This window comes from Carassius carassius, chromosome 7 (genome assembly GCF_963082965.1).
Source record: "Carassius carassius chromosome 7, fCarCar2.1, whole genome shotgun sequence".
NCBI lineage: Eukaryota > Metazoa > Chordata > Actinopteri > Cypriniformes > Cyprinidae > Carassius > Carassius carassius.
In genome coordinates this window covers 30,025,739-30,096,635 of record NC_081761.1, presented here as the reverse complement: position 1 = coordinate 30,096,635, position 70,897 = coordinate 30,025,739, and the positions used below count along the sequence as shown (strand labels likewise).

General features: G+C 38.8%; 2 protein-coding genes and 2 non-coding genes across 5 annotated transcripts; 2 read left to right on the top strand and 2 right to left on the bottom strand.

The window, feature by feature from the left end:
• Positions 1 to 11,882: 11,882 nt before the first annotated feature.
• On the bottom strand, positions 11,883 to 18,140 carry LOC132143887 (dnaJ homolog subfamily A member 1-like). Its single transcript, XM_059554493.1, has 9 exons — positions 17,957 to 18,140; positions 17,446 to 17,600; positions 17,071 to 17,251; positions 16,688 to 16,792; positions 15,927 to 16,154; positions 15,718 to 15,832; positions 14,807 to 14,922; positions 12,934 to 13,034; positions 11,883 to 12,324 (listed from the first exon to the last, which is right to left on the bottom strand). The coding sequence occupies exons 2-9, from the start codon at positions 17,575 to 17,577 to the stop codon at positions 12,100 to 12,102; spliced, it is 1,203 nt and encodes a 400-aa protein (XP_059410476.1). The 5' UTR covers positions 17,578 to 17,600; positions 17,957 to 18,140; the 3' UTR covers positions 11,883 to 12,099.
• Positions 18,141 to 18,408: 268 nt separating this feature from the next.
• trnak-uuu (transfer RNA lysine (anticodon UUU)) lies at positions 18,409 to 18,481 on the bottom strand. Its single transcript has one exon. It is a non-coding gene; the product is annotated as a tRNA-Lys (tRNA).
• A 224-nt stretch (positions 18,482 to 18,705) lies between these two features.
• On the top strand, positions 18,706 to 18,778 carry trnat-ugu (transfer RNA threonine (anticodon UGU)). Its single transcript has one exon. It is a non-coding gene; the product is annotated as a tRNA-Thr (tRNA).
• A 1,438-nt stretch (positions 18,779 to 20,216) lies between these two features.
• Positions 20,217 to 48,136, top strand: LOC132143886 (E3 ubiquitin-protein ligase DTX4-like). 2 transcript variants are annotated; one of them, XR_009434292.1, is made up of 9 exons: positions 20,217 to 20,459; positions 33,147 to 34,182; positions 40,394 to 40,458; positions 40,568 to 40,729; positions 41,032 to 41,093; positions 42,324 to 42,644; positions 42,798 to 42,887; positions 46,346 to 47,118; positions 47,221 to 48,136. XR_009434292.1 is itself a non-coding variant. In XM_059554492.1 (8 exons), the coding sequence occupies exons 1-8, from the start codon at positions 20,252 to 20,254 to the stop codon at positions 46,571 to 46,573; spliced, it is 2,172 nt and encodes a 723-aa protein (XP_059410475.1). In that variant the 5' UTR covers positions 20,217 to 20,251; the 3' UTR covers positions 46,574 to 48,136. The 2 variants fall into 2 exon arrangements, 1 of the variants encoding a protein (XP_059410475.1); XM_059554492.1 differs by having other exon boundaries at positions 46,346 to 48,136.
• The last annotated feature ends 22,761 nt before the right edge of the window (positions 48,137 to 70,897 follow it).

The window sequence follows — 70,897 nt, the reverse complement described above, 5'->3', positions numbered from 1 at the left end:
AGTAGTTCTGCTTCTCTGCTCCAGCAGTCCACTGTATTCTCTCTCTCTCTCTCTCTCTCTCTCTCTCTCTCTCTCTCTCTCTCTCTCTCTCTCTCTCTCTCTCTCGCGTTGATTACTCTGAGTCTGATCCAAACCGTTTGGCGGAGGCGCGGAGAGCGCGCGAGTCATGACTAACAATTCATGACTTATTAGAGATTTAATTATCAAATGGCGGATTCGCAAATGATCGCTTTAGTACATTCGGAAGGCAATTATACAATAATGATATTAAATAGTGGGGCAAAATCGGCTGCCAGGTCACCGGGAATTGTCCCGGTTCTCCCGGTGTCCAGTCCACGCCTGATTTCCACAGACACGCAGAACGTGCAAGTCATATATTGCATTTTTGGGGCTTAATATTCACAGACACTAGTCGATGTCATGTTTTGATTCAAGTGTACTGACCTACTTTTGATTTAGTCATCCAAAATGTGGCATATTCCGTCCGCATTAGGCATTCCGTTTTTATGACTGGATTCTACGAACCAGACATAGGCGTCGATTTCGGGGGGGACAGATTTCGTCGTGAGTCATTTTGTACCCACCACTTTTTTTTTTTTTTTTTTGAAAACCTCGAGTTCAATTTAGCCGTTCTGCTGCTGCGCTGGCTACACGCTTTTCTGTTCATTAAAACTGCAACAACTGTAACATTATTATCTCTATATTACTATCGCGCTTCTTTTTTTTAAAGAATGTTTTTCAAATTAGTTGACAGCAGGGGCGTTGCTAGGGTCTTGATACATTGGGGGCTTAGCCCAGACCCCCCCACCCCCAGTTTGGTAACTTGGAAGCGTTGAGCATTAAACACTTCTTTTACAGCATTCAGGTGCATTTTTTGTAGCATTTTAAATGATAGGTAAAAAGATAGAATGCTTTATTTGTAGAACTGTAACAGCTATTCACTGAAACACAAATAAATAATACATGAATATTAAAAAGATGTATATATAATAATGAATATAAAAATATATATATACTGTGTATATAGATATTTATCTTTCTATATTTATCTATATCTATTTATCTATCTACACACACACACACATAAATCACTCCAACAGTCTGCTTGTATAAGTCTGGAAAAGGAACTATAGACAGTGCAGGTCCAGTAAAGAGGCCATTCAACAGACAGTAAACACAGGCACTCTGTATAGGTGTCATAAACATAAAAATCACTCGCGCCTGACGCGCTATTCGCGTCCGGTGTGAACGCACCATAGTCACCTGACTTAAAGTTCAATGATATGAATGAAACAATGAATGAGTTGTTGTTAATTCTCCATTTTCACTGTATGTTTCATTAAAAAAACGGCAGCAAAACAGAGATTAAAAGCCGTTTAGCTCGCGTCATTTTTTTAAATAAATTTAAAAAAAATTTTTTTTTTTAAATAAATACAAATTATTAAAAAAATAATAATAATTATCAATAAATTAAATTTTTTTGAGATCCGGGGCTATAAAAAAAACATCCCCAACGGATGCCCATATCTAACGAAGCGCCTGGTTGACAGTTTGGAATGGACAGTGAACGAGCGGGAATGAGGCTACCTAGTCTTTGCTGGGATTGGCCAGAATTTCTGGCGAATGTATCATAGACGAGCAAGTCATTTAGCCTTCATACAATATCACAAGGTTGCATCCTAGTGCCATGGACTATAACATATCAAAGTGATAACCTGTAGAACAAATGGATGTTGTTGTACACACAGCATGGGTCTGCAGACCATTGACACAAAGGTAAGACGCGATAACTTATGTTTATTAAGATTTGCTGGTATTATGGCTAGGTCTTGTGCATTTGCACACAAGGGATCGGCTGTTTTAATTCTTCTCTTGCAATTAATGTTACGTTAGACTTCCTTAGCCACCAACTTAATTAGCTAGTTACGGTTTGCGTTCATACAGCAAGTATTGGGGGATATGATTGTTGAGTAGTCAGTATCTTGTTTAATTATTGCTTGAATCTATTGCTGAATTCTGGAATAGCTGTGATGATGATGATGATGATGAGGAATGGATCAAGTTTTAGTCAAAATGCCTGATGTAGATTGGATGGATGCATGTTGTTGTGAATTGAGAGCAGTCAGATCATGGTGTGATAGTCAATAGTGTTCATCTGTGCTACACGTATTTTTGCTTTTTCAATCTTGATAAAATTTGTAGTGCTTAAGTTGTGTTGTGTGTAGATATGGTAAATTGTACTGGGAATTAAATCAAATTATTACATGGCTTGGTTGAATTCCACTGTAGAATGAAGTCTGTTATTTCTTGATAATAACACCGTTGCCATGAAAAACAGAGCGTTGCTATGGACGCGGCAGGATTCTAATCGTAGAGACGGAACTATTTTCTTTAGCGGAAGCAATACAATCGTGTTTAAATCAATAAACTCTTTTTTAAATCAATATTTTGTGTCAAATTATTGATTTATTTGGTGGGTAGCCATGTAATAAGCGGGATAATGTAGAGCGAGGCCCGATTTTGGGTTAGATTTTTTCCCCGTTTTCAGTGGTTATAACAAAGCAACATGAAAGAGAAATTTGGTAATCATTGTTTAGGTACATTAAACCACGTCATGGCCATGTCATATTGTCAACATGGTACTTATATGATGATATGAAGCAGATTAGTGGGTCATATATCATATGTCTAATGCTTTGTACGGCTTTCTTCTTCATAAAACGAGTCGGACATCATCACATTTTTGTATACATTTTTATTTATTTACATTAATAAGATACAGGACGTCTTTCAAAACATGACCTGCGCGAAAGAGAAAAAAAAAATGCATCATTGTACCCAGCACTTCTGAAAATGCACTTCTGAATGCGTCTCTGTCCCCACCACATTTCAAACCAAACTGACGCCCATGGAACCAGACTGTATTTCCGCATCCCGGAAATTATTAGGGCGTATGTCTCAGAATAGTCAGTGCAATTTGGGAAAGAAATCAGTTAAATCTGTATGTGGATGTGTGTAAATATTCAAATGTAATCACCTTTGTAATCGTAAAAAATTTCATAAGTAACTGTAATTTAATTACTCATTTTTTCTTAGTAACTGTAACTAATTACAGTTACAATAATTTTGTAATTAAATTACGTAACGCCGTTACATGTAACTAGTTACTCCCCAACACTGCTGGTAAATAAATATTGGTGATTTACCCTCTAGTGCAGGGGTTGCCACCAGCTGTAGCCTACACCTCAAATGTAAAATATTTACTTGAATTAGCCTTTGAGATTTTAAGTTATTACTTTTTTTCCCACATCAAATCTACATACACCATAATGGCAAAGCAAAAACAGAACTGTCACAACTTTGTTGTAAACTGAAGTACATTGCATCAGTATCCAAACCCTTAACTCATTACTTAGCTGAAGCACCTTTACAGTCTCAAGTGTTTGATGCGACAAGTTTTGCATGTCAGCATTTGGCAATTATCTGCTATTCTTTTTCTCGCCTCTTCATCTCTCAAGCTCTGTCAGGTTGGATGAGGGCAGACACACATTTTCAGGTTTCTCCAGAAATATATGATTGGGCTTAAGCTGGGCCACTCTAGGACATTCACAGAGTTGTCTATAAACCACTCCTGCTGTGTGCTTATTGTCATTGTCCTGATGGAAGGTAAACCTTCTGCCCAGTCTGAGGTTCTGAATGCTTTGGACTGGTTTTTTTTATTAGGGATCTTTGAATATTTTGGTTCATTGAGCTTCTCATATACTCTGATGTGTCTCTCAGTCCTTGCCACTGAAAAACAGTCTCAGAGCATGAGGCTGCTACAAGCACACTTTACTTTGGGGATAGTACTCTGCAGGTGATGAGGAGTCCTGGTTGTTTCAAACATCTTCCATTATGGATAATAGAGGCTACATGCTTCTGTGAACCTTCAATGCAGCAGAATATTTTCTGAACATTTCCCCATATATGTGGTTTGATGCATTCCTGTCTCTGAGCTCTACAGGCAGTATTTATTTATGACCTCAGGGCTTGGTCTTTGCTCTAAAATGCATTTTCAACTGTTAGAGTTTTTATTAAGACGTGCCATTCCAAATCATACCCATTTATTGAATTTGCCACAGGTTAACTTCACTCAAAGTGTGGTAACAGTTACAAGCAATGTGAATTTTTTAAAAGCAGTTTAACATAAGGCTGTGAGAGAGAGAGAGAAAGAGAGAGAGAGATATGCTGATATTTATGTCTTAAATTCTTCCTTTTCAAACATTTAAACCTTAATACTTTTTATTTTAATGGAATGTATCACACTGGAAGCCAGGCACATTCAAGTTACAAATGGCATCACCCACTCTTAAAAGATAGGTGGAAAAAAATCAGATATTATATATAAGATATAATTTTTATGTAACAATGATTTACCCTTTTATTTGTCTTGCCACTGGCCTACAGGCATATCCAGTGGGCAGCAGTAAAGAGAAGCGCAGGCTGGCTATCGCTCAAGCTCTTGCAGGAGAGGTCTGTTTGGTGCCACTTTCTCGTCTCATGGCTCTTCTGGGCCAGGTTTGCCAGCTTTTTTTTTTTTTTGGCCTATCCTTTTGCATTCTATGTATCTATTGTATTGCATGTATCACATACCCTTTGTTTTTGTAGGGCCGTGTATGTGAGGGGGCTTAATACAGGTTACAGGAAACCAAAGCACTAAGGCAATTTGGCTCATTAGCAATGCTGGTGAGAAAAAACAAAATCTACTACCAGAGCAGTATTACCTGGCTTTTTCTTTTTCAACTTTCTGTTTCCCACACCTTGTCTTTGAAGTCACTGAAGTGGCAGCAGCACCAGGGCCTCTTACCTCCAGGTATGTCTTTGGAACTGTTCCGGGGAAAAGGTGCATTGAGGGACATGGAAGAAGAGCGCTTCCCTACTCAGCTCAGTCGCCTCATACAGGTGTTGTAAACACAACAGTGCATTATAAATGATTATTCTTACTGATGGGAAAAGGTGGTCTAATTTTTTTAATATAAGAAATCATTGATGGATGCTATTCCTGTCTGCATTATAAGGCATCTTATCTGAATATCCTATGCTACAGGGCTCAACATATGCACATTTAATTGCTTTTGTGACCTGAGGCTTTCATCTGTATCTTCCACGCTCGGTGTCCTACCTTGCTTGCTTTAACACCACACTTTTGGATTAATGTCAACATACAATTTTTGGGCGGTTTATAGTGTCTCAAGGCAGGCTGGCATTGTCAGAGCTTTTCAATTTGGGATCCAGGGAACCCCAGGGAATTGCAAAGGGTTGCTCAGATGTCCGTAAAAAAATGTGTAGAAAATCATTTAAATAAAATGATAAAAAAATGTTATATATATATATATATGTATATATATATGTATATATATATATACAGTGGTCAAAGCTAAAGGGTTAGTTCACCCGAAAATTATGTCATAAATGACTCACCCTCATGTCGTTAACAGAAGGTAATAAAAACATCATCAAAGTAGTCCATGTGACATCAGATGGTCAGTTAGAATTTGTTGAAGCATCGAAAATAAATTTTGGTCCAAAAATAACAGAAATGCCAACTTTATTCAGCATTGTCTTCTCTTCCGGGTCTGTTGTGAGTGCGTTCACAATGCTGCTGACATATGGCGCTGCTGACATGTTTTCTGGTACCCCAATAACAAAGATAACACGTCAGCAAGATCAGCAACGTCACTGCAGTGTTATGAACGTGCTCACAACAGACACGGAAGAGAAGACAATGCTGAATAAAGTCAATATATTGCAATATATATATATATATATATATATATATATATATATATATATATATATATATATATATATATATATATATATATATATTTATTTTCTGTTTGTGCATGTGTGCATGATACAGTTTGGGCCAAAATCCCATGTAGAGTGTGCACGATTCTCTCCTGATGGACAGTACTTGATTACTGGATCTGTTGATGGTTTCATTGAAGTCTGGAACAAATGTAATTAAATAAAATGTAATTTATTCCTTGTTATGGCAGAGCTGAATTATCAGCAGCATCATCCACAGTGTCAAATGATTCTTCAGAAATTATTCTAATATGCTGATTCCAGGATTGTTTACTGAATAGAAAGGTTGGACAACATTTATTTGAAATAGAAATCTTTTGAAACATTATAAATGTCCTTATTGTCATCTTTTGATGTGTTGCTTGTTGTCAGTTCAATGCAGCTTTATTTAATTATTTTTTAATCTTACCCCAAGCTTTTAAATGTTAGTGTAATCGCAGCTTCCTCAAAAATATTAATCAACAAAGACTGTTTTCAACATCTGATTATAATAAGTAATTCTCATTAAGCATCATCTGAGCATATTATAAGATGATTTCTGAAGGTTGATCAAGTGAAACTGCAAGACTGGAGTTATGGCTGTGGAAAATTCAGCTTTGACATCACAGGAATATTTCACATTTTAAAACTTTAAAACAGTTATTTTATATTGCAATATTTCACATTACGGTATTTTTGATTAAATAAATTCAGCCTTGGTGAGCATAAAAGACTTAAAAACACTTTTTCATATAACCAATAGTGTATATTCTACCATATATATTCTATCATGGATAGAGGGCCAGTGGAGAGAGCATAGCAGAGCTGAAACGTGAGTGTGCTTGGGAGGGTTGAGTATCAGCTGGGCTGTAGTTTTCAGGATGAGCTGTAGACTGATTAAATGTGCTGTTAGGTCAGTCACGAGGTCACATACCAGGGCTTCCACCAGAATCTCAATAGCTTCACTGTTGAGAAATGTATGACTCTGCAAATGTTCTGTATCCTGTCCTGACATTTGTTAGTATGTGGACTTTGTCCAATGTGACATAAAGGTTTTTTGCATTCTGTGTAGATGAAATCATTGAGCTGTGTATTGAAATGACGAGGCACTGGCAAGGGTAGTTCATGGCCAGGGTGAACAGCAGCACACCAGTATTCAATATATTTAGGTTTAGATGATGGGCATTCATCCAGGGAGAAATGCTTGCAGACAAATGATTGGTGAGGGGACTGTAACTGCTTTTCAGAGGATGGGGAGAGAGAATTAAATTGGTCATCATCACCAAATAAATGACAAAAGCTATGAAAGTTCTTAATTGTACTAAATGATTTGTTGTAAATGAACAATAAAACTCTTTGAATTCCTAAAAAAAAAAAAAAAATGACTTTCATTTGCCTTTTGATAAACAAATTCATAAAATCACTGTACCATACCCGATTTATGGAGTGTAGCGGAGATGGTTGTATTTCCAGCATGTTTTTCCAAGGTTCTCTGACAAATATGCAGTATGTTTACTAAAATGCCTTGAAATGTAATTATAATATATATTGTATATATACAAAATTACTTATATATTAACAGATTCAGTTTATATTTATTTCTGTATTCTCAAAGCCTGATCTTCTAAACTACACAGCTCAAGAACATCATCTCCTTGATGCATATAAGAGGCAATGCACACATGCTGTCCTAGACCTGTATTGTGGGGGCAAAAAATAAATTCTCACATTTAGTGCGGCTTAATTCTTCTGTTGGGAAAGCCTTGGTTTCTGCTTAAACCTCAGGGGAATAGAATATGGGTCACCTCAACACTGAACACTCTATGACATCTACAACCCGAATTCCGGAAAAGTTGGGACGTTTTTTTAAATTTTAATAAAATGAAAACTAAAGGAATTTCAAATCACATGAGCCAATATTTTATTCACAATAGAACATAGATAACGTAGCAAATGTTTAAACTGAGAAATTTTACACTTTTATCCACTTAATTAGCTCATTTAAAATTTAATGCCTGCTACAGGTCTCAAAAAAGTTGGCACGGGGGCAACAAATGGCTAAAAAAGCAAGCAGTTTTGAAAAGATTCAGCTGGGAGAACATCTAGTGATTAATTAAGTTAATTGATATCAGGTCTGTAACATGATTAGCTATAAAAGCTTTGTCTTAGAGAAGCAGAGTCTCTCAGAAGTAAAGATGGGCAGAGGCTCTCCAATCTGTGAAAGACTGCGTAAAAAAATTGTGGAAAACTTTAAAAACAATGTTCCTCAACGTCAAATTGCAAAGGCTTTGCAAATCTCATCATCTACAGTGCATAACATCATCAAAAGATTCAGAGAAACTGGAGAAATCTCTGTGCGTAAGGGACAAGGCCGGAGACCTTTATTGGATGCCCGTGGTCTTCGGGCTCTCAGACGACACTGCATCACTCATCGGCATGATTGTGTCAATGACATTACTAAATGGGCCCAGGAATACTTTCAGAAACCACTGTCGGTAAACACAATCCGCCGTGCCATCAGCAGATGCCAACTAAAGCTCTATCATGCAAAAAGGAAGCCATATGTGAACATGGTCCAGAAGCGCCGTCGTGTCCTGTGGGCCAAGGCTCATTTAAAATGGACTATTTCAAAATGGAATAGTGTTTTATGGTCAGACGAGTCCAAATTTGACATTCTTGTTGGAAATCACGGACGCCGTGTCCTCCGGGCTAAAGAGGAGAGAGACCTTCCAGCATGTTATCAGCGTTCAGTTCAAAAGCCAGCATCTCTGATGGTATGGGGGTGCATAAGTGCATACGGTATGGGCAGCTTGCATGTTTTGGAAGGCTCTGTGAATGCTGAAAGGTATATAAAGGTTTTAGAGCAACATATGCTTCCCTCCAAACAACGTCTATTTCAGGGAAGGCCTTGTTTATTTCAGCAGGACAATGCAAAACCACATACTGCAGCTATAACAACAGCATGGCTTCGTCGTAGAAGAGTCCGGGTGCTAACCTGGCCTGCCTGCAGTCCAGATCTTTCACCTATAGAGAACATTTGGCGCATCATTAAACGAAAAATACGTCAAAGACGACCACGAACTCTTCAGCAGCTGGAAATCTATATAAGGCAAGAATGGGACCAAATTCCAACAGCAAAACTCCAGCAACTCATAGCCTCAATGCCCAGACGTCTTCAAACTGTTTTGAAAAGAAAAGGAGATGCTACACCATGGTAAACATGCCCCGTCCCAACTATTTTGAGACCTGTAGCAGAAATCAAAATTGAAATGAGCTCCTTTTGTGCATAACATTGTAAACTTTCTCAGTTTAAACATTTGCTACGTTATCTATGTTCTATTGTGAATAAAATATTGGCTCATGTGATTTGAAAGTCTTTTAGTTTTAATTTTATTAAAATTTAAAAAACGTCCCAACTTTTCCGGAATTCGGGTTGTATTAGGTTGAGATGAGGCATTTGGGGCCAAAATTAAATCCTGCCCCATTCTCAGACCTGGACTTCCACTACTACTGGGGGGATTTAAGTGTACAGTATGAGCTCAGAATAAGATGGAATATTATATGTTGTGGTTGTAGTTCTTCTTTCTGGTTCTTCAAATGAAATACAAAAACGTGAAATAAAATCTTCTTCTCCTTAGGCCAGGTAAGACTCCTCTGACATTGTCCGTGGTTCAGGAGTGGCTTAACAAGAGGAATACAACTGTAGTCAAATTCCTCGACACTTCTGTATGTCTTGACCCCAGCCTCAGTCCATTCCTTGTGAAGTTCACTCAAATTCTTGAATCAATTTTGATTGACAATCCTCATAAGGCTGCGGTTCTCTCGGTTGGTTGTGCATCTTTTTCTTCCACACTTTTTCCTTCCATTAAATTTTCTCTTAACATGCTTGGATACAGCACTCTGTGAACAGCCAGCTTATTTGGCAATGCATGTTTGTGGCTTATCCTCCTTGTGAAGGGTGTCAATGATTGTCTTCCCCATGATTGTGTAGCATAGTGAACCAAACTGAGATGCCATTTTGAAGACTCAGGAAACCTTTGCAGGTGTTTTGAGTTGATAAGCTGATTGGCATGTCACAATATTCTAATTTGTTGAGAGAGTGAACTGGTGGTTTTTTGTTAAATGTGAGAAAAAAATCATCACAATTAAAAGAACCAAATACTTAAACTACTTCAGTCTGTGTGCACTGAATTTATTTAGTACGAGTTTCACAATTTTAGATGAATTACTGAAATAAATTGAACTTTTCCACAACATTTTAATTTACAGAGATGCACCTATATGTCTCTGCCTTTATAATAATGCTAGGACATTGGTTTTCCATTTAAAGCACTCAAAAACATTCATGTTTCTGTTGAACTTTAGCATCATGCACTGAGATGAAGGACCTCAGTAAGACAAATAACGTGTGTGTGCTTGCTCATAATGTGACCTCGCACTCGTCTTGGACTCAATGAGGACATTTTCACATGTGTACTTGTGTACATTTAGAATTCTGATATGTTTAGCATTCATATGGTACAATATTGTGTTGATTATAATGGTTTAGTGTGTTTTAACACTCAACCAAGCACATCTACTTGTACTGCATGCAGGTGAACATATTATACAGTATGAAGTAATCAGCCTGGTTTATATTCTGATAATTACAGATTATTTTTTATTGAGGATATTCAAAAATGTTTTTGAATATTGGTATAACACTGCTTTACAGTGTCTGAGGATCTTACAGTGTTGGTAAATAATGTGCTGATATTGCTGCAGTTTAATTAAAATTCAAGCATGAATAATTCAAGACAATCTTTTCAAGAAGATGTGTAATTAATTTAAGATGCATCATTAACAGGTTAGATTTAGGATTGCTTGATATTTGCAGTAGATCTCCAATAAATCTGTAGACTCATCTTGATAATCAAGATGGCTTTTTTTTTTTTTGGTATAATATTCAATCCCCAAGACCACTAAAATACAAAACAGACTAAACAAATAACATTGTGAGATTTATTTTATAAATACAACTACAAATGGCAGTTATTGGTCATAATTAAAATTCCACATTTTTCAATTAATCTTCAGTTAACACAGATAAACAAATATGACTATCTGCTAGAAAAAATTAATGACAAATGGGATAAAAGTGCATTTGCAATATCCAAAAAAAAAAAGTGTCTTCCAAATGTATGCCGAGTAAACATTTAATTAATTTGCAAAAAAGTTTCAGTATTCTTTCAAGATGCTCTTAAGACTGATTCTTTCTAGAAAGGATATCTTCTTCATTCCTTAAATAGCAAACAAAAACAATGTGATTTAATTTTGATAAAATCCTTGGCTATTATTTCATAGTTACGTGAAAACAGTAACATAAAAAGTTACCAGGAACTAGACTCTAAATAATATCAGCCAATGAAGCAGCTAACTAATATCATTTTCTACAAAATAAGGCTTTTAAGAGATGGATCACAGTCTGCCATCATGAACATAAGTTTTTCTTTGTTGAAATGTATTTTCAACTTCATTATTAAATGGATACTTCACCCTAAAATGCAAATTTTGTCATTAATCACTTACTCCCATTTCGTTCCTAACCCGTAAAAGCTCTATTCGTTACTTTAGTAGTCTATTGGACAGTCTCAAGCCTCCAGGTTTTCATCCAAAATATCTTCAATTATGTTCCGAAGATGAACAGAGCTTTTATGGGTTTGGAACGACATGGGGGTGAGCGAGTAATGACAAAACTTTCATTTTGGGGTGGATTAACCCTTTAACCCTCGTATTAGTTCAAAATGTTCTAGAAAAAACTGGCACATACCAAATTTCCAACAATATCAAGATCAGTCTTACATGTAACCCACAATTAATTGACAATAAACAAAACACCACAAAGATCGTAATGTTTACTCAAACCGATGAAGAAAAATCCTAGTAAATACATTTTCGTGATGGCATTTTCTGGGATTATGGCACAACCAACTTGAACATCCCTTCGGTTTCCACTGTAACTGCTACACAAATAGCCAGACTCTCCCTTCAGCTCAACCTCTATGACACCAGTCTCACAGCTCATTTTACGTTTATTTCACAAATTATTCAGTCAAAATTTTGGATGAGAAGTTACTTCCAAACAAATGACCCAAGAGTTCGGCACTAAAAGGTCTTATTCTTGGCACAGAACTATTTGAGAGGTTAATAATGGTTTCCCTCTTGGTCCTTTTTCTTTGTGTTCCAGCAGAGGTGGCATTTGTGGAAGGGAGGGTAAGGGAACAGGAATCTCTACGAGGTTTGGCACTGCACACCTCCAGACGGGTAAAAGTCTTCCTCCTCTATATAGTGGTAATGGTGGCGTTCATGGGTCAGATCACAGTCTTCAAGGTCAGCGTAGATATAGAGGTCATCATCCATGCTGTCAGGCTCAATATTAGCCTGTTTTTCAGGGAAGTACCTTTCTAACTCCTTGAGTTTGTTTAATGGAAGGAAGTTCTCTTCAGGGAAGACAACCTTAAGAAGAAAATGAGCACAATTAGTTTATGTAATTTATTACTGTAAGTGAGAAGAGCAAGAAAATTTAGCTCAAGTGTTTGTATTTCTCTGAAATGTATAAACATGTTTTCCATTACAAATGTCTGTATACTTTTTATTAAGTTTTCATTTTTGTTTATTTAGCTTCAGTCATTTGAGTTCTTCACCTTAAACTAATATATATATATATAATAAATGAAATTATGAATGATTTACTGGCATTGTGACAATATGTAATCCATAAAAAGGAACTGTGATCAGATTATGAGCATTATAAAGTGTAACACTCTGATTGTGAGTACTTTTCAGAATCTGATTATGTAATCCAGATTACATGTAATCAGATCATACCCAGCTCTCTTTCTCTCTCTGTGTGTGTGTGCGCGTGCTCATAAATATGTTTTACACTTAATTTCCATAACTTCTGAGAATCCAGAAAGGTCCATATTTTGATAAAAGCCATGTTAACGTTAGTTATGACTAAAACCTCCTGTTACAGTTTCAAAATAGTTTGACGATAAGCAGGAAATGTTCATGGGTCAATGACATCGCCACACTGAAAAGGTCTATTCAATAATTAGTACTCACGCTGAAAAGGATGATGAGTTTGCCTTTCTCAAATGGCCGACGGTGCAACGGCATTCCCTCATTCTGAACACATTTCTTATCTCCAGGTCTGATCAACTCCCCTATTGATGTAACAAAGACAGACAATATATTTACTGTCACTTTTAGTTCGAAAATCGATTGCACAATCGATCGGACCAATCATTTGATTTCGAAAATGAAAATAGGGAATCGATTTTAACCAAATATGTACACTATTAATTTTAAAATAATTAAACAATTAAAAAATATAGATGTAACAAAACTCACAAACAAGCAGAAAAAGAAAATAAAGAATTACGAAAGTGCAGTATGCCTTGCGAAAGCTAGACAGAAAGTACCAGCAATTTTACGCGCCTATAAGACTCAGTTAATGTAAAGACGCGTTTAGGCGCGTCTGGAGGTCTCGTGGCGCGGTAGACGCGAATTCCCCTCATTTGCGCATCTTGTTACAGGAGATTCTGAGTTATGAAAAGGACCATTGCAAGGTGACAGCGACCGGCTTTTGTGATGGAAAATTGGCAGTAATACCCCCACCTTGCGCAGCTGTATCTGAGTGTCCCTGGGACATCAGTGCGGTCGGAGCACGTCTTCTCAACAGCTGGACATATAGTGAATAAAAAACGCTCTGCTCTGGACCCCGAAAATGTTGATCGACTTGTTTTCCTGTCCAATAAATTTGTAATGGCCCTAGCCTTTTTGCGCATTTCATGCCATATAGTCTAGCCTAAGTGTCGGTTACGTTCAATAAAAAAAAACACACATGGCCTCTTCTAAAGTCCATTTCAATTTTTTTTAACAGTTTTTTTTTTTTAACAGTTGTTTGAAATGGATTGAATCACTATTTAAAATAATCTTGGAGATTTTTAATTGCCTAAATCATAAATGCAGCCGGGTTGAAGCCTGCAGTGATGTTTTTCTTTTGATATGGCAGCCGTCCCCTCTGCATATATATATTTTCGAGAATGTTGCACTCCTGTTGCTGTTTGTAATTCTGCACGAAACTCCATGCCAATAAATAAGAAATATTGCTGACTTGTGCGATTCCTGCGCTCTCTTTACGTTCATCCGTTATTTGACGTTGAAAAAGGAAACGTCTTTTTTCAATTTTACAATCGATTCAATTAACACTTATGTCTTAAAAATCGAAAAAAAATTTCGCAAAAGTGACAGCCCTACTTTACACATCTACGGTTTATATATAAAATAAACTGGGAAAGTCGTGGCCTAGTGGTTAGAGAGTTTAACTCCTAATCCTACAGTTGTTGGTTCGAATCTCGGGCCGGCAATACCACGACTGAGGTGCCCTTGAGCAAGGCACCGAGCCCCCAAACTACTCCCCGGGCGCCGCAGCATTAATGGCTGCCCACTGCTCCAGGGGTGTGTTCATGGTTTGTGTGTGTTCACTGCTGTGTGTGTGCACTTTGGATGGGTTAAAATACAGAGCAAGAATTCTGAGTATGGGTCACCATACTTGGCTGTATGTCATGTCACTTTCACTTTAAGAGTAATGCCAGTTCTGCTATTATTAAGATTAGATTTAACAACTAGACAATTTTTAATTTGTAGTTTTCATTCTCTAAATGGATTATTGAGAAAGACATCAAAACCAGTTACACCAAATCCAGGTAGACCAACATAAGCACAGCCTACAAGAAATGCCTGGATGTTATATAATATCACTCCTGCCACTTTCCCTCAGCCAGATCATCATTAAGAGTGGATATGCTTCCAGGTTCAAGACAGAAACTTCCATCAAGCTGTACACAATGACTTGCTTATCTACCAGCACTGATGGTGCTAATGTTATAGAAACCTGCATGCTGTGCTCCAATATGTATGTAGGATGGTTCACCTGGATGGGATGTGATGAGTAGAGTTCTGTTGTCCAGTGTATTAATAGGTTTTTGAAAACCACATAAGGACTCTACCAACTGTAGCTCCATGTTCATGATGAGATCCTCTCCTTGTCTGAGAGGAGAAATGCTATGTTAACCATTGTGTTTCATACATAATATACATATATTCTATGTTCTGTTCCCTAATTGCCTTGAGGAAGTGTGAAACTAATCCTGAAATAAATGAATCTGTGCTGCCATCTCCAGCACATTTTCATTAATGACCCACCTCTGAAAATAACAGCCCTGCATCTTGAAAAACAAAGCCTAATATGACTTAATATGATGATTGTGACTTAAAAAAATATATATATATATTTTCAGATTATGAACTTAAGATAATAACAAAATGAAAGTGGTCACATGTGAAGTTTAAAAATAAGTATAATTTAACTTAGAATCTGTATAGTCAAAAACTTAGTTTAAAACACTCGTGACAGACGTGCACTTTGTCACTGGCCATGATTCTAACCTTGAAATCAGGAATACACATAAAATGATATCTTTAGAATCAATTATACATGTGAAAATCAGTAGGGAACTGATAAAATTGTTATAACCTGGCTCAGAGAAAGACAGGAATCGTGGCAGTTTTCATATGCAGTTTCCTGGCGGGTGACACTTATAATTAATACTTCTTCACCTTACAAATGATTTTTGAAAGCAAAAATGCTACGAATAGCAGAAAATATGATGTGCTAGGCACTATTTTAAGAATCAGTACGCCAAAATAATAAAAAAAAAAGCAATGTAATCAGCACTAACTTCAAACTTCAGTGTTCCCAGCATTACTTAACAGAGACTTAGATATTATTATCTAGTCGTTTTAATTCAGTTCAACTTCTTACTGATGTCTACAGAGTTTTACCTGGTGAAAACCGGGTGTGCTTTCTGATCTAAGACGATGATGATGTCTCCAGGTTCAAGGCCAGGCTCCTGGTCGCCCTCCCCATGGAACACTATTTTCTGTCCATCTTTCATACCTGCAATAACACATTATCAAGCATAAACAAAAGAAACAAGCTGCAGAGAACAGATGTTTTGGACTGAACCGTGCGTTTCCTGTTACTTTCTAACCTTTATCAATGTGCACCTCAAGAATCTTCTTCTGCCGTAGTATCTTTCGACCAGCGCATGTTTTGCAGCGGTCGCGGTGACCCAGTCGCTGACCTTGCCCCTGACAGCCGGCACAGACTGTTGATATCTGCTGCACCATGCCAGGGGCTAAGTGATGTAATCTGACCTGGACACCCACCCCATGACACAAAGGACACACTTCTATCACTCCTTTACGGCCCCCATGACCTGAAGTAAAAAAAAATAATAATAAATAAGATCCAACTTTTAAAATCCTCCCAGAAAATTCAAAACAGTATATTAGTAGTAAAATGCTTTACCATTTAAATATTTTGGATACTTTTTAGAGAAAATATAAAACATTTTTTTTTTTTTTTTTACAAAAATATTAGGCAGTACAACTTTTATGAATTTTGAAAATTATAAGATGACTATGGGATCTTAAAAAAACGGAAGGAACAGCTGATAAAAATTTAGCTTTGCCCTCATGGGAATAAGTTACATTTTAAAATATACTGAAATAGAAAAAAAAAAAAAAAAAAAAAAAAAGAGTTATTTTTTAGTTTATTTTTGAAAAGTGTATTATTGCTGTTGTAAGGCAAATAAATGAAGCCTAGGTGAGCATAAGAGACTTCTTTCAAAGAAAAACATTTAATTCTTACGATCCCAAATTCTTCAATAGTAGTGTAAAATATATAGTAATATAGTAAAGTTCAGAAAGGACCCCTTATGCAAATATAGACATTGCAGTCAATTATTACCTTCACACTTGTCACAGATTACATTCTTCTGGACAGCAAGTTTCCTGGTGGCTCCATTATAAAGCTCCTCCAAAGATACAGTCAACTGATGCACCACGTTCTTTCCTGTGTAGAGCAACCACAAAATTACACTGTAAGATTTATAATAAATTTATGAATTATTCAAAGTGGAATGCATCTACGTTAGCTTATTAGAACCTTTGACCTCTTTGAAAAGAGGTAACAAATGGTAAAGATGGGAATATCTGGAAATAACTATTTTAGGTTACTAAGAGGTCTGATTCCTTTGAAAAACAAGCTGTTTTTTGGAACATTCACAAATCTTCCAGGAACAACATGGATTATTGGGCTTTGCACAAGTTGTGCAGTCTGTAGCTACTTACCTCTCCTCTCCCTGTGCATGCGTCCCCCTCCTCCAAAGAACATGTCAAAAATGTCCATGGGGGAGCCAAAACTTGGCCCTCCATTTCCTCCCTCCTTAATCGCCTTCTCACCCCCTCGGTCATACACTTCTCTCTTCTTGGCATCTGACAGAACCTCGTATGCTTGGGAGATCTGTTTGAACTGGAAATACAGAATAGTGAAGGGGACATACAAACTAAACTCAAGGCCCACACTTTGAGACCACCCAGATGATCTCTAAACTTCTATATACATATCCAAATGACAAAATCACTCAAATATATTTGAGTGAAACTATTAGAGAATTTATACTTAGTACTAGACATTGATAATGCATGAAATAGTGTCAGTCTTACCCTTTCCCCCTCTGTTGGGTTTTTATCTGGGTGATATTTCAATGCCAGTTTACGATAAGCCTTCTTCAGCTCTTCAGGGCTGGCGTTAGGCTTTACACCCAGCATATCATAAAAAACTGTCTCTTTCACCATAGTTGCCCTCTCAACTGGTTTATCTACTCAAAAGAAGAAAGAAAACCTTGACAGCTGGATAATTATTTCATTAGTGTTAACCGTGTTAGAATTACTCTGAAGCTTGACCATATTTTCAGTCACATTATATAATAGCACTGTAAGTAGAAATCGATTACATTATCTCATAATAAAATTCACTCAGATTTAATTAGACCAACCGTTTTAAAAACAGTTTTGTGTTCATGGATTTCAAAATAACGCTAAATTAAATATCAAGCCATACGGTGTCTGTTACTAAAAGGGGGCATTTAAGATCAAAACAACCAAAAAGAAACAAAACAAAGACAACAATCACGTGATCCTTCATAGCATTTTATTTTGATAAATCGTAAAGTACCGTCAAATATGGTGAAATCCCTTCTCGTCTTATGACTCCGTGTACCACCAAACAAGAGACTTCCAGAATCTTCCAGTGGCGCTCTGCATCTTCTTCTTGTGGAGCGTTATTGAACTTTGACTGCAGTGCGACCTGTTTCTGCCACCTACTGTACGTAGTGACGTACGACAGGCAATGACGAGCAGCCGTCTAAGTAACGTGTTTCCGTTGACAGCAGCTAATTTTATCAGCATTTCAATAATTCTCCCTGGTCGACTGGTCTTTCATCTGTATTACTTATATGAATCACTAGCGCTTAGTTCACAAATTAAGTTTCATATTCACTAATAATATACAAAAATAACATTTACTTTACTGTAGTGTTGCGTGTTTCATGAATTCATTAAAGTTATCTCTTCACATTAATCCATGAAACGTAGCTACCACACTCACATAATTGCAAAAATATTACTCGCCCGAACAGGGACTTGAACCCTGGACCCTCAGATTAAAAGTCTGATGCTCTACCGACTGAGCTATCCGGGCTTCTTGTTGACTCTCTGTTATAGCGACATCTATTGATGAGATGGCCAAGTAACATCGATTAACGCTTACATATCCAAATTTCGATATGAAACGTTCCTAACGAGGGTGCGAAAAACCGAAGGTTTCATGTCTGAATGACTGGTTCTCAAAAGACTATTTTATAATGTGATCATTTATATTTTATAATATAAATTCGAAGGCTATGTATTTTATCTTTCACACGAGGCTCCATAGCTCAGGGGTTAGAGCACTGGTCTTGTAAACCAGGGGTCGCGAGTTCAAATCTCGCTGGGGCCTACAATATATTTTGAATAGCCGACTTTTCTGAGAGCCCATGAAATAAAAACAGCGTTCGTGGTAGTTAAGAATTAAATGTAGACCAATTTTATGTTAATCAATTAGGTATTGTTATTTGTTTTAAGGATATCCTACCACCAATGCTTCTGTAATCTTTAATTTCAGAACATTTCTGTATCCTGCATCCTACATCACTGCACTGTGTTATTTATTTTAATAATAATAATAATTTTATTTTTAATAATAATTTATAATAATTTTAGGAGTTTAACAGGATCCTTTGCCGACTATTTTCAGTAGCGAAAATTCCTGGTGAGGTTGTCTATATAAACGACAGATGGCGCTACGACGTTAATGTCGACCTTCAAGTCTTGAATCAAAGATCATTGTCAACGCATAAGTTGACATAGCTACATCTCTATCACGTGTGAATTTAATACTTCCCTCATGTGTTTGAAAATGTGACCATGTTCTTAACAAATAGATTCCAATATTTATATAACATTGTAATAACCTATTATTGTATGTAATACATTGTTTCATATAAATTTTTTTGTTTAGAGGATTTCCAGTTTTTATTCTCAGTTTTTTTTAAACATTTACTGGGCAACAAAATACTGTACTTGTGTTTATAATAACAAAAAAAAAAATAGATACAAAACATATTTACCAGCAGTAGTGTCACTAATCTAACTCTGGCCTGGGTTAACAACCCATGATTTAATTTATTTCAGTCTCTGTATAAAATGCATGTTTTGGTGATGTGTCTTATGTTTTATTCATAGACTGTATAATAAATATATGCCACCATGCCATTACTTTCATATTCGCATATTTACAACACGCTGTGACGAAGTAACCAGCATTCGACTGTTACTATTTTTCAAGCGGTTCTTTCAAACGAACTGTTCGAAGGAACCGATTCGAGGAAATGAATCGGATTTCCAGCACGAGTTAGGCTTTTTTTCCCCTCACAGTGGTGTGTAACGCTGGGGAGGTGTTGGGTGTCACTTTTTCAACTCAGTTCGCTGCACTCAAAACCACGAGCGGTTCACCAGAGATCGTCTACTCGAACTCTAACGTTAATGATTTTCGATAAATCGCACCCCGTGGCGAAAAGAAGTAAGTTAACGGTATTAAGAAGGAGAAGAACATAAACCGAAGCACAGTCAATGCCGGTTGTGTTGAATAAGGAAGGAGAATATTGGTCCGTCGACTGTTTGTTGACGCTCGTAAGGAGTTGGACATATCAAGCCCAGCCATGGAAGAAGTGATACGGAGATTTCTTTCCTGATGCTGCGATCTCACGCGTAAGCGTTCCCCTACAAAAATGTGAGTACACCTGCGACTTAATATGAATGGAATCACAATATACCAGTTCAAAACACTTAACATTAGCAAATGTGTCCTCACGCGTTCCCAAAACGCTAAGTGATGCGTAACTAGTTTTTCTATTGTACTTGTAGGGACACGATGTTGCTGGCCTCCGCCGTGGTCGTCTGGGAATGGCTGAACGAGCACGGGCGCTGGCGGCCGTACAGCCCGGCCGTGTCTCACCACATCGAGGAGGTGATAAGAAGCGATCCCCGCGGCGGCAGCGTCGTTTTAGGCCGAGCTGACAGCCGCCTGTCGCCCTACATCATCGATCTGCACTCCATGCATCAGTTCAGACAGGACACCGGTAAGATGAAGATCAGCAGCGCAGCACTCTAACGTTAACTTTCCTGTGGCAAGCCACTTTTACATTGATTCTTTATAACGATCTAATTGAGAATTGTGTTATGTTATTATAAGTCTTAAGTAGTATGAGTATATTTGTATCAGTAGCCCAAAATACATGGTATGGGTCAAAATGATTGATTTATCTTTTATGCTATTAGGATGTTATAAAGATCATGTTCCATGAAGATAATTTTAAATGTACTGAAAAAAAACCCCTGGCAGCTATAGGTTGCCAGAGGTAAACTGTAAAAAATACGGTAACTCTGTTATAGGTTTAGCGGGTTTACCTTAAATGTACAGTTTAATACCGTAATTTAACTGATATAATGTGAATATACCAATTTATTGAAGTACTGAAATCAGTTTTTTTTACCTTTGTAACAAACTGATAAACACCAAAAGCAGGTGGTGATGAGAAACTCATGTGAAGAAACAAAGCCCATCACAAGCAGCTTTTAAATAATAAGACCCATAGAAGGTGCACAGTGTCATTCACACAAGTACTAAACACCATCATGGTGAGACTCATTAAACCGAAATATACAATAAACATTAATTTAACAACCTTATATGTAACATACAACCCTAATAAACATAACAGATAAGAAAAAAATAAGAAGAAACAGTTATTTCAAAGAAATAACATCAAATTCAAACAAAAATAGAATTCTGGGAATGTCAGTTTACGAAATTAGAAAATTACCGTTAACCATTTAACAGGTTTGTACTGTAGCATTTTCACAGTTTTTTTTTACCGTTAACAGTAATTTTTTACAGTGTACCGTAAATACATCAAAACTTAGTTTGGTAATATGCGTTTTTTGTTATGTATCCTCAGATTACAGATTTTTTAAATAGTAGTATCTCAGCCAAATATTGTCCTATCCTAACAAACCATACTTCAGTGTAGGGCTGCAACTAACGATTATTTTGATAATCGATTAATCTGTCGATTATTTTTACGATTAATCGGTTTATGTACTTATATTTTAGTTTTTCCCATTTTTTCCCCAAGTAAATTATTAATAAATGGTCTTTATCCTTCAGCATAGATTTTTAAGAGATTTTAACCATTTTGCACTGTCATAGCCTAATCAAAAATATACCTGGAGTTGTTTTATTGTGTTAGTAATCCTTTGTCGAACTCTTCTGCAATCAGAACACTGACCCATACTCTAGCAAATTTCACAAGGAGATTTAAAATAATGTTTTCACCATGGCAGTCCTTAGAGCTCCTAAAGTAGTTTAACATCCCGAACGAAGCTTATTAAGGAATCTTTCAGAACATATTTTCACGAAGAATAAGGATAAAACAGAATAAAATTGCAGTGCATTGTATTTTATTATTTACTGGGAAACAGCTTTATAGCTTTTGCTGTGAAATTGTAAACAATCCTTCGAATAAAGTGCCAGTGGCATGAAACCTGAATGGAACTCACAATTTAAAGTAAAATCCATCAGAAGGTTGTCCAGAAAAAAAAATTGGACAGTCACACACAAAAAACCTGCTGTGTGAAAAAGAGCAGTGAATACTTAGAAAAAAAGTGCATTTCAAATATCTTTAAACATTTACCTCTCTCATTCAGTCATAATTAGGCTGCACGGCTGAATTTTGAACTGTTAAACGACAAAACTGATCACAGAACATGTTTGTAAAGCTTTAAATGTTAACTGTTAAACAGCAATGTTATCAGCTTTTACGACTAAACATTTGCAAACAACATTGTACTGGAGAATCTGCACAAATAAAAGTCTTAGGGGCCGTTCACATATCGTGCCTAAAAACGCGTGGAAAACGCTAGGCGCGCCGCTTTCTCCTCCTTTCCAAAGCGCTCGTGCAGAAGATCCCCTGAGGCGTCTGCCTTTGCTAAGCAACCATGACGTGCTCTCTCCTTGAAGACGCGGAAATTTCAGCAAAGGATAAATGGATTTGCAGCTCAAAAAATCGCTTGCAGTAGCTCTGCTACTAAATTTATTTCAAAATGGAAATCCATATACAACTATGATCAGCTGTTCCTTTCATCTTGACTGAGCTTTTAACGTTGTTACGGGAAAGGATGAAGCTGATTGGTTAGTTCTTGTCACATGACCCGCGATGCGCTTGCAGCATTCTGAAAAGTTGAGATGTTTTTAACTCGATGCGGTGCGGTGTTGGAAATAACGAACTTGAGCGCGCAAAAGACGCGATATGTGAACGTCCCCTTAAACAGTTCAGTAGTGCAGAGTTTACAGGTTACTCTTCTTTTTTGAAGGCTCAAAGTAAAGTACTCCCAGTCTCCCATATCCCGCTAAATGCTGCAGAGACGCTGTTCGGGAAGCACGTGACATAAAACGAGGCCAGCTATTGGCTATTCGCTACTTCTCCTGCTGTACTGGCTGAGTAAAACCTCCGGTGGCTCATTACTGCCACACTTTGGTCACCGCAGATTTGAAATATGCACGAAATGAGGCGCTTACGGCAAATAAAAGTTATTTAGCAACGAATCGATGACTAAATTAGTTGGCAACTATTTTAATAATCGATTTTTATCGATTAAATCGATTCGTTGTTTCAGCTCTACTTCATTGGAAAGCTTAGGCTATGTAGTCATAAATCTCAATTTCCAAAAATGGACCCTTATGACTGGTTTTGTGGTCCAGGGTTACATTTTATACGCATATTTATTTATCAGTAGTAAAAAATTGAAATACCTTTATTAAGCATTCAATAAATATCAGTGCTTGCTAATCACTATCCCAGGCAAGTAACAGTTGTTATTAGTAACATTTTTAAATGTATTATATTGAAATTTTTAATTGAACAATGAGCAATTATGAGTAGTCCTTGCATTTTGGGTTAACCAGTAAGATCCTGTAAATATTGTTAGTAACATTTGGGAGTGGAAACTAGTAGCAGGTACCAGGAAAGCTGGATTCAATTCTAATAACTATTGAAATAGTTACTAGCAGAGGTGGAAAGAGTACAAACATATTCTACTCAAGTAAAAGTACCATTACATTAATGAAATTTTACTTAAGTACAAGTAAAAGTACCAGTCTAAAAAAATCAACTCAAGTAAAAGTAAAAAGTAGCTCTTTTAAAATTTACTCAGAGTAAAATTACTTAGTTACATTTTAACAGTGGGAGGGAGTCAAAAATGGGACAGGCCAAGGTTGTCAAACTCAGTTCCTGGAGGGCCACAGTCCTGCACAGTTTAGATTTAACCCTAATTAAACACACCTGATCCAGCTAATCTAATCATTTAGGTTTATTTGAAAACTACATGATATGTGTGCTGGAGCAGGGTTAGAACTAAACTATGGCTATGGCCCTCCAGGAACTGAGTTTAACACCCCTGGGATAGGTCTATTAATCTCAAACTAGTTGTTTTTAATTAAAGGAATCAGTTATTTAGAATAATAAAACATTTGGGCTGTTACCAGGCAATTCAGTATCAACAAACTCATCTTTTAATGCAGAGGAAATGCAAAAGCTTCATCGGACGTGGTATTTAGATGTATTTACACACTGTTTAGTGCAGGACAAGAATGCATTTAACCTGCAGTTACAAATGCATGAATAATGTTTTGATATGCCAGACATAAAATGTTGAATACTCATTTGAAATTATAAAAACTTAATTATAAAAAAAAAAAAAATCAAAAGATACTTTAAATGTGAAATTAAAATGGCCAGTATGTGTCAGCAAGTCACTGTTAATAAGTGAGTCATTGCGATTGAACCAAATAATTTAAACGGTTGATTCATTCAGAAACGAAACACTGTCATGTTGCTCAGAGATGCAAAATTTTGCTTTGGTGGCTGTGTTTGGAATAAATTTTTGTTGTAGAAATAGAGCAAAAACCGGCAATATGGTGTCTAAAACGCAAGTCTCTTAGTTTACTGTCCTGTTGTAAAAAAAATAAAAAAAATAAATATATATATATATATATATATATATATATATATATATATATATATATATATATATCAGTGGCGGCTGCTGGTCTTTCAAAGAGGGGAAGCTCATTTTCGGCCTACATTATAACCCTCTGATGGTCTTCATTTGTAATGACACTCGGGGTCTTTTTGACCCCAGACAATAACATTTCATTTTGTAATAGTAAAATATTTAAATTTTTTACAAATATAATTTTACTCTGTTCATTTATGTTTTTACTAAACTTTGTACAGTTTTTGGAGGATTTAAATCTTTTACATTTCTATAAATAAATAAATATTTATTTAAATAGGCTTTTTTTTTTTACAAAAAAAGAAAAAAGCATTTCAGGTAAAATTCACTTCATAAAAGACCCAGATTTCTAACTTTCATACATGGGGATACCATGGATAATTTTATAAGGTTTAATGTAAGATTTTTGCCCATTTTTGGGGAAATTCAGTTTAAAAATTGTAATAAATCACTTTAACCACTAGATGGCTATAGTGTGTGTGTGTGTGTGAGCGCACATTTCCAATCTGTCTTAGTTACCAATTCAATTTTGTGGTGGTTCTGCATTTTACAAATATCAAGAAATATTGCCGCAGTTTGTCTTTCGAATACACTTGAGAAATCCGCGATCATGGGACTGAGCGTGAAACAGCTTCACCGACTTCTTATGGTGCAGACGGCTGTCAGTCAAAAGGAGATCGACAGATCCTCCAATCATCACGCGGAAGCCCAGTCTTCATTCACCTCCAGAGACGCTGAGCGTCCGTGGGCGGGACATAATCGCAGCATTTATCCAATGACCGTCTAGCTTCGGAGCACTGAAAAAAACTGTTCAAAGCAGCCCCATTGAAGTCAATGGACGCTCGGCTTCAACAGGGAAATGCACTGTGACGCTACGGGAATGTATGAGAAGAAAATCGAGTCAGCCGACATGTAGCTGATTAACACAATACATAATACACAATAGTACATATTTGACCGTTGGTTTTTTTTTTTACATTAGAGGGGAAGCTGAGCTTCCCTTGCAGTCTTAAAGAAATCCCCACTGATCTATATATATATATATATATATATATATATATATATATATATATATATATGTATGTGTGTGTGTGTGTGTGTGTGTGTGTGTGTGTGTGATTATGATTTTTAGAGGAAAAGACAGCATTCTTTGTGTGATTTTGATTCTAAATGATTTTGATTGATTTCATTCTAAATGCATTTCAACAGACTGAATCACACAGTGAAAGAACACTCTAAATGCGCGCGTACATCATTAAAACAACAATTATGATATTATCGCAGACGATATATATGGCACACTCCGCACCAGTCTTTTGGGCTAATTTGTGCAAAACCTCTTGCTAAAATGTCAAAGCATCATTTTAACCACCAATTCAATGACGCAATTATTTAGCTCACCTCTATATGCTTACGTGGGGTTGATGTCTTGTCGAGATTTTATAAACTGCTAGTTTGGTCTCCCTAGGCAAGCACAGCATACACAGCATAAGGCCTAAAAAAAAAAAAGTTTGGTTCCGGTTGGTTGTCAGTTGAGGTCATTGGTCGGTAGGGATTTATTTATTTTTTTATATTTTATTTTTTTCTCCAGTGGCAGTTTTACACACACACACACACACACACACACGCGCGCGCTGATTTTAAATGTGTGTACCGGTACTTTTACGACAGTAATTCTGTATTCCCGTTTAAAGTGTTGTTGCCATAGACACGCAAAACGCACACACACACACAAAAAGCCTTCGCGGGAGTTTGACAGGCGATCTCATAGTAGATTAACATGGAGGATTTGAACTTGAAAAACGGAGTGTACAGACATCTTTTTGTAGTCAAACAACATTCTTTGTTATGTTCATTTATGTGGTTTATTTGATTTTGATGCTATAAATTAACTAGAAGCAAGAGACGATCAGTTAGTTTTAACTGATGATCTAACTTACAGCGATCTGTTCGACACATTCAAGAGCCACAAAACGGTATTTATTGTTTACATTTCTTTAAAAAATGACCACATTTGAAAGGTTAAATAACCAAATTCATATTAAAAGTAAGCTGGTAATGTTAATGTCCTGTCTGTCAGCATGTTGTCAGTGCCCTCTCTGTTCCGCGATATATTGTTGACTCCCCCCTCCCCCCGTGTTTCTCTTAATGTTACGATTTCCAAACCTTAAGTTATAGCTCACTTTAGGAATTGACAGTTAAAGGGTTTTGATGCAATACTTAATGGTTTTTAACGGATTACTTAAGTGTAAAACAGCATTTAAAGGAAACTGTAATTTAATTAACGATGTGTGAAAGACCGTTCTTCCCCAGTCTCATAAAATAAATTTGGGTCGCACATAAATTGACAGGGTCGGTCGGAAACCGGAACCAAACAATTTTTTTTTTAGGCCTAATAGAGTATAAATATGGGCAGGGGTTCACTTCATTTCCTTGAGTTCAACTTCAGAATATGACGGGGTTTCGTTTTCAGCGGTGTCTGCACCACTACGTCTGCATCTTTCTTGTGATTTTAGCGCCAGTTTGCCCTCCTGCCCATTATTTACTGACATAGCTTCCAGGGAGCGATTTTTTTTTTACTCAGTAATTAATGTGTTTTAAAATGTAGCGAAGTACAATACTTCAAACAAAATATACTTAAGTAAAAGTAAAATTACAGATAAAAAAAATACTTAAAAAAGTAGAGGTACACAAAAAAGCTACTCAATTACAGTAACGCGAGTAAATGTAATTCGTTACTTTCCACCTCTGGTTACTAGTAACCTAACCAAGCTTTAAATAAGAAAGCCTGTCTCTAACACGAAAAAAAGTAAAACAAGGTAGGCTAACTGCTACTTTGTATTTTACAGTTTGGATTTTGTTTCTCGCAGTTGTGAGATTTATTGATTTATATTTCTCAACGCCAATTGCCAGTCTATATCTCACAATTCATACTTTTCTTCTAAGAATTGCAAGTTAACATCCTGACTTTTGTTCATGCAATTCTGAGTCAGAGAAAAAAGGTCAGACTTAGATGTAACATCAGAACTGCAAGAACGAAGAAGTCCGAATTGTTAAATAGTCACTTTTTTAATTCCGTGATGGAGCCAAGCTTCCATACATAAGTGATTGAATCGTATGAATAGAATTTGAATAGAATCCAGCAACAGTCGTAATACATTGTTCATTTGAATCAAGTGGTAAGAATGTACTCTTTTGGAACTATGACTAGTAGCAAAGGAATCAGTGCTCGGATCTCTTGGTGAAACTAAAGAAAAGACTAGTCATTGAGTAATTTAAAATACATGTATTAGTAACAGATAACTGTTAGTTTTATGGAATAATTGTTAAAACGTCTTTAGAGTTAAGTGTCTAATAGATTTGTTGAAAACAGATAAAAAGTGAGTGACAAACATATCATTAAGGATTTATAACTCAAAAGCACATCTAAGCTCTGTAGTAAACATACTCTTGCAGTCTGCATTCAGTGGTTTTGATGTGTTATTTTCACAGCTTCACCAGCATATTTTTAACACTCTTGTATGTATGCACTTATTTGAGTTAAGAAGTGCGACATTAAATAAATCCACTGTCTGCCTAGGCAGCTGTTGTTTTAAAAGGTTATACAAAATGACTCGCAATCTTGGGCCAAAACCGCCTATTTATCCCTGTGGATAAAGTGCATTGGTGGTTATCAAGTGCACAAGGACAATCATAACCACACAAGCCTATTGAGAATAATGCTTTACAGATACACACACCCAGGGAGCTCCCCCCAAAAAATGTAGTTTTGAAATGCAGGCTTTTCTCATGTAATTTTTTGCTACCAAACTAAGATGAGGTTAGTGATATTTGCAACCTTAATCGCTTGTCAAGACTTGCCTTTAAAACCTGCAAAGTAACTTGCTCAGACACACGTACACAGAGAGTGAAGTTCCTTACAGGACTACCCAGGGAAATGAGTGCACTTCCATGTGAAAGAACGAAACTATAAAGATTGATTGAGGGGGGAAGAAAAGGGGAGTGGTTGTTATTGTGCAACAGGCTAGTGTGTAGTTTCATCGACTCTGGGCCCCTGGGGTGCCGTCAGTTATTCTGTTTTCCATTGCAGACTGGAGATTAGTATAACACACACACACACACACAGGGCAGGATTGTGTTTCTCCTCATCCAGTGACTCTCACATGGTTGAGCTGAAATAATTTCTTTCAGGCTGACCATTCTGTGAATCATTTCTGTTGATATCATTCCCTCCCATGAACACACATACACTACCAGACAAATAATACCGGTAATAAAGATTTTTAAAATGTTTTTGAAAGGAGTGTCTCATGCTTACCAGTGCTGCATTTTTTTGTTTAGTAATAACAGCAATGGCAACATAATATATTATTAAAAGTGTAATATTGTACAATAAAATGTTATTTATTTCTGTGCTGACCAAAATAAATTTTCAGCAGCCATTACTTGAGTATTCAGTGTCATTAGTTTTATTTATTTATAAGTAATGATTGGTGATCAATTTTATTATTTTGTTTTTTAAATACAGACAAACTGATACCTTTTTTCAGTTTAAAAGAACAACATTTATTTTAAAAAGAAATCTTTTATAACATCAGAAATAGCTTTACTGTTATTTGTAAACAATTTAAAGCGTTCTTGTTGAATAAATGTTTTTTTTTTTTTTTTAATTATACTCCAAAGTTTTGAATGACAATTTATGAAGAAAAAACAAACATAATCACAAGTAATAAATTACATTTTAAAAACCATAAAATAGAAAGCAGTTGTTTTGTTTTAAATTGTCAGAATATTTCACAATATTACAGTTAAATGCAGTCTTGGTGAGCTTTTCAACACGTTTAAAATGTGTTGAGAAGCTTTCTCTTTCATAATCCCTCCCTGTCTTGCTTTTTCTAATCTGAACCATGTCTGCGACTTTGCATTTCAAACTCTTCCTGTGTTTATTTGTCTCTTTATGATGAATTGTTGTTGTATTTCTTCAATTGTTAGTCGCTTTGGATAAAAGCGTCTGCTAAATGAATAAATGTAAATGCAGTTCTGGAGCTTTCTGCTTGTGTTGCTTGAGCTGCAAGCAACAGTTTATAATTTTCAGTGCTGAAAATCATTTTATAAATAGTTTATGGCCTCTTTATCTACAACTCTAACTCTCTTTTTCCATTGGATTCATGCTATAAGGATCCTTTGTGTGCCTCAGTTTTGCTTAAGCCCAATGGGTTGTGGGACACCCCCTGTGGTGCGAGGTGACCCCGATTCTTTCTGTGGGCCTCCTCAATGCATTTTGAATATAGTAGAGTAGACTTTTTTACACCAGAATCACAGTCACAGTTAACAATGTTCCCCATTCTAGAATATTATTTAATAATTGCATGTACCACGACGAAAACATAATGATGCGGATCGACATGAATCTCTCTAAAGGAGGCTTTTCCAGTCTAACTGCTTTGCTGTAATACAAAGAATATATGTATGTATATATATATATATATATATATATATATATATACAGGGCTTGACATTAACTTTTTTGCTCAGCCAATGTGACTAGTTGTTTTCCAAGGTTACTAGCCACACAGCATTTTTACTAGCCACATTTTGTTGTTGTGAAATTACGTGATAAAAGTTTACTATGTCATGCTAATATTTACTTGAACTAGATTTACAACCCTTTTAAATGTAAAACCACTACACAACCAAATCAAGACTACATAAATGTATAACAATACAGGTCATTATCATTAGCTCTGATAAGGTTGTATGTAAAGCTCCTTTTTTAAATAAAACCATGTATTAAGATAAAGACATAAAAAAGTAGCTTCTTATTGCATAGTAAAAGTGGTGCATGCATGTAGAAGAGGGAATTAAGTTGTTACTTTTGAAGATGGCCAGCAACAATGGAACAGATGGACAGTCCCTGTACACCTGCTGTAGGGCTTTGTGCTGCAGAAAAGGTCCTGGGATCTTTAACCCTATGTCACAGTTAATGATCTGCTGTAGCACAGCCTTCTCCACTCACATACTAGCACAAGCTTGCACACTTTAAGTGCAGGCAGTATGATTGGCATGTGAAACTGGACATGGCCATCTGTTGATGTACTTCAGTGTTGAGAGGAGGCACAGGACAGACTCTATTGAACTGAGGCATGTAGTATTAAATAGCATGATTTCAATTCGTCACGATCAGCGCATCATTTCTTTTATTTACTGATGTATGTGATGAGAGTTTTTTTTTTTGCATTAGACTGTAGGAAATATTGAACTTAAAAAAAAACCTATCCATAGCATTGTAAAATGTGTCTTTGTAGAAAAATATGACAACGGTCTAGTGTCCGTTTATAATGCGTTGTGGACCGCCTTGTTGAGAGCCTTATGAGAGCCTTATGAGAGTGTCATGCCATGTTGCTTACAGCGCAGGTGGGGTTGAAAAACTAAAATTACATTAATAGTAGCATAATCTGATTAATTCACAAAATTTGTCACATTTCATTAAGTCCTTTTTTGGAATAAATTTGATGGAAAAGCACATGCAGATAGTTTGGGATATTTTATTTTATTTTTTACAAGAAATTTAAATGATTATTTAACTAGGTTGCATTAAATTGATCTTAAGTGACTTTTATGACATTTTATAATCTTGTGAAAGATTTCTATTTAAAATAAATGTAGCTGTTTTTAATTTTCTATTCATCATTGAATGATGGCTTCCACAAAAATACTACTGTTGTTTGATTATTGATTAGGTAACACTTCATTATGATAGTTCACTTTAGACATTTTATTAAAACTTGTTGATTAACTTAATTAATGACAATAATTTCTGAAGGCTCATGTGATACTGAAGACTGGAGTAATGACTGCTAAAAACTAAGCCTTACCATTACAGGAATAAAAACAATTATAAATTGTTTTAATCTTAATATAATTTAAATTGTAATATTTCACAAAAATCGTTTTTTTAAAGCATTTAATTAAAAGCAGTCTTTGTGAACATAAGAGACTTCTTAAAATTTTTTTTTACACTTTTTCTAAAAGCAGCCACTGAGATACATAATTTGAGTGCCCCAGCGAAGCGTATGTGCTGCTCATATGCAGTTAAATACCACATGAACCCATAATGCATGTGTTTGTCATTAACTTGACTGTAATTCAGTGAAATGACTTCTCGTAAACAGCAACAGAAAAAAGCATGGCATTCATCTGTTATCCCAAAAGACATTGTTTCATTTAGGTACAATGGCTGAAAGGGAATGACTGTGATTGAGGCACAGAGCTGGTTAAGTGAGTTCAGACACAATGAAGGGTGATCAAAGCATATTGATGTCTTGCTGTACTTTCTGGAACGTGCCTTTTATAATTTGACTGAAGTTGCATTATATCTGCAAAATCTTGCAATGTGTAAAACTGACATAAGATGACAGATTTTTTAAAATGTAGTATGTGTACTTGATTAGTGTTTTGTACTGTTTGAAGATCTAATCGGTGTATCTTGTTGTTAAAAAGAGAAAATGTTGTTTTACTGGTTTTATTGCTTCTAAAACTCAGTATATTCCTAGTTCTCCTCTTGTGCTAAAGTTCATGCCTCAGTGGGTCTTTTGTGTTCAGCGGCTCTTTGCTTTATGCTCCAATCTGTTTATTCAGATGGGGTTTTGCTTACTCTTTGTGTGTCCCAGCACTTTGTCATAAATTCTTAAAGGGATACTCCACCCCAAAATGAAAATTTTGTCATAAATCACTTACCCCCATGTCGTTTCAAACCCATAAAAGCTTTGTTCGTCTTTGGGACACAATTTATGATATTTTGGATGAAATCCGGGAGGCTTATGACTTTCCTATTGACTGTAAATTGCACTGTCATAGTCAGGAAAAGAATAGTCCATCTGCCAATAGAGGTTCTATCTGAATTTTATGAAGCGATGAGAATACTTTTTCTATGCGAAGAAAACAAAAATAACGCATCACCATATATAGTCGTTTATTATTGTTTTCTTCGCATACAAAAAGTATTTTCGTCACTTCATAACGTAACGGTTGAACCACTGATGGCAGATGGAATATTCATGAGGTTAAGTGATTAATGAAAAAAATTTCATTTTGGGGTGGAGTATCCCTTTAAAAGGGTTTTCTGCATTAGTTAACTGGATGTTGCACATATTGCCCTAGTTAGATTGAAGAATTCTTACCCTAAACCCTCCAGATCCTGATCTGATCTACAAAGAGTTTAAAGCCATTTCTGTTCTGATGAATTGGTTTAAATGTAATCATGCACAAAACACAACAATAGGCATTCACTGCATATAATGGAGAATTGAATGCTTACATTGAAGACATTGTGCAATTATTATCCTCCTGTTCCCTTCTATAATACCACTTGGGTGTCTTTGATCCAGTATTGTTCTGACACTTATAAAAGAAGAAGAATTAAGGCTACTGATGATCAAATAGAAATAAAATGCATAACATGTTGACAGGCTGCCTCTCTTGTAAGAAAACACTTTATTGAAAGGGATTGCCTACTCCACCCAAAAATGAACTCAATTACTCATGAATCTCTCATCAATTACTCACCCTCATGCTGTCCCAGATGTTCATGAATTTCTTTCTTAACATTAAAACAAGTACGCAGTCCCTATAACTGGTAGATTACATCTACTTTATTATAATTGATTTATAACCCTACCGCTTTACCTTCTCAGGTACATTAAGACCAGTTCGACTGAGTTTCTATGACCCCACCTCAGCACCAGGCCAAGGTTGGATATGGGAGTGGGAAAATGACGCAGGTTCCTGGACGACCTATGACATGGAGGTGATCATTGCCTTGCAAGTGGCATGGGATCGACAGCAACCCTGGCTGGACCTGACATCGATGGGCTTTTCCTACTTTGTGGACTTCCAGACCATGACCCAGATTAACAGGCAAACACAGCGGCAGCGGCGCATCCAGAGACGCCCAGACATGGTTTACCCACTAGTCTCTGGGCCACTGCCTAAAACCTCACAGGCTTGGGGTACAGGCTCAGGGTCTGGAGGCATTGCTAAAGGACTTGCATCAGGTGGGGGCTCAACTGGGGCACTTCTTGGGGTAGGTGTTTCTGGATCTACCTTGAGTAGAAAAGGAAGTGCGGTTTACCCAAGAGGGACGCTTTCGATATCATCCCTTGCTCCTTCCGGACAGCCATGTGCCTGCCAGCAGTGCATGCTGGTGTTGAGTGTAAAGGCAAATGGCACCTCATCACAGACACTGGGACGTGCAACAAAGCCAAACAGTCCTAGATCCAACTTTGGGAAACTTCCATCCTCCTCTGCGTCCATGTCTGTTTTAAACTCCTATTCTACACTACCACATGGCACGTCTTTAAAATGCTCGGAAGTAGCCAAGAAATCTGCTGGTTTTGATCAGTCATTGTCTCTTCTCACATCGGGCACAGCCAATCTCTCAGTCTCCTCCAGCCGCCCATCGCCTCCAACTCTGCCATCGCCGAATCAGCAGCCTTCATCCGCTCCAAGCTCTTCGTCTTCTGCAACATTTGTGCCAACCGCCATGCTTATTAACACATCAACCAGTCCCTCATCATCCACAGATTTGACATCATCTTCATCATCGTTGCCTTCTCAACGCTCTGCTGCCTGTGCTGCCCCTCTGCCAACCCGTGCCAGTCTGACAGGGCTTAGTCGTCCTGCTTTGCAGAGAATTGCTGTGGCACAGTCACGGGCCCTTATTGCTTCTGGGTGAGATAAGCCATTTTCTTTCAGTTTCTCCCAGTACACATTATAGTTTATTTTATCATGCAATATCGTTCAAAAGGTTAGGGTCAGTACATCTTTTTTGTTTGTTTGTTTTTTTTTTTGGAAGAAATGCATACTTACATTAAGCAAGAATGGATTTAACTGATCAAAAGTGACAAAGACATTTCCAAAAAAAAAAAAGTAGTTTCAAATAAAGGCTCTAATGAAAACAAATCTTGAAAAATCATGGTTTCCAAAAAACTTTAAGCAGCACAACAATTTTCAAGGTGGACAAATAGGTTTTCAATAATAATAAGAAATGTCAACACACATCAGCATATAAAAAATGACTCTTGAAAGTCATGTGATGCTGAAGACTGGTTTGTTTGTGCTGAAATTTCTAAACATTCCGCTCTACCTCACAGAAATAAATTACATTTTAAAATATATTCAAATACAAGTTCATATAACTTTTTCTAATACTATTTCACAGTGTTTCTGTTTTTACTGTATTCTTTCAAAACATTTAAATGATTATTTAGCTAGGTTGCATTAAATTGATCTTGAGTGACTTTTATGACATTTTACAATGTTATGAAAGATTTCTATTTCAAATAAATGCAGTTTATCTTTTTAACCTCAAACTTTAACAGTAGTGTATATGTATATTATTATAGATCTTGCCATAATAATATACTAATGTTGTTTGCAGATGATATTATATACTATTTGGATATTTATGCCACACTTAATGTGATGTACGAATGTCACTGCATTAGATAACCAAATATAAAATGTTGGTGGTGTCTAGTTTAAAGAAAGGTACAAGCACAGTTTAATAAAAAATATTGCTAATAAAACAATAAACTGTTCATAATTAACAAATTTAGCACTTTCCAGGTGCTATCGACATGTTCTACTGACAACCAGACAATAGCCAAAGAATATTAACCTGTGGTTACTTTACATGTGAACTTTAGGAAACAGACTTTGCTGACTAAAATGACCAGTATGTATAATATAGTATAGTGTTAATAGGTGTGAGTTCAGCTCATGTTTTAGTGTGTTCTTGTGTTTTACTCTTCCTCTGTGTGGGAGTGTGTTTCTCACATTTCTCACACTGCTAAATCATCCATGTCTGCTCTGTTTGATGACCATTTGGGGACAGAATGGTCTTATTCGTTCCCTCCTCTCCCCCTTTATGTCTATTGCTGTTTCTCTGGCTTTTCCCGCAGCTCTCAGTCGAGATTTCATGTTCACACTGGGTTTCTGCAGCAACCTTTGTTTACAAGACATGGGCTGGTCTGCATTAGCAACACAATGCTCTCTCACTGAATCATTCGACATAGCAGAGTGTGTGTGCATGTCTATGTTAGGAAGGATTTGGGGTGACGAGAAAAGGGTTTCGACGTTGACTGTTGTAACCATTGTGTCCCATTGTTTCCTGAAGCATTAGTAGACATGACATTTGGTGATGGGGGTTTGGGATGTTGCTTGAGTGGATTGAAGTTTGAGAATAAACTGTGTGAATACAGCCAGGTGGCTAATTATGATGTTAAATGCTAAAGACAGCTGGACGATATATTATTAAAAATGGTACCAAGGCTAGATTATAAATCAGATACAAATTAAATCATCAAACACAGGCGTTACATTCATGTGTGAGAACACGGTGTGAGTCTGGTGCTCTTTCTAATAGTTTGTTCTGTTTAAGACGTAAAGCCATCTGGAGGCATAGAGCAGCAGTTGTTGAGCATGTGTTTGAGCGAAAACAAAGCAACGATTCTGTTGTAAAGGAAGGATCAAGGGTCAGTGAAGGTCAAAAGCTTCCCCATTGGCCTTACCCAAACAGTCATCGCCCCTCCAATGCTAGGCACTTATATTATTTCAATGGAAAACAAAACAGGTATATAAATAACAACTACTGCTGCAGTGTTTATGATTGGCCAAAAGGGTTTTAGCCAATTATAATTTGTTAGCTAATCTGTCATCATTTTGAACAAACATGCAACAAGTCCTTCCTTTACCGCTTAACCACTTCAGTATATTTGGTTCAGTTTTCGCTTTCGTGTGAATAACATCATGCTGCAAATAAAGTGTGTGGCAAACAGAACTTCTATTCTAGAGAAATAATGTGGCAGTTAACAAATAAATTTATCAGTGTCAAAAGCCTGTTTCTTTTTTTTTTTTTTGTAGTGCCATTTTTCATAAATGGTACTGTGTGAAGTTGTTGATTTCAGATTCTCCCGTCCCTAATCGTGACATCACAATTATTTGTTTCTATGTCATCTGACATAGTATCCTTTGTTGGCATCAGCAAAGTATTGTTATTTGAGTTTCGGAAGGAAGGGAGCATGACAATGAGGAAATGTAACCATAAACGGAGGCATTGCTATTTAGGTCATCTATGCACCTGTTGACAATAAAATGTCATAAAATGTCTAAATAGACTGTTAAACTTGAAATTTACCATTTCAGATGTAATTCCAAATAATGCATTTTGCATTATGCAAAGGCGAATAAGAATTTTGTGTAGAATATGCTTCTATAGATCTTTAGCTAAAGTTTCTCCCTGATTTATTTTATTCTGTTGTAAAGTCAAAGGGAAATTGGATTCAACGCTTGTTGACTTAGGAGTTAACCATTGACTGTTAATCTCAAAATATTTGATGTTTTCTGACTTTTAAAGCGTGTTCATGTGCATTTGTAAGTGTATATCAGAAACAGCTTCTACATTCATATACACAGTTTTTTTTAAGACTAGCAACTAACAGACTGCAGTAAAAGGAGATAAAAAAATAAGCGTAAAAAACACTGCATAAAAGAACCTTGAGTGTGTAAAAAGGGAAGTAAAAGGGCTTTACATTAGAGTTGCTTTGTACATTTTTTATTTTTTTTGACAGCAGAACGAGCTGTGAGATGTGTTTGGTACTTTGTTCCTCATTTTTCACACTGATTTGACCAAAAATGTGCTTATATCATAGTAAATAGTCATTTGATACTTAGCCGAAGTGTCAAAATGCACTTTTTAAGTTAAGTGTCATATAACTGTTGATGTTGGAGGCAGAACAGTGCTTTATGTGCATGTTAGTCATTGAACAAGAACTGCATGTCCTACTCTAGAAATTAAATAGTTTGCTGGGAAAATTCTTGGTAATGAAGAAATTGGTGGAATATCTGTGTCCTAGAAATTTTGAATTTAAATAAAAGTCAAATTCATCTTTAACTTTATTTCGTGTTTTCTCTTATACGGCCAAAGAAATACACTCAAAATATGAGTGTGTGTGTAAGTTTACAAAAAATGTATGCAGGGTGGCAACCAATAAGGCAATACTGCCACCTACTATGTTGGAGTATCAACCAGATACCAGTTACTTGCGCTGTACATTATCAAATGTGTAGCGTTAACGCAATATCAGTATTTTAGATTTGAAATATCACAGTATATTGCAACACCCATGAACTAAAAAATCTTCAGCTTCAAGAGCTAAAGATATTCCAAGTTTTTAAGTTTTTAGTTTCAGATATGTTGCTTTGTACATTTTTTTTTTTTTTTTTGACAGCAGAACGAGCTGTGAGATGTGTTTGGTACTTTGTTCCTCATTTTTCACACTGATTTGACCAAAAATGTGCTTATATCATACAACCCGAATTCCGGAAAAGTTGGGACGTTTTTTAAATTTTAATAAAATGAAAACTAAAAGACTTTCAAATCACATGAGCCAATATTTTATTCACAATAGAACATAGATAACGTAGCAAATGTTTAAACTGAGAAAGTTTACAATGTTATGCACAAAAGGAGCTCATTTCAATTTTGATTTCTGCTACAGGTCTCAAAATAGTTGGGACGGGGCATGTTTACCATGGTGTAGCATCTCCTTTTCTTTTCAAAACAGTTTGAAGACGTCTGGGCATTGAGGCTATGAGTTGCTGGAGTTTTGCCTGTTGGAATTTGGTCCCATTCTTGCCTTATATAGATTTCCAGCTGCTGAAGAGTTCGTGGTCGTCTTTGACGTATTTTTCGTTTAATGATGCGCCAAATGTTCTCTATAGGTGAAAGATCTGGACTGCAGGCAGGCCAGGTTAGCACCCGGACTCTTCTACGACGAAGCCATGCTGTTGTTATAGCTGCAGTATGTGGTTTTGCATTGTCCTGCTGAAATAAACAAGGCCTTCCCCGAAATAGACGTTGTTTGGAGGGAAGCATATGTTGCTCTAAAACCTTTATATACCTTTCAGCATTCACAGAGCCTTCCAAAACATGCAAGCTGCCCATACCGTATGCACTTATGCACCCCCATACCATCAGAGATGCTGGCTTTTGAACTGAACGCTGATAACATGCTGGAAGGTCTCACTCCTCTTTAGCCCGGAGGACACGGCGTCCGTGATTTCCAACAAGAATGTCAAATTTGGACTCGTCTGACCATAAAACACTATTCCACTTTGAAATAGTCCATTTTAAATGAGCCTTGGCCCACAGGACACGACGGCGCTTCTGGACCATGTTCACATATGGCTTCCTTTTTGCATGATAGAGCTTTAGTTGGCATCTGCTGATGGCACGGCGGATTGTGTTTACCGACAGTGGTTTCTGAAAGTATTCCTGGGCCCATTTAGTAATGTCATTGACACAATCATGCCGATGAGTGATGCAGTGTCGTCTAAAAGCCCGAAGACCACGGGCATCCAATAAAGGTCTCCGGCCTTGTCCCTTACGCACAGAGATTTCTCCAGTTTCTCTGAATCTTTTGATGATGTTATGCACTGTAGATGATGAGATTTGCAAAGCCTTTGCAATTTGACGTTGAGGAACATTGTTTTTAAAGTTTTCCACAATTTTTTTACGCAGTCTTTCACAGATTGGAGAGCCTCTGCCCATCTTTACTTCTGAGAGACTCTGCTTCTCTAAGACAAAGCTTTTATAGCTAATCATGTTACAGACCTGATATCAATTAACTTAATTAATCACTAGATGTTCTCCCAGCTGAATCTTTTCAAAACTGCTTGCTTTTTTAGCCATTTGTTGCCCCCGTGCCAACTTTTTTGAGACCTGTAGCAGGCATTAAATTTTAAATGAGCTAATTAAGTGGATAAAAGTGTAAAATTTCCCAGTTTAAACATTTGCTACGTTATCTATGTTCTATTGTGAATAAAATGTTGGCTCATGTGATTTGAAGTTCCTTTAGTTTTCATTTTATTAAAATTTAAAAAATGTCCCAACTTTTCCGGAATTCGGGTTGTAGTAAATGGTAAATGGACTGCATTTATATAGCGCTTTCAACAGACCACATGGCCATCCAAAGCGCTTTACAATTTGCCTCACATTCACCCATTCACACACTCATTCACACACCGACTGCGGTGTCAGCCATTCAAGGCGCCATCCAGCTCGTCGGGAGCAGCTGGGGTTAGGTGTCTTGTTTAAGGACACCTCGACACTTGGTCAGGTGGAGCCGGGGATCGAACCACCAACCTTCCGGTTTGTAGACAACCTACATGAACCACTGAGCCACTGCCGCCCACTGTAGTAAATAGTCATTTGATACTTAGCCGAAGTGTCAAAATGCACTTTTTAAGTTAAGTGTCATATAACTGTTGATGTTGGAGGCAGAACAGTGCTTTATGTGCATGTTAGTCATTGAACAAGAACTGCATGTCCTACTCTAGAAATTAAATAGTTTGCTGGGAAAATTCTTGGTAATGAAGAAATTGGTGGAATATCTGTGTCCTAGAAATTTTGAATTTAAATAAAAGTCAAATTCATCTTTAACTTTATTTCGTGTTTTCTCTTGTACGGCCAAAGAAATACACTCAAAATATGAGTGTGTGTGTAAGTTTACAAAAAATGTATGCAGGGTGGCAACCAATAAGGCAATACTGCCACCTACTATGTTGGAGTATCAACCAGATACAAGTTACTTGCGCTGTACATTATCAAATGTGTAGCGTTAACACAATATCCGTATTTTAGATTTGAAATATCACAGTATATTGCAACACCCATGAACTAAAAAATCTTCAGCTTCAAGAGCTAAAGATATTGCAAGTTTTTAAGTTTTTAGTTTCAGATATGTTGCTTTGGTGAGAGTTGGATTCTGGCAGTATAGGAGAACATTAAGTAATACAGTCAGTGTGTCCATTGGCCTTACAGATCTTCTTTTCTCTCTCTCTCTCTCTCTCTCTCTCTCTCTCTCTCTCTCTCTCTCAGGGTACCGACAGTACCAGTGACTCTTAATCTTAATGGCTCCAGCCCTGTCCATCCGGCTTTAGCTGGTAGGAAAATAAGACACATTCCTAAAACATTTTCAGAAATGACAAATTGATTGTACCTAACATAATTCACATTCTTTATTAAAACATACGCATTTATGATGCTTTGCAGGTATTACCGGTATTCTGATGAGCGCAGCAGGACTACCTGTATGTTTGACCCGTCCACCAAAACTAGTTCTTCATCCCCCTCCTGTCAGCAAGAGTGACATAAGACCAATTCCTGGCATTGGGAAGTGTTGCCGCAAGTCCACCAAAAAACAAGCACGCAAAGGTAAGAATGCATGAGTTTTTGTACGTATAGATGCTACATGATTTTGTTTCTGAAAGTTGCTACTGCAGAAGTGATGACCAAAGTCCTTAATGAGTTTGCACTTTATAAATTCATGCCAACCATACACGATAGTGGCGAAAGTGGTATAACAGATTTATTCTCGAGGAAACCACTGAAATATGAATGCTGAAGCCACTAATCACTACCAGCTGTCACCATCGATTGCCATTCACCAGATTTATATACACACCAAATGAACTTTGAAATCTCTGCATACTAAACATAAGTGATTTGTTTTCCAGGCAGAACACCTGAGGAAGTGGTAAAAAGGTACTTTCAGAAGGTCAGGAATCCACCAGAAGAAGTAAGACATCATTGTTACTTTGTTTCCTTAATCTTTATGTAATCTAAACCTGGCAGCAAATCCAAGCTGGCAGTAAAGTGTACACACAGGCCAAGTACCATTGTAGACCTGTATTAACCAATCCTCCTGGAAAACATGAAGAGACATCAAAAGTTGGTGTCTTTTTCAAACGCACATTCATTTTTTAAAGAAATTATTTAAATTATATTATATATAATATATATATTAAATTATTTAAATTATAAACTTATTTTTCTTTCTACATTTCTCTCAAGTTGTACAAAATAAACATGAAATTCTGCATATACACGCACATATTACATGCATATAGTAAGATGCAACTAACCATGTAATTGTGCCTAGTTAAGACTCTAAAAATAAGATTGGTTAGGATTTTACTGTGCAGTATATTTCTAGAGTATTTTGGTGCAAATTCATTTGTCATTGTCTTGGCAATTTTCCATTTCAGTGTAGTTATGAGACATAAGTCTCTTAAAAGTTTATTTTCTTGCAAGAAAAGTCATACAGTCGTTACAGTCATGGCTGCAGAGTGTGACCAGGAGAAATATGTTGACTCAGCGTTTATAGCCTAATCAAATCCAGATGCTTCTATCCAATCATAACACATTTTCAACATATGTGTCCATTTAAGGTATTTTACTATGTATCTACTGTAACTATGTCCCCTGGGTGTGTTTCGAAGTATTTAATGCAAATCATTTTCTTATAAGCGAGCATGTGCGAACTTTGAAATAATACTTCTCGTCTCACTGTCAGCTACACATATTTTTCTGTTGGTCTTTTAGCACATCAAAATAACTCAATCATACTAATGAAGCAGATAGTTAGATCGTTTAAAGAACACTTTTTATTAAAGCAAATAATACATATGATAATAAAAGTTACCTTACATCATTCATCGATTAATACAAAATGATATCAAATTTAACAAAACCGTACAGGTTGCATAATTTTCCATATTACCAGGTAACAAATTAATTAACAAATGATACAACTACTATTAAGTCTATCCATCCTTACCCAGATACATACTATATTGCAATCTCAACTGCATATTGTTGAAAAATGGAAAATATATTATCGCTCAACAATATATTGAAAATTAGATCTATAGTACATACTACTTCACCTGCATGCATACATTATATTAATATTTTCAAAAAAAAATCATATTTTATATTGCATTAAAATTGTGTATTTCCTTTTTAGGATTGTACTATCTGTATGGAGGCTCTAGGGGGTCCCTCGGGGTATAAGGGTCCTGGTGTAGCAAGTGTTTTGCGTGCAGAGTCGGTTGGAAGACTGACACAATGTGGGCATCTTTATCACCTGCAGTGCCTAGTGGCCATGTACAACAATGGCAACAAAGATGGCAGCCTGCAGTGTCCCACGTGCAAGACAATATATGGAGTAAAGACAGGCAACCAGCCACCCGGTAAGATGGAGTACCATGTCATCCCGCACTCACTTCCAGGACACCCAGACTGCAAAACCGTTCGCATCATCTACAACATACCGCCAGGGATACAGGTATAGATATATCATATGGTTTATGAAGTTGTGTTCTATTAAAGATGCTTAGATTCTAGTCCATTTTCAGCGCATCTTGGTTTTGCTTTTACACTTGGACTCCACAATTATTATTATATTTAATAGAGTATCTCCTCTGCTGTCTCTCTCAAGGGTCCTGAGCATCCAAATCCAGAGAAGCCTTTTACAGCTAGGGGATTTCCCCGTCACTGCTATCTTCCAGACAGTGAAAAAGGACGCAAGGTAAGTCCTCCTACCGTACAGTGCCTGTTCAAAACTACTCTAAAGTTTTTTTTTTTTTTTTTTTTTTTTTTTTTTTTTTTTTAAGTATTTTATGATCACCAAGAAATATTAGCACAAACCATTTCTACTTTATATATATATATATATATATAGATAATATATAATATATTTTAATATGTATGTATAATATATATGTATATAATATATATATATATTTTAATATGTATGCTGTTTTTTTATCAAAGCTATATTTTCAGAAGCCATTATTCTAGTCTTCAGTGTGTCACGATTCTTCAGAAATGATTCTAATATGCTAATTTTAATGTTGAAAACAGTTTTGCTGTTCAATATTTTTTTTTAGAAACCGTATATATATATATATATATATATATATATATATATATATATATATATATATATATATATATATATATATATATATGTATATATATATATGTATATATATATATATATGTATATATATATATATATGTATATATATATATATATGTATATATATATATATATGTATATATATATGTATATATATATATATACACCGTATTTTTTGGACTATAAGTCGCACTTCTTTTCATAGTGTGGCTGGTCCTGCGACTTATAGTCAGGTGCGACTTATTTATCAAAATTAATTTGACATGAACCAAGAGAAAACATTACCGTCTACAGCCGCGAGAGGGCGCTCTATGCTGCTCAGTGCTCTTGTAGTCTACACTGAAAACATAGAGCGCCCTCTTGCAGCTGTAGATGGTAATGTTTTCTCTTGGTTCTTGGTTCTACATAAATGCGACTTATAGTCCAGTGCGACTTATATATGTTTTCCCTCGTCATGACGTATATTATTATTTTTTTCAGGATTCTTTGATTAATTGAAAGTTCAAAGAACCGCATTTGTTTGAAATAGAAAACTTTTGTGTCAATGTATATGTTTCTCACTGTAGTTCAATTTAATGCATAATATAATATATAATATATATAATATATATAAATAATATATAATAATTACATTGAATATATGAATATGTACACACACACATTTATATACATATATATACACACACACACATATATATATATCAGTGCTGTCAACGTTAACACGTTAACGCATGCGATGAATTTTTGTCTGGTTTAATGTGTCAAAATATTTAACGCAATTAACGAAGCATCCGTATTTTCTGCCATCCGTTGGCTAGCCTTACATTATATGATCACGCTCTTATTCATTTAAATGCTTTTAAACATTTCAAGCACGGCAAGACAAAAGAGAATGCGCTGTCTGTGAATGCCCTTATGTGACACATACTGTACACACGTACACACACACACACACACACACAATGCATAGACAGGGCGCCAGAATCCAGTTCTCTTAAGCGCTTGAACTAATAATAAACATTAACAGTTTTGTCGATTATCCTCATAAGAGCAATCTTAAATGATTTATATAAAGTCTAAAATGAACAAAAAGAGTTGTGAGAGAATGAGGCGAGATCCATAGATCCGCATGTCTGTCTGCTCTTAAAGGGACAGCAGCCAATAAAGCTTTCTGTCAGTAAAGTTAAAGAACAAAGGGAACAGAGAAAATGACTCGCTGCTCTTGACTAAATAACTTTTGTAGCTTTAATAAGGATTAACTATTTAATTTATAGTTTATGCAGTGCAGACTGCATATAACTTTGATAACTTTATTAAATTTCTGTATATTTCCTAACTGTTAAGACAGGAAGGGCAGGAGTAAACATGACATTTATTATGGGTTTATGTTAGCATTGTTTTAAGTTTACTTAAATTAAAAACGGTTATATTTTTGAAGCCTAATAATAAATGTAAAAAAATACGAAAAAATCAGTAGCTGTATTAATATCAGTAATAATTGGCCTTCATTCATAAAAAGATGCCATTTACACAAGTATTTAAAATATACTGTCTTTATGTTGTTTCTACATTAATTTGATTAACTGTGAAATTATTACATTAAAAAATATATTAAAAACGTACAAAAACATTTCTTTTTTTATTGCGATTAATTGCGATTAATCACAGAAAAAATGTGTGATTAATCTAGTTAAAGTTTTTAATCGATTGACAGCACTAATATATATATATATATATATATATATATATATATATATATATACATACATATATACATATATTAGCGATGCACCGAATATTCGGCCACCGAAATAGACTTTTATCACTGAAACAACACGGCCGAAATGTTGTGATGACGCAAACAGAAACCGCGACCTGCACGTGCACCTGCCCTATGGCACCTGTATAGCGCAGACCACGAGCTCCCCGCGACATTCACTTCACACCAGTGAGAACATTCTCTCTCTTCTTATTCCTTTATTCGCAGCACTAAAGCGTCCCCTAACAAAGAGATTAAGACGGACCACGAAGTGAAAACAAAGAAAAGTACAGTCTTATAGAGTCTGTTAGCACACGTCTCACTGAGATCTTTTCGGATCCTCTGCACTTCATCGCGAATGTGCTTGATCCGTGTTATAAAGACCATTACTTGGATGCGGAAATAAAGCAGCACGCATGAGAAATGATCCACACATATGTGTGTGTGTATATATATATATATATATATATATATACACACACACACACACATACATACATAATATCAGATTGTAGCCATATTTCTGCTAGTTTTCTGCTTGGCCCTATTTAAATAGACTCTCTCAAATATTTCTCAAATGTCAGGCAGATGACAAGCTCAACTGCTCAACAGCTAGATGGTTATCTGTCTGAAGTCCCCATCCCCAGAAGTGATAACAGTCTTGCCTACTGGAGAAGTAATGCACTTTCTAGTCCTACAGAGAAAAATTTCAAATGCACTTCACCTAAATGCACTTTGTTTTTATGAGACAACAGTTCATTTTAAAAACCTTTCTGCAGGCCAGTAGGCCTGTACATTATTATTTAATATACACATGAGTGGGATAAATTTTTAGTTTGAATTTTATTCTATACTGTGCATTGTTGCAATGTGCTTAATAAATATTTGCATAATTTGTAATTATGCATTTTTGTTTTTTTTAAATAATTTATGTAATTGTAATTATCTTTGAAACTAATATTAATTTATGCAATTGCAATGTCTTAATTTTAGTAAAGTTAGTACACGGTCATAGCAATAAATGCAATGGGACTAATAATTGGCATAATTTCTTTCGGTGTTTCAGTTTCAGTTTTCGGTCTTAGTTTTCTCTTTTTCGGTTTTCGGTTTCGGCCAAGAATTTTCATTTCGGTGCATCCCTAATATATATATGTGTGTGTGTGTGTGTGTGTGTGTGTGTGTGTGTGTGTGTGTTGCCAGCACATCTATCCACCAAATTTACCAAAGAGGATCTGAGAACACATTTAGATTTATTGTAGTTTTAATTATTATTGTTGCAATGATATCAGTGTTATCTGTTTCTTAGGCATTAAGGCTGTTATTGGTGGCGTGGGATCGACGGCTGATCTTCTCAGTGGGCACCTCCAGCACCACAGGAGAGTCAGACACTGTCATCTGGAACGAGATCCATCACAAGACAGAATTTGGCTCCAATCTTACTGGACATGGCTATCCAGATTCTGCCTATATTGACAATGTACTAGACGAGCTTAAAGCCCAGGGCATCACTGAAGATGAGGAACAGCTACTGTGAAGAAGACGGGATGTGCCTGATGGCAGTGAAAAAAAAATGGTACTAGATGTTCTAGGAGTGCATTTGAGCTCAGATATACATATGAATTCATATAAAAAAGGACTCTGATATAAAACAATGTGACCAAATGGTACAAATAACTACGTGAATGAGGTAAAGTCAGCAAGTATCCTAATCTCAATACAAATTAGGGCATGAAGTAACAACTAACATGAGAACGATATTTGGTAAAAGGTGAAAGATAGGTTTGAAAGAAAAAGGAAAGTGTGAAAAGCAAGAATGGGAGGTGGAAAGCACTTGTGAGGTAGAAAATTGAGGGAATAGAAAGACTAAGGACATGCAGGTTATTGAAGCAGCACTGACGTGTTTTAACTGCTAAAGCGATGTTGCTGTGTGAGTTTGTGTAAGTTATCTTAAACCGTTGTAAGTGTGGGTGTATTTAGTCAACTCTGGTACCTCTAACTGGATTACTTACTCTCAATCTGTTTACTAGAACTCCAAAGTATAGTTTAGTGCATATGAATGCTTGTATTATGATTTGTATTGTCATACAACATCATTCCTTGTTTTTATGTATTGAGAATACTGTTTTTGTACGGATGATATCGTGTGCATAAGATTCAGAGTTTTGATTAATCAAAATAGAGCAGGATTTTAATATTAATTGAAAATCACTTTTATGGAAGCATTGAATTCATTTATTCTGGTTTATATGAAGCATGAGAAAACTAACTAATTGTTCTTCCTCCGATAATTTGAGTACTTTATTTGCTCATTGAGGTAAAAGATGTCTCTATTGCATCTAATAGTTATAGATTGAAGAATATCACATTTTCACGGTACAGAAAACCAATTTGGTGGTTTAAGCTAAGAAGTGCTGTTTTACTCCACTTTCAGCATTAAATATGTTCAGCTTTAACACAGAAGAAAGATATAAGCAAATTAATTTAGACAGTGAGATGGAAGAAGGAATAGCAAGCACTTCATGGCTAGAAAGATGGGTAGTTTAATGATCCCTAAGGGTCTGTTTAGTAATAGTTTGCCAAAATGAATTTTGCAAACTCAAGGATTTTGCATAAAATGTTATAGCTCTTTTCAACTGTTCTTTACTGTCCTTGTATCCTGTTTTTAGGCCAGTCTGTATGTTAGGTCAATTATTGACCTGTTTATAATGATATACTTCTAAGAATGTGCCATTGTTTGGTATGTGTGCACGTGTGAGCCCGTGCAACATGTGTATGTTTGCATTTGTGCTTGATTAAATATAAGAGTGTATGCTATGCATCCACAACACAGAGGTACGGTGTTACTCATCTGCATAATTGTCTTCATGCATTTCTGTTTGTATTTCTTTTTTATATGAATGTTTTCTTATATTTTCTTAGTTTATTTTGTTTCAAGAATGTTTCATACTGAGAAATGTTATACTTAAAAATGAGCCTCAACTGTTTTTTGGTTTGTTTTTGCCTGTCTACACAACAAATGCTATTTTAGTTCATATGAAGTTGGGTGGGTGGGAGGTGGGGGTAGCTTTGAAGTCGACCAACTTATCAAGTAAAAATAAATAAAAAATTGTGATGGGGGGGGGGACTTTTTGACAAATGGATAATACCTGTACATGAAAATAATAATAAAAAAAAGAGACAGAGCGAGAAATCCTTTTTGCTTCATTGCGTCATTTAATTTTCATAAAATACTGTAGGATATTTTGTTACGGTAATCTGATTCTGCAGTTTTTTATGCATAACGAAATATGAAACAAAGTGCTTTCAGAAAAAAAAGCACTTTTTTTTGTCTTTTTTAATAAATTGATGTTCTTGCAGCAACTGTTGTTTGTGTTTCAGCCTTTTGATGAAATAAATGTTTTTCATATCCATTTTTCAAATAGATGTTCACATCTCTGAATCTTAAGTGCACTACAATATTTGTGGTAGATAGCCCAAGAAAAACTCAGTAGAGCCCATTTTTTGGTTTCCCTTTAGGCATGAGTTGAGTTGAAATAAATGGGGAAAAAAAGTAGTAGATGATAAATATTTAATAATAATAAACGTATTCCCCTGGTTTCACAGACAGGGCTTAAGACTAGTCCTAGACTAAAATGTAAGTCTGAGCTGTTTCCACTGAAATAAACTTGCACTGACTGATCTTAAAAATATATCAGTGCCTTTTTAGTTTTAAGATGCACATCGGTAATGTTTTTTTCTATGCATGTTTATAAAAATTACTTAAATGTCCTAATTGATCTATGGTCTAATCCTGGCTTAGTCTAAGCCCTGTCTGTGAAACCGGGCCATTAAGTGCCTGTTTAGCCAAGAATAGTTCTTCAGCATAAAAGTGATTTAAATCAGCTTTTGCCATTGCAGTAAATTCCCACTCATGCAAACGTATGGAAGTGGAGTAACTTCTAAACTCTAAGAAGAAGAATAGGGTTCATCTTATGATTCTACTCAATTGGGAAAAGGTGCTGTATATCTATGAAAATATGAATGTATATACAATTATTTATATTTTTACAAATGCATGCCAACTATTAAAATGCGTGTTGATCTGATGCATAAGGCAAACGACTGAAAGCAGTGAAGTACCCTGTATGTCAAAAAAAAAAAAAAAAATACAAATAATAAGTGACACTAAAGGGTTCCCTTTCATAGGTCACTTCGATGCTGCGTTGACGTCACCGTATGGGAACACCCCTCGGTGTTACGAATGTCTGAAGCCCTATACCATCCCACCAATCCTATTGGCCAAATAGTGCTTGGCACTGCCCTACGTATGCGTACGCATCGTATACCTGAGTGCCGCCCGCTATTTCGCTCAGATTTCATTCCTTCAGGAAAGCAAATCATCTGTGCCCTAAGGAAACCATCTCGCGTTCTCAGCGTTTTTTTCTTCGAGCAGTGTTCAACTCCTCTTCGCGGACGCGATGAGTCAACGAAAGGAAGAGCCGTATAATGGGTTTATCACGAGGAGGCACTCATGAGAGGTTCGTTAGCAGCCTCTTTACATGTTCTCTCCGTGATAGCCTACGGCTACAGTAAAAAAAATAAAATAAAAAAAAGAATCTGCGCTCTGGAGTGTATTTTCTATAGGTTGCCTCGCGTCTAACCCCCACCGTTACGCTTCTGCGGTCGCCGAGGAAAGGTGGTGGTTTGGGGCGATTTGTGCTGCTTTGACTATGAATACAGTGATGCACTGGAGTTTTTCCACTTTGCTCGCTCTCCCCCACTCGAGCGTGTTAATCAGCAGATTTGCTTTTTCAAACTATTTTTGTCCACCGCGGCTTCGGACTCAGAGTAGGCTCTGGCCGGCACATGCGGTTCACTCCCTCCAAGTGGACAGGAGAAACGCGCCTCCCCTTCCTCAGTGTGCTGTTGAATGTGGTTACCCGCGTGGTGGATAAACTATCCCCCCTGTGAGCCGCTACCCTTCTTCACGGACCTCCACCAAGAGGTTTCGAGGTCCTGGAAGCAGCCTTAATCAGCGCACGTCACGAATGCCGCAGGTTTCGCCACCATTGCTGACATGGCAGACTGCTGTTATACAGCGATGCCGCTGTGGACGAACTCTCTAGCTGAACGGATCGCACCGAACTCGGCCAAAGCCTAAAGTCTCGTCGAAGGCGTGTTGAGTCACGTCTAATCTCGGCAAATTTACTTCACTTATGGCGGTTCTTAACGAGAAAGATATTACAATCGGAGGCTGTGAAAAACCTGCTGGGGCAACAGATTTGGCGCTAAGTGCTCCCAAACATACTGCCCGAGCAGTGAACCGTTCTATGACGGGGATGTTAACGGTCGAGTGCCACCTTGGCTAATCTCACCGACATTACAAAAACCTGAGTTGGACGGCAAAAGCCTCTCATCCTCAATCCCCATGCTCTAACATTGACTGTCTCGCAGCAAAGGCACCTCGAGCATCATTGGATTGAGCTATCATTTGAGCGACCCCTCAGACACTCTGCACAATGCAGTCCTCAGAGTTTGAGGGACGTCACAAGAGGCTGACAAAGACGGCCAGTTTATAATGGCTCACACAGCTGCCGCGTTCTCGCTCGCGGCGTGGCCCGATGTTTATCTTGTTGGATTAAATGCTGCCGTGGATACGCTTTAGGATTATACACAATGAAACGCAGTGACTTTGACGCATGCGCTTCCCTTCCTGTTTGTCAGGGACTGTGCCCTCCACTAGAGAGTGCTGTTGGACTGCTAATGCACATCCAACCCTCTCACTGCAGTCCCCACGCTCTAACATTGACTGTCTTGCAGCGAAGGCACCTCGAGCATCATTGGATTGAGCTATCACTTGAGCGCCCCCTCAGACACTCTGCACAATCCAGCCTTCAGAGTCTGAGGAACGGCACAAGAGTCTGACAAAGACGGCCAGTTTATGAACGGCTCACAGCTGCCACGTTCTCGCTAGCGGCGTGGCCCGATGTTTATCTTGTTTGATTAAATCCTGTCGTGGATACGCTTCAGGATTATACACAACGAAACGCAGCAACTTTGACGCATATGCTACCCTTCCTGTTCGCCAGGGACTGTGCCCTCCATTAGAGAGAGCTGTTGGACCGCTAATGCACATCCAACCCTCTCACTGCAGTCCCCACGCTCTAACACTGACTGTCTCGCAGCATCATTGGATCGAGCTATCACTTGAGCGCCCCCTCAGACACTCTGCACAATCCAGCCTTCAAAGTTTGAGGGACGGCACAAGAGGCTGACTAAGACAGCCTGTTTATGACGGCTCACACAGCTGCTGTAATCACGCTAGCGGCGTGACCCGATGTTCATTTTGTTGGATTTAATTCTGCCGTGCCCAATAACTGAACACCGCTCGGGTTCAGATCAGGGGGGCCGTTCCTCCCAATCACGCCCCTCCAGGTGTCACTGTCGTTGCCCACGTGGGCGTTGAAGTCCCCCAGTAAAACGATGGAGTCCCCAGTCGGAGCACTTTCCGTGCTAGTTACAGCTTGTCCATAACGAACACCATGTTCAAGCATAAGGGTGTCCATCAGTACACGTGGCACCAGGACACCCTAGGCCGTAGGTCGATGATCGGCTTTGTGGTCGTTTCATCCGACCTCCGGCCGTATGTCTTGGACACTCGGGTGAAGAGAGGGGCGGAGCTGTCAACCGATCACCACCTGGTGGTGAGTTGGATCCGATTGCGGGGGAGGAAGCTGGACAGACTCGGCAGACCCAAACGCACTGTGAGGGTCTGCTGGGAACGTTTGGCCGAGTCTCCTGTCAGAGAGATCTTCAACTCCCACCTCCGGCAGAGCTTCGACCGGATCCCGAGTTAGGCTGGAGATATTGAGATATCCGATACTCTGGAGATATCCGAGTGGACCATGTTCTCCACCTCCATTGTTGAAGCGGCCGCTCGGAGCTGTGGCCGTAAGGTCTCCGGTGCCTGTCGAGGCGGCAATCCCCGAACCTGGTGGTGGACACCGGAAGTAAGGGATGCCGTCAAGCTGAAGAAGGAGTCCTATCGGGCCTGGTTGGCTTGTGGGACTCCTGAGGCAGCTGACAGGTACCGGCAGGCCAAGCGGACTGCAGCCCGGGTGGTTGGGAAGGCAAAAACTCGGGCCTGGGAGGAGTTCGGTGAGGCCATGGAGAAGGACTATCGGTCGGCCTCGAAGAGATTCTGGCAAACCGTCCGGCGCCTCAGGAGAGGGAAGCAGTGCCCTACCAACGCTGTTTACAGTAGAGGTGGGGAGCTGTTGACCTCAACTGGGGATGTCGTTGGACGGTGGAAGGAATACTTCGAGGATCTCCTCAATCCCGCTGTCACGTCTTCCATTGAGGAAGCAGAGGCTGAGGGCTCAGATGTGGACTCGTCCATCACCCAAGCTGAAGTCACCGAGGTAGTCAAGAAACTCCTCGGTGGGAAGGGACCGGGGGTGGATGAGATCCGCCCTGAGTACCTCAAGTCTCTGGATATTGTGGGGCTGTCTTGGCTGACACGCCTCTGCAGCATCGCGTGGCAGTCGGGGATGGTGCCTCTGGGATGGCAGACCGGGGTGGTGGTCCCTCTTTTTAAGAAGGGGGACCGGAGGGTGTGTTCCAACTACTGGGGGATCACACTTCTCAGCCTTCCTGGGAAAGTCTATGCCAGGGTACTGGAGAGGAGAATCCGGCCAATAGTAGAACCTCGGATTCAGGAGGAACAGTGTGGTTTTCGTCCAGGCCGTGGAACACTGGACCAGCTCTATACCCTCTACAGGGTGCTGGAGGGTTCATGGGAGTTTGCCCAACCAGTCCACATGTGCTTTGTGGATTTGGAGAAGGCATTCGACTGTGTACCTCGCGGCGGCCTGTGGAGGGTGCTCCGGGAGTATGGGATCCGGGGCCCTTTGCTAAGGGCTATCCGGTCCCTGTACGACCGGAGCAGGAGCTTGGTTCGTATTGCCAGCAGTAAGTCAGACTTGTTCCCGGTGCGTGTTGGACTCCGGCAGGGCTGCCCTTTGTCGCCGGTTCTGTTCATGATTTTTATGGACAGAATTTCTAGGCGCAGCCAGGGGCCGGAGGGGGTCAGGTTTGGTGACAACACGATTTCGTCTCTGCTCTTTGCGGATGATGTTGTCGTGTTGGCCTCATCAAGCCAGGACCTTCAGCATGCACTGGGACGGTTTGCAGCCGAGTGTGAAGCGGCTGGGATGAGAATCAGCACCTCCAAATCCGAGGCCATGGTCCTCAGTCGGAAAAGGGTGGCTTGCCCACATCAGGTTGGTGGAGAGTTCCTACCTCAAGTGGAGGAGTTTAAGTATCTTGGGGTCTTGTTCACGAGTGAGGGAAGGATGGAACGGGAGATTGACAGACGGATCGGTGCAGCTTCTGCAGTAATGCGGTCGATGTACCGGTCTGTCGTGGTGAAGAAAGAGCTGAGCCGCAAGGCGAAGCTCTCGATTTACCGGTCAATCTACGTTCCTACTCTCACCTATGGTCATGAGCTTTGGGTCATGACCGAAAGGACAAGATCCCGGATACAGGCGGCCGAAATGAGCTTTCTCCGCAGGGTGGCTGGGCGATCCCTTAGAGATAGGGTGAGAAGCTCAGTCACCCGGGAGGAGCTCAGAGTAGAGCCGCTGCTCCTCCACATCGAGAGCGGTCAGCTGAGGTGGCTCGGGCATCTGTTCCGGATGCCTCCTGGACGCCCCTCCCCGGGAAGGTGTTCCGGGCGCGTCCCACTGGGAGGAGACCCCGGGGAAGACCTAGGACACACTGGAGAGACTATGTCTCCCGGCTGGCCTGGGAACGCCACGGTGTCTCCCCAGAAGAGCTGGAGGAAGTGTCTAGGGAGAGGGAAGTCTGGGGTGCTCTGCTTAGACTGCTGTCCCCGCGACCCGGCCCCGGATAAGCTTAAGAAGATGGATGGATGGAATTCTGCCGTGGATACGCTTCAGAATTAGACACAACGAAACTTAGTGACTTTTACACATGCGCTTTCCTTGCTTACGGACGCTGTGAGCTTTCCGTGCTCGGACGTTAATGCATGTGGGAACGCTGCAGGCGGAGGCTTGGAAACCACTACGTTTTATGGGCCGCAGGGTAGCGCTTGCCTGGCATTTTCACAATGGGTGTTACGCACAATTCGTCACGGATACACCATTCAGTTCAGAAAGGCCCGCCTTTTTGCCGTGGAAATCTCCCATGGTTGTTAACCAAATCGTGGTGCTGCAGCAGGAGCATCTCTGCGGGCCAAAAAGTAGACCCCTCTCCGATTCGCTTTAGAGGGCAAAGCGTATCAATACTGTGTTTTTGACCGGTTGGGGAGCTGTTTGTCAAGGGCGCTCAGCTCACGGAGTATGGACGGCGACACAACACAGTTGGCATATAAACAGGTTGGAATTACTGGCGGTTTTTCTAGCTCTCCAGTATTTCTCGAATCTGCTTATCGGCCGTCATGTACTACTCAGGTCAGACAACATAGTGTTTGTGTCGTATCTGAATCATCAAGGAGGATACGCTCTCGCCCCCTGTGCAGGCTGGCGAGAAATATTCTTCATTGGTCTCAGAACAGATTTCTGTCGATCCGAGCGGTTCATGTCCCCGGACGTTTGAACTTCGGAGTGGATTTGCTATTCAGACAGACTCTGGAGCAAGGGGAATGGAGGTTGCATCCCCAAACGGTGAGCCTTTTATGGCAAATATTTGGAGAAGCAAGAGTGGACTTATTTGCGTCGAGCATGACTACGCATTGCCCGCTGTGGTTCTCCCTATGCCCTCCATCGCCCCCTGGATGCGTTAGCTCACAATTGGCCCAGAACCAGCTTGTATGCTTTCCCCCCGATTCGTCTATTCCAGCGGTGTTATCTGTCCAGGATACGGCTGGACAGAGTGGAGCAGCTGCTGCTGGTGGCCCCATGGTGGCCCACACAGCCGTGGTTTGCGGACCTGGTCAGTCTGTTAGCAGGCTCTCCATGGAGATTCCCCTCAGACAGGACTTACTATCACAAGCACAGGGAATGATTTGGCACCAGGGCCAGATCTATGGAAGCTGTGGGTGTGGCCTCTGAGTGGAGTGAGTTAATATGTCCCGGTCTTTCTGTTGAAACCACCGAGACTATAATGAATTCTAGGGCAGCTTCTACGAGACGCTTATATGCTTTCAAATGGAAACTGTTTACGACCTGGTGTGGAATTCATAATTGGATCCGGTTTACTGCCCAGTGGCTTCAGTTCCTTCAAGACCGTTTCTCTGATGGAGTAACGCCAGCCACTCTGAAAGTTTACGTGGCGGCCATTTCAGCTTACCACATATATATAGATGGTGCTTAAGTGGGCCGTCATCCGCTGGTCTCTCGTTTTATACAAGGTGCGCGACGGCTGAGGCCTTTCTGCCCTGTGCGAGTTCCTTCATTGGATTTATCCATTGTGTTGCAAGGTTTATAAGGGCATCCGTTTGAGCCCTTTGAAACTATACCGGATAGAATCCTGACTAAAGACAGTTCTTCTTGTGGCTTTATCCTCCCTCAAGAGAGTTGGGGATTTACAGGCTTTTTCTGTTTCACCCTCGTGCATGGATTTTCGAACCCTTTTCACTTTCAACAAGTGGTCCTGGAGGCTTTACCCCCTGCAGAGGCAGGGTCAGGAGATCTGAGTCTTTGCCCTGTCAGAGCGCTGAAGACTTATTTTGATCGAACAGCTCCATGGCGTGAGTCAGACCAGCTTGTCTGTTAGGACACAAAATAGAGGCCATGCTGTCACAAAGCAGCGCATGTCCCATTGGCTGTTGGAGACTATATCTTTAGCCTATGAGGCGCGGACTCGCTTTGCCCTTAGGAGTTAGATCTTTTTCCATGAGAGCAGTGGCTTCATCACAAGCTTTCTCAGTGGTTCTTCTATATATGATGTCTGTGCTGCGGCAGGATATTCCTCACCAAGCACTTTTGTCAAGTTTTACAGTCTGGATGTGAGGATGGCTCCTGGCTCCTGGCTCCCGGGTTCTGTCCGCTTGAGCAGATGCTTTCCTTGGATTCCAACTATCAGGTACGTCAGGCGTGATGGTATAGGGTTCCCATATGGTGACGTCACCGCAGCATCGAAGTGACCTATGAAAGGGAACATCTCTGTTACGTATGTAACCACGGTTCCCCGAATAGGGAACGAGATGCTGCGGTCCAGGTCGTTCCGTACCTTGATAGCATTTCTTCAGTTCATGAAATCTGAGCGAAATAGCGGGCGGCACTCAGGTATACGATGCGTACGCATGCGTAGGGCGGTGCCAAGCGCTATTTGGCCAATAAGATTGGCGGGATGGTATAGGGCTTCAGACATTCGTCACACCGAGGGATGTTCCCATACGGTGACGTAACCGCAGCATCTCGTTCCCTATTCAGGGAACCGTGGTTACATACGTAACCGAGATGTTACCCTGAGTGCAAAAAAGTTGTCCTGATCAAGCGTCAAAATATGACGAGTTGGAATTAACTTGTTGGCTGTATAACACTTAAAGTAGGGGAGAGTGGGGTAAGTTGTCACATGGGTAAGTTGTTACACTGTTCATAACTCCCAACACTAGAGGCTCTGTCTCAAAAATCAAATAGCCACTTTGTGTGACTTCTTCTTCTATAGTCAATTTCCTGTTCACATTTGCTCAAGATCGCTCTAATCTGAGGTTAGCACAATTTTCCTATTTTTGTGTCTTAAAAAGTAAAAAATGTGCACTTTTAATGCAATACAATTTTGTTAGGTATGAATGTAAAAAATTATTATTTTGTACAAAATAGAGGAGATAATAATGTGTGTTTTGATAGCTGACGTGCTATGTTGAGCTAACCTTGAGATTTTGCCAACATTAGCACATGTCAGTTTGGGGAAAGTTGTCTCAATGATTTTGGGGCAAGTCGTCACATGTGACAAATTGCCCCAGTACAAATAAACACATTGTTTGGATTGAAATAATCCACACATTCCACATTGTTTGGATTGAAATCATTTTTTTCCCAAATTTTCTAGACATGATTGTTTATATTGCCAGATCTGTTTTGAATAAAAAAATTTAAATCAATAATTAAGTAGTTGTGTCCTTATTTTTAGATAATGTAGTGTGACAATTTACCCGCCGATGGGGCAAATTGTCACAAGTGCATATTTTCTATTCAACAGTGTACAACTCTGTAATGAGATAAAATATGAATGTTATACAAGTTTGAAAAGTTTGACAATTTACCCAGCTCTCTCCTTCCTGTATTGTCACTTTTTTCCCACCAGATAGAGCTGTTAAGTCAATTCAGAAACTGACAGGTGTGTGTGTGTGTGTGTGTGTGTGTGTGTGTGTGTTTGTTTGTTTGTGTGTGTCCAAACCTTTTTATTTATTTATTATTTATTTATTTATTTAAACCATTGACATAGCTGCTCAGCCCAGGCCTGGCTCCAGAATCAAATTACTGAGGGTGCTTCTTAAATTAATGAGGGTGCTCTAACTGTATATATATATATATATATATATATATATATATATATATATATATATATATATATATATAAACATTTTAAAATATATTCATAGAAAACTTATTTTAAATAGCCAAGTAAAAATATTTAAATTTTTTACTGTTTTGCTGTACTTTGGATCAAATAAATGCAAGCTTGGTAAACAGAAGAGACTTCTTTAAAAAACATTGACAAGCTTATTGTTCAAAAACTTTTGACTGGTACTGTATATTTTATACTGCAACTTTAATTATTCTGTAATTTCTAGCTTTTAATTGCCTTTTTTTATTAGCACTGCATTGTTCATATACTTTATTTATTACCTGCTGGAAATTACTTGGAAAAACACAAATAAACCATATATTGTCGCAATTGTATGTGTAAAATCATATTGGTTACGTATGTAACCACGGTTCCCTGAATAGGGAACGAGATGCTGTGACGTCACTGTATGGGAACCCCTTTCGGTGTGATGAATGTCTGAAGACCTATACCATCCCGCCAATTTTATTGGCCAAATACCCTACACATGCATACGCATAGTATACCAGTATTTCTCTCAGATTTCATGAACTGAAGAAAAACGCTATTAAGGTACGGAATGACCAGGACTGCAGCATCTTGTTCCCTATTCAGGGAACCATGGTTACATACTTAACCGAGATGTTCCCTTTCACAGGTCACTTTGAAGCTGCAGTGACATCACCGTATGGGAACCCTATACCATAACGCCTGACGTATCTGAGATAGCTGGGATCCAAGGAAAGCATCTGCTCAAGCGGAGAGAACCCGAGAGCCAGGAGCCATCCTCACTCCCAGACTGTAAAACTTGACAAAAGTGCTCGGTGAGGACCATCCTACTGCAACACAGATATTATCCATAGAAGATCCACTGAGAAAAGCCTGCGATGAAGCCACTGCTCTCTTGGAATGAGCTCTAATTCCTAAGGCCAAAGCGTGTCCGCGTGCCTCATAGGCTAAAGATATAGCCTTCACCAACCAATGGGACATGAGTTGCTTTGTGACAGCATGGCCTCTATTTTTTTGTCCAAAACAGACAAACAGCTGGTCCGACTCACGCCATGGAGCTACAAACATAAGTCTTCAGCGCTCTGACAGGGCAAAGTCTCAGATCTCATAGCCCCGCCTCTTCAGGGGGGAAAGCTTCCAAGACCACTTGCTGATAGTGAAAAGGGTTCGGGGCGACCTTAGGGACATATTTAGGATTTGGTCGCAGCAAAACTTTCACAAAACCTGGTGCAAAGTCCATGCACAAGGGGGAAACAGAAAGAGCCTGAACTCTCTTGAGGGAGGATAAAGCCACAAAAAGAACTGTCTTTAAAGTCAGGATTTTTTTCCGATTCAGTTTCAAAGGGCTCAAATGGATGTCCTGATAGACATAAACTGGATCCATATTACGAATTACACACCAGGCGTTAAACAGTTTCCATTTCAAAGCATGTAAGTGTCTCTTAGAAGCTGCCCTAGAATTCATTATAGTCTCTGTGGTTTCAACTGAAAGACAGGGACATACGGTATTAAAGCTCCAGTCGGTAACTTTTGATGCTCTAGGGGTTAATAAACAGAACTGCTTGCGTCTTGCGGAAGAACATTGTAGCCGGAACTATTTCTCTCTGTTTATGTCTATGAAGAATCACAAAGGTACTGGGTTACTCCGCCGCGGTACCCCCGAAGCAATCTAAAATAGTCAGAATATAAACACTTATTATAGGTGTACCCTAGTGATTCAGGACAGCCTAAAAACACGGTTCGGAGCTATTTCTCTCTGTTTATGTCTATGAAGAATCACAAAGGTACTGGGTTACTCCGCCGCGGTACCCCCGAAGCAATCTAAAATAGTCAGAATATAAACACTTATTATAGGTGTACCCTAGTGATTCAGGACAGGCTAAAAACACGGTTCGGAAAATGGATTCATGGTGTACTCGCTTATTATATACATTTTATACTGTCATGGCCAAAAGTTTTGAGAATTACATAAATATCAGTTTTCAAAAAGTTTGCTGCTAAACTGCTTTTAGATCTTTGTTTCAGTTGTTTCTGTGATGTACTGAAATATAATTACAAGCACTTCATACGTTTCAAAGGCTTTTATCGACAATTACATAACATTTATGCAAAGAGTCAGTATTTGCAGTGTTGGCCTTTCTTTTTCAGGACCTCTGCAATTCGACTGGGCCAATCAACTTCTGGGCCAAATCCTGACTGATAGCAACCCATTCTTTCATAATCACTTCTTGGAGTTTGTCAGAATTAGTGGGTTTTTGTTTGTCCACCCGCCTCTTTAGGATTGACCACAAGTTCTCAATGGGATTAAGATCTGGGGAGTTTCCAGGCCATGGACCCAAAATTTCAACATTCTGGTTCCCGAGCCACTTAGTTATCACTTTTGCCTTTTGGCACGGTGCTCCATCGTGCTGGAAAATGCATTGTTCTTCACCAAACTGTTGTTGGATTGTTGGAAGAAGTTGCTGTTGGAGGGTATTTTGGTACCATTCTTTATTCATGGCTGTGTTTTTGGGCAGAGTTGTTAGTGAGCCCACTTGGATGAGAAGCAACCCCACACATGAATGGTGTCAGGATGCTTTACTGTTGGCATGACACAGGACTGATGGTAGCGCTCACCTTTTCTTTTCCGGACAAGCCTTTTTCCAGATGCCTCAAACAATCGGAGAGGGGTTTCATCGGAGAATATGACTTTGCCCCAGTCCTCAGCAGTCCATTCATTATACTTTCTGCAGAAGATCAGTTTGTCCCTGATGATTTTTTTGGAGAGAAGTGGCTTCTTTGCTGCCCTTCTTGACACCAGGCCATCTTCCAAAAGTGTTCGCCTCAGTGTGCATGCAGATGCGCTCACACCTGCCTGCTGCCATTCCTGAGCAAGCTCTGCACTGGTGGCACACCGATCCTGCAGCTGAATCCTCTTTAGGAGACGATCCTGGCCCTTGCTGGACTTTCTTGGACGCCCTGAAGCCTGCTGGACTTTCTTGGACGCCCTGAAGCCTTCTTTACAAGAATGGAACCTCATTCCTTGAAGTTCTTGATGATCCTATAAATTGTTGATTTAGGTGCAATCTAAGTAGCCACAATATCCTTGCCTGTGAAGCCATTTTTATGCAATGCAATGATGGCTGCATGCGTTTCTTTGCAGGTCACCATGGTTAACAATGGAAGAACAATGATTTCAAGCATCACCCTCCTTTTAACATGTCAAGTCTGCCATTCTAACCCAATCAGCCTGACATAATGATCTCCAGCCTTGTGCTAGTCAACATTCTCACCTGAGTTAACAAGACGATTACTGAAATGATCTCAGCAGGTCCTTTAATGACAGCAATGAAATGCAGTGGAAAGGTTTTTTGGGATTAAGTTGATTTTCATGGCAAAGAAGGACTATGCAATTCATCTGATCACTCTTCATAACATTCTGGAGTATATGCAAATTGCTATTATAAAAACTTAAGCAGCAACTTTTCCAATTTCCAATATTTATGTATTTCTCAAAACTTTTGGCCATGACTGTACATTTTTAACACAAAAAAAGTTACAGACCGCAGCTCTGATTGGTTGTTTCTTACCGGGAGCGGTGTATTTCTGCAAATGGCAATAGAACCACTGGGAGGATCCAGAGGAGCTTGATTTTTTCACAGATTATCTGTCTCATATTCTACTGTCAGGACATAATGACATGTTTAAAAAATATGTAAAAAATACATTTTTACAAAAGTTACCTACTGCAGCTTTAACTCATGCCACTCAGAGGCCATGCCCACAGCTTCCATAGATCTGGCCTTGGGTGCCAAATCATTCCTCGTGCTTGGGATACTAAGTCCTGTCTGAGGGGAATCTCCCACTGAGAGCCCATTAGCCAATTGACCAGTTCCGCAAACCACGGTTGAGTGGGCCACCACGGAGCCACCAACAGCAGCTGCTCCACTCTGTCCAGCCATATTCTGGATAGCACTGCTGGAATTAGTCGAATTGGAGGAAAAGCATATAAGTTGGTCCTGGGCCAATCGTGTGCTAATGCATCCAAGCCTTGGGCGATGGAGAGCATAGGGAGAACCACAGCGGGCAATGCATAGTTTTGCTGCGTAGTTGTGCTCTGTGCGAATAAATCCACTTTCGCTTCTCCAAATACTCGCCATATGAGGCTCACCATTTGGGGGTGCGACCTCCATTCCCCTTCCTCTAGGCTATGTCTGGAGAGAAAATCCGCTCTGAAGTTCAAGTACCCGGGGACATGAACCACTCGGATTGACAGAAATCTGTTCTGAGACCAAAGAAGAATATTCCTCGCCAGCCTGCACAGGGGGCGAGAGCGTAATCCTCTTTGATGATTCACGACACAACCGTTATGTTGTCTGACCTGATTAATACATGACGGCCGATCAGCAGATTTGAGAAATACTGGAGAGCTAGAAAAACTGCCAGCAATTCCAACCTGTTTTTTATTCCAGCCACGCTGTGTGGCCGTCCATACTCTGTGAGCTGGGTGTCCCTGACAAACAGCTCCCCAACTGGTCAAAGACGCATCCATTGTGAAAGAATTTGGCTGACATCCAAGGTTTTATTGACATACACCTCCATGTCACCGAAATCGCCTGATGCGGAAAACAACGGGGTGAAATCTTTTGGCTTTTCGTCCACCACTGAAATGGGCGCATGTGAAGCAATCCCAGATGGATTACAGGGGGTGCTGCTGCCATTAGACCCAAAAGTCTGAGGCACAAACTCACTGTCACTGAGCGACCTGTTTTGAAGTGGCGCAGGCATGACGTGAGAGAGTGAACGCGCGGGAGAGACAATCTTGCTGTCATCGTGCAAGAGTCCAAGTCTATTCCCAGAAAGGTTATCCATTGAGAAGGAATTAAAATACTCTTCTGGAAATTTGTATGTAAGCCCAGGCTGTTTAGATAATTCAGCACAAGGTCCCGATGAGAGTGTGCTTAAGTCTGTGATTGTGCTAACACCAGCCGATCGTCATCATTTCCACAATGAACCCACGAATGCCCTGGAGCCAAACGGGCCAGAACTGTGTCCATGCATTTTGTAAATGTTCGAGGAGCCAAGGCTAAGTTGAAGGGAAGAACACAGTATTGATATGCTTTGCCCTCTAAAGCGAATCTGAGGAACTTCCTGTGTCTGTTGATGCTCTGAATATGAAAATAAGCATCCTTCAGATTGATCGTGACAAAACAATTATTTGGTTGAATCTGAGACAGAATAGACTTTACCGTTAACATCTTGAATTTGCTCGTCCTGAGTGCAAGATACAAACAGCGTAAATCCAATATCTGTCGTAAACCGCCACCTTTTTTTGGCACAACAAAAAACCTGACTCCATCTGATAGGGGTGTACTTCTTCTATAGCCACTTTCCTCAGCAGAGATGACATCTATTGCCACAGCACCACGATTTCCTTTGGCTTCACAACCGTGGGAAGAATTCTGTGGAAAGGAGGTAACACCCGTAACACCCATTGTGAAATGCCAGGCAAGCATTCCAAAACACGGCAGGAATTAATCCAAAAAGATGAACATCGGGCCCCGTCGCTAGTGAAAACACGGCAGTTGTGTGAGCCATCAGAAATGGGCCGTCTTTGCCAGAACCTTAGGCTGTCCCTCGAACTCTGAAGGCTGGATTGCGCAGAGTGTCTAGGGGGCGCTCGAAGTGGTAGCTCGATCCAATGCTGCTCGAGGTGCCTCTCTCCGCAGTTCTTTCACAGCCTCAGGTGTTATGCCATCTCCCTTATTCCTTTAAGAGTTCCGCTTGGTAGGCTTGGTAGGCTGGATGTGACTCGACACACCTTTGAAGGAAGTACTGAGACTGCTCTCCCTAGAGTTACAAATGACCTGCTCTTATCAACTGATCGTGGTTATATCTCTCTATTAGTTCTATTGGATCTTAGTGCTGACCATTCTTTTGCATAGACTTGAACACTTTGTTGGCATTAATGGAAGAGCATTAGCATGGTTTAAATCATACTTATATGACCTTCATCAATTCGTAGCAGTGAATGAAGAGGTATCATATCGATCACAAGTGTAGTATGGAGTACCTCAAGGCTCATTACTAGGGTCACTACTCTTCACGCTTTATATGTTACCCTTGGGAGATATCATCAGGAAACATGGTGTTAGCTTTCACTGTTATGCTGATGATACTCAGCTCTATATTTCTTCGTGGCCCGGTGAAACACACCAATTTGAAAAACTAATGGAATGCATAGTCGATATAAAAAACTGGATGACGAGTAATTTCTTACTGCTAAATTCGGAGAAAACAGAAGTGTTGATTATAGGACCTAAAAACTCTGCATGTAATAACCTAGAACACTGTCTAAGACTTAATGGCTGCTCTGTAAATTCTTCGTTATCAGTTAGGAACCTAGGTGTGCTATTTGATAACAATCTTTCCTTAGAAAGCCACGTTTCTAGCATTTGTAAAACTGCATTTTTCCATCTCAAAAATATATCTAAATTACAGCCTATGCTCTCAATCTCAAATGCAGAAATGTTAATCCATGCATTTATGACCTCAAGGTAAATGCTTTATTGGGTGGTTGTTCTGCATGCTTAGTAAACCAACCACAGCTAGTCCAAAATGCAGCAGCAAGAGTTCTTAGTAGAACCAGGAAGTATGACCATATTAGCCCGGTCCTGTCAACACTGCACTGGCTCCCTATCAAACATCGTATAGATTTTTAAATATTGCTTATTACTTATAAAGCCCTGAATGGTTTAGCACCTTAGTATTTGAATGAGCTCCTGTTACATCTTAATCCTCCACGTCTGCTACGTTCTCAAAACTCAGGCAATTTGAAAAAACCTAGAATATCAATATCAACTGTGGGTGGCAGATCCTTTTCCTATTTGGAGCCTAAACTCTGGAATAACCTACCTAACATTGTTCGGGAGGCAGACACACTCTTGCAGTTTAAATCTAGATTAAAGACCCATCTTTTTAACCTGGCTTACAGAAAATACTTATATGCTTTTAATATTTAAATCCATTAAAGGATTTTTAGGCTGCATTGATTAGGTAAACCGGAACCGGGAACACTTCCAATAACACCCGATGTACTTGCTACATCATTAGAAGAATGGCATCTACGCTAATATTAGTCTGTTTCTCTCTTATTCCGAGGTCACCGTTGCCACCAGATCCAATCTGTATCCAGATGAGGGGGTCACTGCAGTCACCCGGATCCAGTACGTATCCAGACCAGATGGTGGATCGGCACCTAGAAAGGACCTCTACATCCCTGAAAGACAGCGGAGACCAGGACAACTAGAGCCCCAGATACAGATCCCCTGTAAAGACCTTGTCTCAGATGACCACCAGGACAAGACCACAGGAAACAGATGATTCTTCTGCACAATCTGACTTTGCTGCAGCCTGGAATTAAACTGCTGGTTTCATCTGGTCAGAGAAGAACTGGCCCCCCAACTGAGCCTGGTTTCTCCCAAGGTTTTTTTTCTCCATTCTGTCACTGATGGAGTTTCATTCCTTGCCGCTGTCGCCTCTGGCTTGCTTAGTTGGGGTCACTTCATCTACAGCGATATCGTTGACTTGATTCATTGACTTAACTGTCATTTTGCATTATTGACACACTGTTTTCCTAATGAATGTTGTTCAGCTGCTTTGACACAATGTATTTTGTTTAAAGCCCTATATAAATAAATGTGACTTGACTTGACCTTCAAGCCGTGGCCGAATTAGGCGCGAGATGTCCTGCGAGAGTCTCTTCCACCGGTGGCATCGCTGTATAGCCACAAAATCCGCAGTGTTAGTAATGCGCGAAGAGTAAGGCTGTTTCCAGGACCTCAAAACCTCCTGGTGAGGTCCGGGAAAAAAGGCAAAGGCCTACAGGGCTGTGCAGGTGTACGACTGGTTAGAAAGCGGTCATCCAGCTTCGATGAAGGTTGGGCCTCAGCCTTCTCAAACTCCCAATCCAGCCCCAGTTTATCCACTGCGCGGGTGGATACTTCTCCTGTCCACTAGGAGGGAGAGAGCTGCATGCATCAGCCATGATGTCCTCAGACTACGAGGCCACGTTAGATAAAACGTCATCGTCATGTGGCCCACAACCGAAGGAGATAGGGGTAGGCTGTAAATCCTCATTTGCAAAAACGATGGGTTCCACAAAGTTTTGCGCATTTTCTACACTCAAGTCGGGGAGAGTGAGCGACCATGTTGCACATGTCTCCCCATGCCATCGCCTCCTGCGGTGCTTTGGCAGCCGCAGAAGTGACATGGAGGGGGTTGGATGCGGGGGCGACCTTCGAGCGCAGTATTTTAAGCCGCAGGCTATCACAATGAGGGCAAGAAGAAAGGCCACTAAGCACTGCCTGTGCATGATGTAGGCCCAAGCACACTACGCACCTTTCATGAGTATCTCCCCTCGTGATGAACCTGCCACACGGCTCCTTACACTTCCAAAAACTCATTGCGTCCACGAGGAGGAGTTAAACACTATTTGATGAGAAGTCGCTGAGAACACGAGATGGTTTCCTTCAACAATGTCGCCGCAGCATCGAAGTTACCTATGAAAGGGAACCTCATATGTCCAAAAAATTCCGTGGTTCCCCTTTTTTTTGTGTGAAAACAACTGTTTTCATACAGCGATAACTTGACACTGTTGCCCATATTAGGAATTTCCTGGTATGACTTTCTGCACGAGAGTAACCTCGGGCTCCGAGTATGAAATGAAACACACACTACAGTGTTTAGTGCGTGATGTTAATCTTGATTTAATCATGGTCTGAATAAAACATCGGATCATGCACAGACCATCCTGTCTCTTTGAATTTAAATCTATATTTATTCACACCGGCTTTTGAAAACCTCAATGTGAAAACACTTGCCCGAAAAAGTGAGTGATTTACACCGCTGTAATGAGATGATTTATGCTGAACACTAGGGGTGTAACGGTACGTGTATTCGTACGTGCACGTGTGTACCGAATGACCGAATGCAATATTTTGTTTGCGGAACATATACATTTTCATGTTTCCAAACGAACATATTAAGTGGCGGAAGTCTTCGCGTTCAGCGCAAATCCCACCCTGCAGCTGATTCTAAGGCCGGTGACACACTGGCTGCGTGGCGTGAGCGTGGCGTTTCTGCTGTTTGTCAGTTGCGTGACACCTGCTTCGCGTTTTCTGTGTCTTTACACACCAGAATGGTGCCTGACGCGCTGCTGCTACTGTAGGTGACAAAGAGGGAGACCGCCGAGGCGCCGACAGACCAGGATCTTGTCTTCACTACAACAATATCTATACTTCATGTTGAGCATAAATATAAAGCCTACTGATAAAGGACAATATCCCAGTGTGTCACCGGCCTAAGGTTTTCAAAAGGCATCAGGCGAGTGTGAACATCACTACAACTAGGAAAAAAACCACTGTAATTCAAACGCAGCTCCCGTCGGCATTTAAACAGACCTTTGCTCTTAATTCCGATCGGTCTAACGCTATAACGAAATTTGAGCAGGTCTCAAAACTGAAACTGTTCATGCTGCACTTTACACTTTGGAAAAGTTATATATATATATTAAATATGAGCAGGCATACAAGCTGGGATTGGTAATGCTGCACTGTAATCATAGTTATTTATTTATATTTTTCATTATATTTTATTATATGATATTGGTTTGAGACTGAGAGTATTTTATTTAGTGGAGAACTTTGCAGCAGTATTTTATTTCTTATTCTTTTTTTATTTTATATATATTTTATTAAAAAGTATTTAAAAAAAAGTGTAAACAAATTGTTAAAAAATAGTAATAAACAACCTGCAGTTTAATGTTTGCATTTCTTTCCCTTACTGTACCGAAAATGAACCGTGACTTTAAAACCGAGGTACGTACTGAACCGTGATTTTTGCGTACCGTTACACCCCTACTGAACACTATACCTGAAAAAAAAAACCTCTGGCGATTTGAGCGGTGAGTGGATTCTAACTTAAGCGCCTCTGATTCAAGATGTCAACAGATCTCCGTGTCTGTGATTGGCTACATTGCTCAACATAGCAAAAACAAGTTGAAACAGAAATCGATCTCCTAAGCACAAACCATAACGAACTGGATAGTTTGCCATATCTGCAATAAAATCAAGCTTTAAGTGAGGGTGTTTTTGATTTTGTTTGAGGGTGTATTTAACACATTTATCTCCTTCAGTTTAATTTTTTCATTATTATATCAAATCTGTGACTCTTATTGTCTTCTCACTACATCTAAAATGAGCCTACTTGGTTCTTCTGCACAGAAATGTTACTGTTATTAAGTTTTATAATTATTTGAGTTTTTCCACCTTGTCTATTACCACAACTACACCTGTTTCAACAAGAGCAACTTTTTACTCCACAGTGCTGAGTTCTACAATCACAAATAACAGCACTAGAGCAGCATGGCTTGTGGCCATCATTGTCCCCTGTGCTATTGCCATCATCCTCGTACCTCGCTGGATTCTTCTTTGTGTAAGTTGTGTAAAGATTTAATAACAGATAATTCATATTATAATTGAAGTGATTAGTGATAACAAGAATATGATATGTATATGATAGTGATAACTTTCCCAGAAACCTATGAATCTCACAAAGGTTAACGGCAGTCTAAATAGACTCTCTCTGTTCCCAATGTTTGCTCTGTGGTTGCTGTACAGCATTAAGAAGACTGTAGTCCGGAAGACGGTCATACAACACACCACTCCAAACAGCATTTTCTAGAGAACTTGAGACACATCAGAAACATTTTCTAACACTAATGAATAATCACTTATATTACTAATCCCAATTGTGATGGTGGTTCTTTAAAGTTTACATTTAACTTTCCATTATGATTAAAGAGCTTTTATAACACACTAGACTGGACAGACAGGATCTTATTTTGTGATTAAATTGAATCAAAAGATTTTGGAATGCTTTCTTGAAACAGTCAGTCCAGGCTTTCAGCAGAGTGTGTGCGTGTGAGAGAAAGAGAGAGAGAGAGAGAGAGAGAGATTATCAGATTATAGGCTATATCATATATAATATGTGGTTTAAAGCAGTTTTAAATTTAAAGTATGAAAGCTCAAAGTTCGAAGGTTCTAAGATTCTCAGACTCATATAGATGCAGCTGTGTTCTGGCTGGTTCTCAATGGTTGCAACAGTTCTGAACACAGGCCTATAGGTGCAGCTCTTCAAAGTAGCTACTTCATTATTGTTTACATGCATTAATATGAAAGATAATAAGCAAAATATATATAATAACTTAAAAAACTAGGCTATAACACTAGTTTCTCTCATCTTTTTGTATTCTATTTGTTTTCTTTTTATTATACAATTAAACTGACCTCTAACACTAGCTTGCTCTATTCTTATTATATTCTATCAGTTTTCTTATTATTTATTATAAAATAATAATAATAATACAAATAAACCTCGCTATGTGTACTGCACTGAGCTAACTGAAGACTTGTTATAGCACTTCATATCATTGCTCTTTTGTTGATTGCTTCCATTGTCCTCATTTGTAAGTGGCTTCGGATAAAAGCGTCTGCTAAAGGACGAAATGTAAATGTATCACCGATCTTCATTATCTTGGTTGTGGAAACACATGAGCGTCTGCCGAGCAGTATGAATACGTGCTGCGGTGTTTTAATTGATAAACAGCGAGCTGCTGAGATTAGTTCACGCCAGATTGATCCGCGACAGAGCAGCGTTGCGCAAAGTCTTTACCGCGCTGTTTTGACCCATTTTTTTTTTTTTTTTTGCTGCAGGTTTTTATTTATTTATTTATTTATTTTGGTGTGCATGGCTTCCCGTAACGTTATGGTGAGTATTTATCACTGACATAATTCTCTTAAGGTTTTGCTTTGGGAACCGGTAGCAATTTGAAGAATCGCAAATTCATGCAATGGTTTCATGGTGCTGTTTTTCCCGGTTACCCCAGGGCCGGCCCGCGGCATAGGCGGTATAGGCAAATGCTAAGGGCGCTACTCATCCATAGGGGCACCAGAATGAGTGAACGAGTGAATATATATATATATATATATATATATATATATATATATATATATATATATATATATATTTTTTTTTTTTTTTACATATTTTTTTATAATAGGCTACTATTTAAAAACCATTAATTCGAAATACTACCAAATAAAGCAAAACAAAAAAAAAAAAAAGTGCGGCTCTTCAATCTTCCCCCGCCCATCGAGTGCTTGAAGTGCGTCAGAAACAGAGCGCGCGCACGATCAGTTGTTGGTAATTTGTTGTGTAACGTGCCCGACGCCGCATCCAATGTAGACAGCACTGCTTTTGTTAACACACAGCTCGTAGAAACGGGCCTGGCAGCTCGCGCCAGTTCTAGACACAGTGAAAGTTTCCTGATTGTGACCGAAGGCCGAATTTACATGACCAGAGGTGGAAAGAGTACAAAAATATTCTACTCAAGTAAAAGTACCATTACATTAATGAAATTTTACTTAAGTACAAGTAAAAGTACCAGTCTAAAAAATCCACTCAAGTAAAAGTAAAAAGTAGCTCATTTAAAATTTACTCAGAGTAAAAATTACTTAGTTACATTTTAACCAGTGGGAGGGAGTCAAAAATGGGACAGACCAAGGGTGTCAAACTCAGTTCCTGGAGGGCCACAGTCCTGCACAGTTTAGATTTAACCCTAATTAAACACACCTGATCCAGCTAATCTAATCATTTAGGTTTATTTGAAAACTACATGATATGCGTGCTGGAGCAGGGTTAGGGCTATGGCCCTCCAGGAACTGAGTTTGACACTCCTGGGATAGGTCTATCAATCTCAAACTAGTTGTTTTTAATTAAAGGAATCAGTTATTTAGAATAATAAAACATTTGGGCTGTTATCTGGCAAATCAGTATCAACAAACTCATCTTTTCAATACAGAGGAAATGCAAAAGCTTCATCGGAGGTGGCATTTAGATGTATTACACTGTTTAATGCAGGACAAGAATGCATTTAACCTGCAGTTACAAATGCATGAATAATGTTTTGATATGCCAGACATAAAATGTTGAATACTCATTTGAAATTATAAAAACTTAATTATAAAAAAATAAATAAATCAAAAGATACTTTAAATGTGAAATTAAAATGGCCAGTATGTGTCAGCAAGTCACTGTTAATAAGTGAGTCATTGCGACTGAACCGAATCATTTAAACGGTTGATTCATTCAGGAACGAAACACTGTCACGTTGCTCAGAGATGCAAAATTTTGCTTTGGTGGCTGTGTTTGGAATAAATTTTTGTTGTAGAAATAGAGCAAAAACAATGGCAATGTGGTGTCTAAAACGCAAGTGTCTTAGTTTACTGTCCTGTTGTAAAAAAAAAAAAAAAAAAAA

Excerpts from the sequence above, each read along its gene's own strand:
- LOC132143887 (XM_059554493.1), bottom strand. The coding sequence starts at position 17,577 with ATGGTGAAAGAGACAGTTTTTTATGATATGCTGGGTGTAAAGCCTAAC. Across the intron at positions 14,923-15,717 it reads GCACACCCGGTTTTCACCAG|ACAAGGAGAGGATCTCATCA; the intron begins GTAAAACTCTGT and ends TTCTCCTCTCAG. Across the intron at positions 13,035-14,806 it reads ACTCATCACATCCCATCCAG|GGGAGTTGATCAGACCTGGA; the intron begins GTGAACCATCCT and ends TTACATCAATAG.
- LOC132143886 (XM_059554492.1), top strand. The coding sequence starts at position 20,252 with ATGTTGCTGGCCTCCGCCGTGGTCGTCTGGGAATGGCTGAACGAGCAC. Across the intron at positions 20,460-33,146 it reads TCAGTTCAGACAGGACACCG|GTACATTAAGACCAGTTCGA; the intron begins GTAAGATGAAGA and ends TTACCTTCTCAG. Across the intron at positions 40,459-40,567 it reads TGTCCATCCGGCTTTAGCTG|GTATTACCGGTATTCTGATG; the intron begins GTAGGAAAATAA and ends GATGCTTTGCAG.